The sequence below is a fragment of the Micromys minutus genome (genome assembly GCF_963924665.1).
Source record: "Micromys minutus genome assembly, chromosome: 4".
Lineage (NCBI taxonomy): Eukaryota > Metazoa > Chordata > Mammalia > Rodentia > Muridae > Micromys > Micromys minutus.
This window is the reverse complement of record NC_137973.1, coordinates 45428714-45500802: the sequence shown is the minus strand read 5'-3', so window position 1 is coordinate 45500802 and position 72089 is coordinate 45428714.

Below are 72089 nucleotides of genomic sequence, written 5' to 3'. Positions count from 1 at the left end.
ATTTAAAAAAAAAAAAGAAAGAAAATGCCACTGGAGTAGCATGTCCTTATGATCTTAGCAACAGTTACAATGGTTAGGCAATGGCATGGGGCTTGCTGAACACCTTATTTAGACAGTTACAGGACAGTTAGAGAACATATCTCTAAACAAAGGGGAGAGAGACAGAGAGAGAGGGAGAGAGAATAAAAGAAAAAAAAATCAAGGATCATACCATGAAAGTTATTTTAAAAAGCACAAATTCATTAGTCAGGTGTAATATTATAAAGAACAAAAAGAATACAGTAAAAATTTAGTCAGTAGAAAAGTCAAATTTATAAGACAAAATCCTATTATGTTTTATACAAGATACCCATTTTAAAGTTAAAGCAAAAGATTTAAATGGAGGTATTCTACAAGCACCATCCTTAAAAGAACTGTATACTATTTTTTGGGAAATGACTTTTAAGGGAAAATTAATAGTACCCCCAAAAAATTCCATCATAAAATGAGTACATCACCATTAATATATTTAAATTGCTAGTACAATAATCCATGGTATACTATAATAAATATAAGTATAATTTTAAGATATGTGAAGAAAAGTCCACCAAATTAAATGATTCAAGGAAGATTAAAAATTAATAGTTACATCATTCAATACACACACACACATATACACACATATAGATATATAAATATATATAAGTGTGTATGTCCATCAAAATTATTCCAAACCAGAATTTTACAGACAATATAAAAAATGCACTCATTAAAACAGTGTTTAAAATCATGGAGATTAGAAAACTACAAATTAAACATGTGAATACTACAAATTGCAGAATATTTAAAGTAGACATGGTCTGCACCCTTCCACATTAATCCCTAACTGAGAAAATGCTTTACAGCTGAATCTCATGGAGTTCTTTTCTAAGCTTATTCTCCTTCTTCTCTAATAACTCGAACTTGTTGCAAGTTGACACAAAAATTTATCCAGCATACTAAAGAACCAAAAATCCAACATACACAAAAGATACCATCAGCCACATGTAAAGCCATCCTAATTACAAACACCTAAACATACAGTATAAAACTACAGGCACCCATATCAGACTCCTGTCAGCAAGCCCTTCTTGGCATCATCAATAGTGACTGGGTTTGGTGGCTGCATATGTGACTGATCCTCTAGTGAAACAGTCCCTGGATGGCCTTTCCTTCAGTCTCTGCCCCATTCTTTGTTCATGTATTTAATACCATGAGCAGTGAGTATTTCATCCTTCTTTCTAAGTGGGAATGAAGTTCATATTTTGTTCTTCCTTCTTTTTGAGCTTCATAAGGTCTGTGAATTATATTGTGAATATTTGGGCTAATATTCACTTATCAGTGAGTGCATACCATGTGCATTCTTTTGTGTCTGGGTTTCCTCACTTGAATGATAGCTTCTTGTTTCATCCATTTGTGTAAAAATTTAATGTAGTCATTGTTTTAAAGCTGAGTAACACTCCATTGTGTAAATATATCATATTTTCTGTATCCATTCCTTTGTTGAAGGACATCTGGGTTATTTCCACCTTCTGACTACTATAAATAAGGCTGCTATATGAACGTAATGTAACACCATTGCCTTACTGATACAGATTAAGATGCTCACAGCTAACAATCAGACTGAACACAGCAACCCCAATGGAGGAGTTAAAGAAAGGACTGCAGAGGCTGAAGGGGTTTGCAACCTCAATGTAAGAACAAAAATATCAACCAACCAGACAACCCCTAGAGACTCCAGGGTCTAAACCACCAGCCAGAGGGTACACATGGGACTCATGGCTCAAGCTGCATATGTAGCAGAAGATGGCATTATCTGGCATCAATAAGAGAAGAAGCCCTTGGTCCTTTGAAGGCTCCTGTCTCCAGTGTAGGGGAATGCATGGGGTGTTGAGGTGGGAGTGGATGGCAAGAAGAGGGAGCATTCTTATGGAAGCAGAGAAACACGGGAACAGACACATGTATGAAGGGAGAAGGTATGCCAATAGAACAGCATCCTGGGTCTCAGTATCTCAGGAACCACTCAGCTCTGAGATGTGAAAGTATGTCAGTGGAAGGGCATCTTGAGACCCAAGAGACCAGGAACCACATAACTATGAGAGGAAGGTTTTTCAGCAGAGGTGCTTCTGCTCCCAGGGAAAGTACCACAAACTGAGCTCAGGAGCTTAGGAGCCCCAACCCTGTTCCTTCTCTTTGCATTTTCCTTTCTTCTCTTTATTGTTTCTTCCCTGATTTGAAGAGAAATTCAGAAAAATCAGCTAATCTCATAAAGAAGATATATTGGAAGGATTCAGGGTGTGGAGGGATAAATCCAGGAGTGGCTGCTTATGTTCCCAGGAGGGGACCGACAATAGAGATTAGAAAAGGGGAAACATTTATATAGGGATTCATGGAGGGTGTCAGTGTCTAGAATAGAGATTTTTCAGGATGTGGATTTATGGGATTTAAAGTCCTGAGCATGGGGAAACTCAGAGATTGGTGAACTTCTTTGCAAAGTTTAGGATTCACCAACTGGTGGCTTTTGACTTTTTATCTAAAATTAGCATAATCTGTTATGTAGGGTCCTGTTAATAGGTTGGAGCTGACCTTCCTGATAGTAACAGAGACTGGAAATGCCATAAAAACAGTTAGGGAGGTCTGGAAGAGAGACCTGACTATGTGAGCTCTTCTGGCAAGGCTTGGCCTCTTCCTTGCCCTAGGGTTTAAAAAAGTTTACAAAGTATATGAAGTTTACAAAAGAACTCCACAGTAGAGAAAGTTTTTTTACTGGGTATTTAAAAGTTTCACTAAGTAACACAATTTTTTTGATAGTCATCAACAAATGTCTAAGAACCAGGTGACCAAAACCAGAGATTATATAGCTCAGAGACTTAGGTTAAAATCAAATACTATTGATCTTGATTAAATAAAATTCAAAAATACCATGACTATATATGACATTCTGCTATATTCATAGATCAGCACCTTATTCAGACATCATGAAAGGCTTCTTTCTGCACCAGGTTGGAAAAAATAGTGAGACTCACAGCTAGACAGTACATACATACATACACACACACACACACACACACACACACACACCAAAGGGTAAAGAGAGGAGAGAGGGGGATGGAAGGAGGGGGAACACAAGAGAGAGAGAGAGAGAGAGAGAGAGAGAGAGAGAGAGAGAGAGAGAGAGAGAGAGAGAGAGAGAGAGAGCAGGAGGAGAGATAAAATCTTGGAACACTTAGATCTAAAGGAGATTGCCTATACCAAATCCCTTGCCTCAGGAGCTCTAGGAAACCTGTGGAAGAAAAGACAGACTGAAAAGGGTGAAGGCAAAGGAGACAGAAGACACCATGAAACTGGTTAAAGCTCATGAGAACTCAAAGGGCCTAACCTGGTCTTCCGCATATATACTATGGTTTGTGGCATTTATAAGAATCCCGGAGGTTTGAATGGGTGGGTCTCTGATTCTTGTGCACTCTACAGGAGCTCTTTTAGTTTTCTGGTGCCTTGTCTTGTCCAACACAGATATTAATTTTTGTTTTATATTATTATATTTTACTTTGCTTTGTTTTGTTGATATATCCTAGAAGTCTGCTCTTTCTACTGACTGAGTTGATTTTGATGGGAAAGGAGGTTAAGAGAAACTGGGGAAGTAGATGGAAGAGAAATTCTGTGCAGATTAGAGTGTTAGAGAAAATAATCTGTAGCTAGTAAAAAGAGAAAAAGAGTTCTATTAATAATAAATTAATAAACATGTTTATGTACTGTAGATGTACAATATATATTCATATTAAATATATGTCTAAAAATTACAATCAATATTTTCATTTACAAAAAAGGTATGCTAATGTTGCTTTTGGAATAGGTATGTATATTGTTTAATTTTAAACTTAAATTTTATTTACAATCTAACATAACATTAAGGTATAATTAATATAGCATTACAATCATCATGCTCTCTTCAGTTTAGAGTGAATGATAAAAAACTCATTAATTTTTTTATTCTTTTTTTATTTAATTTTTAATATTATACATAATTAAATATGTACCTTAGTTGTTATTTCTTACAGATTTGCCTATTTTTTTGGTCTTAAAAATAAATTAATGAATTTTCATTTATTTTTTCTACTCTTTGCTTATTATTAACTGCCAGATTAGATAGTTGTTTAATATTTTCTGTTTAAGAAATTCAAATGAATAAATAGGACGTAAATATTATATTCACTGATTATTAAGTTATATAAGATGTCATCTTTACTAGAGGAAGTATGGATATATGCTTATATATACAGGAGTTTTATTTCACTTGCAAATTCATTGGTTTATTTCTCAAAGTGTTATTTCATACTCTGGGTATGTAAATGAAGTCACTGTTGTAGATTTTGGTAAACCTCTTTAAATTCTTTATCTGTGTGAATGATATAATCACTGTTCCTGAAACACATGAACTAAAGGCCACTTACAGCTCTACTTGAGTCATTGAATATCTAAAATAATTTAAAGTGTAAAGAGAGTCAAAATACCAGAGGCTTTCCTCCTACTCCTTCTCTTCCTAGTCTACCTCATTCAGACTCAAGAGTAGAAAAGTTATTTTTACTGTAAAGAAAAGTCCATGCTGTACATTTGGTTTGTAGTGTATTCTAATCTTCAATACCAATTAGCACAGTTTATGACTCTATTTGGATGCTATCCAAGTTTGTATGTATGCTACTACCCTTCATAATTACTTTATTTAAAGAGGCTGCCTCAGCCCTTGCTACTTGAAGGTGGTCTATTATCAACTGCTGGAATTGCTACATATATTAAGCAGATGTCTCTGCTACAGAGTTTTAATTAGGTCCAGAGTATTTGTAATTTTCCTCATATTTCCAAGGATCATAGTCATCCATTTCCTGATCTTCGGGTCACCACTCAAATCACACAAAAAACACCCCAGGGAAGGTGCTATCCAAGGCCAAACATATGTCCTAGTACTCTCTCAGTTTAACAACTTAGTAATAGAAGTGAAAATAAACAAACAACAAATGAGAGGAAGAGGGATCTGAACAAGTAAGAAAGATATAATAAAAAAGAACGGAAGAAAGAAAAAGTGAATCACTATATTTTCACTTTGATAAATTTAACAATCTATCCATTTGTTGAGAATCAATCCTTTGGAGGTTCTCACCATTAGCCTAAAAGTTTGAGGGGAGCAGCATCAGAAAGCAAGGTTCAGAAGGCTGTGAGTACAACAGACTGACTTCCGGTAACACCTTCAGTGAGATAGCTAAACTTTAGGGCGGAACAAGGTCTGTAAAGACCTTGGGAAGTGAGTAGGTTTTTTTTTTTTTTTTGGGATGGGTACATTATTGCCCAGGATTGAGATAGTTTGTTTGCACAAAGAATAAGTTCAAGAATATACCTGACAGTCTTTTTCTTTGTTCAGAAGAAAGGAAGTTGAACCATTAGACATGACTGTCCTCAGATTTCCTGTGCCAGTGGATACCTATTACAGCACTGGGAGACAAGGGTGATAAGTCCTGCTGGTCTCAGAGTGATGATGTGGAGTTTGGGGCTCATCTCAATCTGTATTTCTTCCAATCAGCTTCTCTGGTTGCACAGACCCATAAAAATATTGACAATATATTTGAGAACCTCATTGATAGAATTAACAGTTTTAACTGTAAAATAGCCCAGAAGAAATTAAATAGATATTTATGATCTACATGAAAGATCAGAAAGAGTTCAGGATGCTTATCATAAATAAAATTGAAAGTTACAGAATGGTTTTGTAAGTCTATATTCTCCTGAAGATGTGTGAAAAGGGGCTTTGTAAGAGGAGTTCTGGCTTATATTTCTGCCCTTTTTCTTGATAAACATGGGTGTGTAGAGTAAATCAACACTTTCAAGCAAAAATTTAGCACATAGAAAGCACATATAAGTGCTTATTGCTTAGAATAAAAGGTCATAAATCCACATACAATTTTAGCTTATCAGACATTGAATTCTCCTCTGAGGAGAGGTGCTCACATCTATTTATAAGCCAGTCTGTTAAACAGTTGGTAATAGTTTTGGTAAGGATTAACCAAAAGATGTTAAACAATGTTAACATGGAGAAATATAAGCAAATGCTTTGAACAGAGTTGGTAAATTGGTTTTTATCTGTAGTCTGAAAAATCTCAAATTGGTACCATCAAGATGTGCCATATACTTAGAAAATGATATAAAAGGTATAGAATAGGCTATGACAAAATCAAGAGATGATATGTCACCATTTCCTGGGCCTACATGTTGATATTAAAGTTTAATATTATCTCCACAGTGAAAATTCTTAGTAATCTCTTGTGATACTGATCTGTTATTCATTTGATTAGATATTACTAGCTTGGAATTTCTTAATATTTTTCATTTTATTTAGTGCATTTAATGGTTTGCTTATTATGTGTTATGTGAATTTTTCTGGTCTATTTGATGTTTCATATTACTCTATTAATTCGTAAGACAGGAATTCGTAATTCTTTCAGTATATTGAAATTTTCTTCTATAACTTTGCTGGACATATATTCTATATCTTTGACCTAGGTTTGCATTCTATGATTGCTATTATAAATACAGTTGATCTTTTTATAGTATCCAAGATCCCTGTATGTTATGTGTTTGGATTTTTCCACATTTACCATTTTCTTTGACTGTTAGCCATCTTTTTTTCCATTTTATATTCATTGCACAAAATTATCTCTTCTACTTATTTTTTATTGGTAAATCTTTTCTCTCTGGTTCATGTTTAAATTTATAACTGTTTTTAATTTTCAGTTTTAACACAGTTTGTGTTTAGTATAGTCATTAAATTTCTACTTTCATGACTTAAAAACTGTTTCTTCATTTTATTCCATAGTTTGTGTTTTTACAATTTTCACCAATTTGTTTCTTATCCCACTAAAGGTACTAATAGATATTCAGAATAGCTATTTGAAGCCCTTGTTCTGTGTTTGTGCTTTATTGTATTTCTCAGGGCCAACTGTAGTAGGAATAGCTGTTTTCTAGTAGACTCATACTGCCCTGGTTATTATTAATTGCCTGCCCCCCACTGGAATTTAAGCTTCTGCATTTTGTATGAATGTAATTCTCTTTTGAAATTTGGTCTTGAGTTTCTTCAGTTTGTGCTCTTTCCCATGTTTTTTATTGCTCTGATTGAAGCTTAGGAGGTTGCTGTGTTATTGGTTGCCTGATAGAGAAAGCTTATGGGATCCTGTGAGTTGTGCCACCTTGGGATCCAGGATTGTATATGCTTCTAGGTATTGCAAGCAAACATAAATATGTAAGGCTTGGCTAGAAGAAGGGTAGGGGCTAAGAAATTTCCCAGAATAAAGGAAAGATGAATCTGAAAAAAGGATCAATGTAGTATCCAAGGACTAGAAAAGTATAGCTGAAAGACTGAGCCCCTGTAGGGGGTCTATTACAGTGGTGGTGATAGAGCTTGGGAATTGGAAATTGAGTTCCCGAAAAGAACAGAATATTGACCATCTAATTCTTAGCCCACTAGCCTGCTTTATACAAGGCAGAAAATGCCTGCAGTTATTGGCAGATAAAACAAAAGGACGGGTGATGGAAGAGGTAAACTGCTTCTTTGTTGCTTCACTACATTCTTGAGTATCCATCACGCATTGCTTTCTTAGTTGTTGATATTAGTCTAGAGATCTACATAGTGTTCAGGGTGTAATCTTGACATCAGCAACATAAACCGCACCACACAACTCATTTCTAGGTAACATAAAACCATGTATAGCTGTAAGAAGGTGTTGTTGCAATTTTTGATCTGTCAATGTTCTGATTCATTATTCTACATTCAAAATGCCCAGATGTGTAAGCATTATTAAAAAGTATATTTCAAAAATGTAGCTGATGGTGTCAATTACAACAGGCAAATTATAGTTCTAATTATGTGATTAATTAAGTTTTAGTTTTGGTGAATTTTTAAGGATGGCTCTGTGTGTGCTTATAATTTATACCATGTACATGGTAAACCTAGTTTGTAAGTATATACCTAAGGAATCTTAAATTGTTAATTTAGTACAAATTACTTATAATAAGACTTTTCTGACAGATTCTAGCCCCAGCAGCCAAAATAAGCTAAGCTCAGACACCCCCTTCCCAGTGTAACAATTAAAGACCAATGTACAATAAAAGACAAAAAGAATAGATTTGATTGATATTGATACAGTGTGTATAACAAATAGATTTCCAATGATCTCAAGTGCACATTACAACTGTTGCTGTCAGCCCCAATCACTTCATCTTTAGGGATGGGAAATTGTGATTGAATAACCTATCAGGAAGGTCATCATTATTACAGAAGTCTAAAATCTCTATCTCTCAGATGTTTTTAATTGCTCCTATTTCTTCATCTGGATGTGGGTCCTTGTAATATCGCTAAATTTCTTTTGCACAGTTGGTTGTAAAATGATGTTTCTCTTGAGGTGGTTGGCTCTGGCAAAGTTTACAGTAACAGAAATGAATTCCCTCCTATTCAGTGGACTTTAAATACAAGTAAAGAAGTGTTTGTTATTCCTAAGTTAAAGTGTTACTAATGTACAATTAAGAATGTGTTTCTGGAGAAAGACGGATTGTAGAGGCTGAGCAACTGGTGAGTGGGAGACCTAGGCTGCAGGGGAGCAGAGGGATCTCTGCGGAGTGCACACAGAAAGGGCACCCCCTGCCCTGACCTGCCCTGTCCTCCCCGATCCAGTGACCGGGAACAGATCTTAGGAACTTCTGTTCCCATCCGGAGACGACTTCAGGACACAGAGCAGAGCCTGGCCCAACCAACAGCCAGAAAGGCGGCTCGTACAGGCTGAGCTACTGTGAACTGGAACAGATCTTAGGAACTTCTGTTCCCACCCGGAGACGACTTTAGGACGCAGAGCAGAGCCTGGCCCAACCACCAGCCGGAAAGGCGGCTCATACAGGCTGAGCAACTGTGACTGGGAACAGATCTTAGGAACTTCTGTTCCCACCCAGAGAGGACTTCAGGACGCAGAGCAGAGCCTGGCCCAACCACCAGCCGGAAAGGCGGCTCGTACAGGCTGAGCAACTGGTGAGTGGGAGACCTAGGCTGCAGGGGAGCAGAGGGATCTCTGCGGAGTGCACACGGAAAGGGCACCCCCTGCCCTGACCTGCCCTGTCCTCCCCGATCCAGTGACCGGGAACAGATCTTAGGAACTTCTGTTCCCACCCTGAGACGACTTCAGGACATAGAGCAGGGCCTGGCCCAACAGCCAGCCGGAAAGGTGGCTCGGAGAGGCTGAGCATCTGTGACCAGGAACAGATCTTAGGAACTTCTGTTCTCACCCGGGGGCAACTTCAGGACGCAGAGCAGAGCCTGTCCCAGCTGCCACCTGGAACCTGGGCTGCTGGGGAGTAGAGAGATCTCTGAGGAGTGCACACGGAAAGTGTACCAGGGACACAGACCAGATACAAGGGAAAGGCAAGAACATATCACTGACAACAAAATGGCAAGAGGAAAGAGAAAGAGTATATCCCAAGGAAACCAAGACAATCTAGCAACACCAGAACCCAGCTCTCCGATAGTAGCAAACATAGGAATTCCAAACACTCCAGAGAAAGAAGACACAGACCTGAAAACATGCCTCAAGACGCTGATAGAGTTACTTAAACAAGAAAGGGAGGAAAAGCAAAAAGATTCAGAAGCGTTTAAAGAAGAAACAAGAAAAACACTCAAAGAACTCAAAGAACGAGACAAAAACAGAACCAAAGAAATAAAGGAATGGAAGAGTGAAATTAAAACAGAAATTGACACAATAAAGAAAGCGCTAAAAGAGATAACCCTAGAGTCAGAACACCAAAAAAAGAAATCAGGAGTCACAGAAGCAAGCATTTCCAACAGATTACAAGAGATTGAGGAGAGAATCTCGGGGGCAGAAGACAACATTGCAAACATAGACAAAACAGCCAGAGAAGATGCAAAAAACAAAAAGCTCCTAACCCAAAATGTCCAGGAAATACAAGACACAATGAGAAGACCGAACCTAAGGATAATAGGAATAGAAGAGGGAGAAGAGTATCAACTAAGAGGCACAGTAAATATCTTCAACAAAATCATAAAGAAAACTTTCCTACCCTCAAGAATGAGATGACCACGAGCATAAAAGAAGCCTTCAGAACTCCAAATAGGTTGGACCAGAAAAGAAATACCTCCCGACACATAATAGTAAAAACATCAAGTGCCCAAAGTAAAGAAAGAATACTAAAAGCAGTAAGGGAAAAAGGTCAGGTAACATATAAAGGCAGACCAATCAGACTCACACCCGATTTCTCAACAGAGACTATGAAAGCTAGAAGAGCCTGGACAGACATCATGCACTCCTTAAGAGAGCACAAGTGCCAGCCCAAGCTGCTATACCCAGCAAAACTATCAATCACCATCGATGGAGAGACAAAGATATTTCAAGACAAATCAAAATTCACACAATATCTGACCACAAACCCAGCACTACAACGAATTATAGGTGGAAAACCCAATACAAGGAGGGAAAATACAGCCTAGTAAAAACAAGAAAACTCCTAAACAAGAAAACTAAAGAAAAAAACACAGACACAACTCAACCCAAAAAAGCAAAAATGGCAGGAAACAGACACAATTATTCCTTGATATCTATTAACATAAATGGTCTCAACACCCCAATAAAGAGACATAGACTATCAGACTGGATACATAAACAAAATCCAGCCTTTTGCTGCATACAGGAAACTCATCTCAGAGACAGAGACAGACACTTTCTCAGAGTAAAAGGGTGGGAAAAAAACTTCCAAGCAAACAGCTCCAAGAAGCAAGCTGGAGTGGCTATTCTAATATCGAATAAAGTAAATTTCCAACCAAAAGTTATCAAAAAAGATAAAGAAGGACACTTTTTACTCATTACCGGGGAAATCTGTCAGGAGGAACTCTCAATCATTAACATATATGCTCCAAATAAAAAATCACCCACATTCATAAAGGAAACTCTATTAAAGCTCAAAAAATACATTTCACCCCACACAATAATAGTGGAAGACTTTAACACCCCACTCTCACCAATGGACAGAGCAGGGAAACAGAAACTGAACAAGGACACTGCAAAACTAGCAGAGACTTTGAACCAACTAGAATTAATAGATATATACAGAACATACTATCTTAAAGTAAAAGAATACACCTTCTTCTCACCATCCCATGGCACCTTCTCGAAAATTGACCACATAATTGGACACAGAACGAGCCTTCATCGATATAAGAAGATTGAAATACTCCCATGCATCCTCTCAGATCACCATGGTCTACGGCTGGTCTTTAACAACAACAAAGACAACAAAATGCCCACATACACATGGAAACTAAACAACACTCTGTTAAAGGATAGCAGGGTCAAAGAAGAAATAAAGAAAGAAATTAAGGATTTTCTGGAATTCAACGAAAACGAAAACACAACATACCCAAACCTATGGGATGCAATGAAAGCAGTATTGAGAGGAAAACTCATTGCCCTAAGTGCTTCCAAGAAGAAACTGGAGAGAGCTCACATCAGCAACCTGACAGCACAGCTAAAAGCACTAGAACAAAAGGAAGCAGATATACCCAAAAAGAGTAGACGGCAAAAAATAATCAAAATTAGGGCAAAAATAGAACAAATAGAAACAAAAAAAAACCATTGAAAAAATCAACAAAACAAAGAGTTGGTTCTTTGAGAAAATCAAGAAGATTGATAAACCCCTAGCCAGACTAACTAAAGGGCAAAGAGAGAGTATCCAAATTAACAAAATCAGAAAGGAAAGTGGTGACATAACAACTGAAACTAAGGAAATTCAAGAAATCATCAGATCCTACTACAAAAACTTATACTCCACAAAATTGGAAAATCTGGAGGAAATGGACGAATTCCTAGACAGATACAAGGTCCCAAAGTTGAACCAGGACCAAGTAAACCATCTAAATAACCCTATAACACCTAAAGAAATAGAAGAAGTCATCAAAAGCCTCCCAACCAAAAAAAGCCCAGGTCCAGACGGGTTCAGTGCAGAATTTTTCAGACATTTATTTGGGATATAACACCAATATTCGCCAAGCTATTCCAAAAGATAGAATCAGATGGAATATTACCCAACTCATTTTTTGAGGCTACAATAACCCTCGTACCTAAGCCACACAAAGACCCTACAAGGAAAGAGAACTTCAGACCAATCTCACTTATGAACATTGATGCAAAAATTCTCAACAAAATCCTTGCCAACGGAATCCAAGAACACATCAAAACCATCATTCATCCTGACCAAGTAGGCTTCATCCCTGGGATGCAGGGATGATTTAACATAAGGAAATCCATCAATGTAATCCACCATATAAACAAGCTTAAAGACCAAAATCACATGGTCATCTCACTAGAGGCTGAGAAACCTTTCGACAAAACCCAACACCCCTTCATGTTAAAAGTCCTGGAAAGAACAGGAATCCAAGGCCCATATTTAAACATAATAAAAGCAATATACAGCAAACCAACAGCCAACATCAAACATAATGGCGAGAAACTTGAAGCAATCCCACTAAAATCAGGGACTCGACAAGGCTGCCCACTTTCTCCCTACCTATTCAACATAGTACTGGAAGTCCTGGCTAGAGCAATTAGACAGCAAAAGGAGATCAAGGGGATACAAATCGGAAAGGAAGAGATAAAAACATCACTCTTTGCCGATGACATGATAGTGTACTTGAGTGACCCCAAAAATTCCACCAGAGAACTCCTACAGCTGATAAACAAGTTCAGCAAAGTGGCCGGATACAAAATGAACTCAAACAAATCAGTAGCCTTCCTATACTCAAAGGACAAACATGTGGAGAAAGAAATTAGGGAAAAGGTACCCTTCACAATAGTTACAAAAACTATGAAATACCTTGGTGTGACTCTAACTAAGGAAGTAAAGGACCTGTATGACAAGAACTTCAAACCTCTAAAGAAAGAAATTGAGGAGGATCTCAGAAAATGGAAAGATCTCCCATGCTCATGGATTGGAAAGATCAACATCTTAAAAATGGCCATCCTACCAAAAGCAATCTACAGATTCAATGCAATCCCCATCAAAATTCCAACCCAGTTCTTCACGGAATTGGCAAGATCAATGTGCAATTTCATATGGAATAACAAAAGACCTAGAATAGCGAAATCAATACTCAACAACAAAAAAACATCTTCGGGAATCACTATCCCTGATCTCAAGCTATATTACAAGGCAATTGTGCTGAAAACTGCATGGTACTGGTACAGAAATAGGCAAGTGGATCAATGAAATAGAATAGAAGATCCAGAAATGAGCCCTCATGTATATGGTCACCTGATTTTTGACAAAGGAGCAGTAAACATTCAATGGAAAGAGGACAGCCTATTCAACAAATGGTGCTGGTCCAACTGGCACTCAACATGCAAAAGAATGAAAATAGACCCGTTCTTATCTCCTTCTACAAACCTCAAGTGTAAGTGGATTAAAGATCTCCACATTAAACCAGATACACTGGAACTATTAGATGAGAAAGTAGGGAAAACCTTAGAACACATAGGCACAGGAGAAAATTTCCTGAACAAAACACCAATGGCTCAAGCTCTAAGGTCAAAGATTAACAAATGGGACTTAATGAGATTGCAAAGTTTCTGTAAGGCTAAGGACATTGTCAAGAAAACAAAACGGCAACCAACAGAATGGGAAAAGATCTTTACCAACACCACATCAGATAGAGGCCTAATATCCAAGGTGTACAAGGAACTCAAAAAGCTAGACACCAGAGAATCAAATAACCCTATTAAAAAATGGGGTACAGAGCTAAACAAATCATTTTCAGTTGAGGAACACCGAATGACCGAGAAACATCTGAGGAAGTGCTCCACATCCTTAGCCATTAGGGAAATGCAAATCAAAACAACCCTAAGATTCCACCTCACACCAGTCAGATTGGCCAGGATCCAAAACTCAGATGACAGCAGATGCTGGCGAGGCTGCGGAGAAATAGAAACACTTTTTCACTGTTGGTGGGGTTGCAAGCTAATACAACCACTCTGGAAATCTGTCTGGCGATACCTCAGAAAATTGGATATAGTACTACCTGAAGACCCAGCTATTCCACTTCTGGGCATATACCCTAGAGACACTTTAATACACAACAAAGATATATGCACCACAATGTGCATAGCGGCTCTATTTATAATAGCCAGAAGCTGGAAGGAACCCAGATGTTCTTCAGAAGACGAATGGATACAAAAATTGTGGTACATATACACAATGGAATACTACTCAGCCACCAGAAACAATGACTTAACCAAATTCTTAAGAAAATGGCTGCATCTAGAGAAGATCATCCTGAGTGAGATAACCCAGTCACAAAAGAACAGACATAATATGCAGTCACTGATAGTGGGATGCTAACCCCAGAGGCTTGCACTCCCCCAGAAACAACTCACAGACTGTATGAAGTTCAAGAAATAAAGAAAACAAAAACTATACATATATTCACAAAACAAGAAGACTTTGACTATTTCCATGTTGCGTTTTGTTTTGCATGTACTTTACGCTTATTGCAACTAGTACGTTTTCAATGCATACTGTCAAGCCCTTGAAAAAAATCAAGCACTGACTAAAAAACATATTCACATGGTTTCATGTAAAATTTATTTTAATGTCTGAAAAAACCGTACTGACAAAAATGTATAATTTTAAGCAAAAAATGTTTAAAATCTTTAAAAAAAATACTAAGCTGTTAGTCTTTTGTGTAGATGGAAATATCTCAAGAAACACTTCTTGTTATGATTAATAATTTGAGTTTTATTTGTAACAGATAAGAGACCAATGTATTTTCCATGTATTTTCATGTTAAAAAAAATAAATCTTGTTTTGAAGACAAAAAAAAAAAAAAAAAAAGAATATGTTTCTAGCCACAGACAGACTTGCAAACTGACATCAGGACGGGCAAGCCACAGAGAACTGAACACCCAGGGAAGGGGCAGGAGGGGTGAGTCGACAGACATTCATTTCCCAAAGACTATCCAGGGAGAGTCCTCTCAGAACTCACAGGGAACAGGTGGAGGTGCTGCCTGGGAGTGCACACGTCCAACCTAAGACCAGACCCAACTCAGTTTCATTAGGATTGGCATCCTGTCTGCAGTTTGCTGGGCACCTAGAAGAAACTCAGGTGGGTTCTCACTCCTGAGCACAGGGGCTAGTCCACAATCTCTCTCCACTGTCTATGCAGGGAGAGGTGGTCCAGAACTCTCAGGGCGAAGGTGGCAGTGCTCCATGGTAACAGATACTTCCACACAAGGGCTGAACCTGCCCAGTTGCATCAGGACTGGGCACAGTCTTTGTAACTCACAGCATTACCAGAAAGCCGAACACCCAGGAACAATCTCATTCTGGTGACCCACAGGAGATACAAGTAAGGGACAACATGATCACCTAGCATCACAAATAAAAGATGGCCAAAAGCAAGAACAAGAATGTAAGAAACTGCAACCAGGCAACCTGGCAACATCAGAACCCAGTTCTCCCAACACAGCAAATAGTGGATATCCCAACTCACCAGAAAAACAAGATTCAGATTTAAAATCAGATCCCTGAAAACATAAATAAGACAATAAAGAAGTATAGGAAAACCAGGAGAATACATGTAAACAATTTGAAACTTAAAGAGGAAACACAAAAGTAACTTAAAGAGCTAAAGGAAAGCACAAACAAACAGATAAAGGAACTAAAAACAAAAATAGAAACAATGAAGAAATCACAAAAGAAGACAACCCTGGAGTTGGAAATCCTAGGAAAGAAATCAGGAGACACAGATGGAAGCATCACAAACAGAATACAAGAGATGGAAGAGAGATTCTCAGGAGCAAAAGATACCACTGAAATCATTGACACAACAGTCATAGAAAATGCAAAAATCAAAAAGATTCTAACCAAAAACATCCAGGAAATTTAGGACACAACGAGAAGACCAAACCTAAGAATAATACATATAAAAAAGACAATATCTCCCAATAAAATGCCCAGTAAATGTCTTCAACAAAATTATACAAGAAAATGTCTCTAACCTAAAAGAGACAACCACAAACATACAAGAAGTCTACAGAACCCCCAAAAGACTGGACCAGAAAAGAAATTCATCCCCACACATAATAGTCAAAAAAATAAATGTTCCCTTACTAAAAGCAGTAAGGGACAAAGGAGAGGTAACATATAAAGGCAGACAAATCCTAATTACACAAGACGTTTCAACAGAGACTATGAAAGCTAAAAGATCCTGGACTGATGTCATACAGACACTAAGAGAACACAAATGTCATCCTAGGTTACTATACCCATCAAACTTCTAAATTACCATAGATAGAACAACCAATATATTCCAGGACAAAAAAAAATATATATACAATATCTGTCCACAAATTCAGCACTGCAAAGAATAACCGATGGAAAACTTCATCAAAAAGAGGGAAACTTCACCCTAAGAAGACCAAGAAACTAATTTTCTTGCAACAAACACAAAAGAGCAAATTATACAAACATAATTCTACCTCTATCAACAAAAATAGCAGGAAACAACAATCACTATTCATTAATATCTGTTAACATCAATTGACTCAATTACCCAATAATAAAATATAGACTATCAGACTGAATACATAAAGAAGATCCAGCATACTTTTTTATACAGAAAAATCATCTCAGCAACATAGACAGGCACTACTTCAGAGTAAAAGGTTTGGAAAAAAAAAAACTTTTCAAGCAAATGGTCAGAAGGCACAACCTGTCAGAGGTATCCTAATATCAAATAAACAGATTTTCAACCAAAAGTCATCAAAAAGTCATTTTAGACATGAAAGAAAAAGTCTATCAAAATGAAATTTCAATCCTGCACATCTATGCTCCAAATACAAGGGTACCCATATTCATAAAAGAAACTCTACTAAAGCTCAAAGCATATATTGCACAACACACAATAATAATGGGAAACTTCAACACCCAAATCTTATCAATGGGCATAACTTCTAATTATGAACCAAATGGAATTAAAAGACATCTATTTAATATTTAATCCTAAAAAAAATAAGAATATACCTGCTTCTCAGCACCTCTTGGCACCTGCTCAAAAATTGACAATATTGCCAGTAACAATACAGACCTCAAAAGATACAAGAACATCAAAATAATCCCAAGCATCCTATGAGATCTCAATGGACTAAGGTTAGTCTTCAATAACAACATCAACAACAACAACAAAAACAACAACAACAACAAAATCCTACATACACAGGGTAGCTTAACAATGCTCTACTCAGTGATACTTTGGTCAAGGAAGAAATAAAGAAATATATCAAAAACTTTTTAGAGTTAAAAAAAATGAACACGCAACATATACAAACTTATGTGATGCCATGAAAGCAATACTAAGAGGAAAACTCATAGCTCTGAGTGCTGACAAGAAGAAACACGAGAGACCAATCATTAAGACCTTGACAACACACCTGAGAAGCAGATACACTAAAGAAGAGTAGACAGCAGGAAATAATGAAACTCACATCTGAAATCAACCAAACAGAAACAAAATGAACTATACAAATAGTCAACAAAACTAAGAGCTGGTTCTTTGAGAAAATCAACAAGATAGGCAACTCAGAGCATTCCAGACAAGTAAAAAATGTGCAATGGATTGTTTGTTGTCTTAGATTCCTTCCACTTATGCGGATAAGTATTCTAATGCTTGTAGTTCAGGGTATAATCCATTGTAGTTAGGAACTTAAATCAGTAGGAAGTCAAGGCAGCTGGTTTGAACACATCCACAATTAGAAATCAAAGGGATAAAAACTCATTTGTTAATGTTTATGTCTATCTTTCCTAGGATCCCAACCAAGAGAATGAGCAGCACCCACAAAGTGCTGTTTAAGTAACTTAATTAACATGATCAAGACAACTCTTTATATGCATGCTTAGAGGTTCATTGTGCAGTGTCTGCCAATGTGAGAGGAAACACTCTTCTCTTCTCCTGAACAAGTCAATGAAAAAAAACTTATTGAAGGCTGAGTGATTCTTGATGCATCAAAGAAAAAGATTACCATTGAGCCATTTGTGCCTTTGGAGGAAAAAATATATAAAATATCTTATCCAGAGCGGCAAATGGTCTATCTTCCTTGTGTCTGTAACTACACAAGAGGGAGGATGACAACCCCCACATTCCACTGGCTGTACATGACACACATTCTGAGAAAAAAAAATCCCCATTAGATTTTAATAAATTGCTTTTCATTCAATGGTGAAACCTCTTTTGGTGTTTGCTTAGACCTTTTCTGAGGGTATTAGAGACCTAATTCACTAAGAATAAACAAATTCACAATGTTTATCTCAAGTATAAATCTTACAAACTCTTCTGTTGCATATAACATTAAGAGCAATTTGAAGATGTTACAGCTCACATCTGAAATATTAACACAATTTTTCTTCAAAAGAGGACAAGATTTTGCACCTTATATTCAAAGAAAGTGTCATTTATTCACATTTCAGTAGTCATAACTGTGCATTTGTTTTTTTATCAACTGTAATATTTTTATTTTTGGATTTTGAGCACTATTGGAAGGTTGTATATAATCTATTACAACATAAAACTGATTTTTCTTTAATATATTTCAATACTTTTTTCTCATTAAAATTGTTCCTTTTGCGGTTTGTACCTGCTCAATAGTTTGCTGGGTGCTGAAATCTCTCTCATTCTCTCTCTCTCTCTCTCTCTCTCTCTCTCTCTCTCTCTCTCTCTCTCTCTCTCTCTCTCTCTCTGTGTGTGTGTGTGTGTCTGTGTACAGGTAAACATGTATCTGTGTAAAATTTATAAGAAGTCCAGAATTAAAGTTGATTGCCAATCCTTTTCATGAACTGTCTTGATTAAAAAAAAAAATCACTCACTGGGACTTAGGACTCAACAATTAAAATAGGAAATCTGGCCAGCATGTACCAAGCATCATTCTGCCTATCCAGAGTTGGGATTAAAAGTGTCATCTCTCTTGCCTATTATTTTCTTAGTTGTGAGGCATTGAATTTAGGTGGTCATGCTTGTGTGGTAAGGCCTTTCCACCTGAATTACCTCCACTAAGCCCCTGATTGTAACTCAGTATTTATCAGTATGATCATTCTTTAAAATCTCAAGAGTTCACTCTCATACGCAAAACAAAAATGATAACCAATATTTTGTGAAACCTGATGCACTATTTTTAGAGTGTTATGTATACACATCTGACAACGAGGGCAATTTTATCCCACCCTTCTAAATAAATAGATACTGCTTTGCATTCTAATGATAGGTTATCATCATCATATATTTCAGACACCTCAGAAAACTAGTGCTAAAATTAAGCAAAAATATGCTGCTTTGTTCTTATTTGATTGTTTGCTTTATTTGTTGTTGGTGTTCACAAGATTTGACATTCAATTTTCCAATTACTAAAGAATGAAGATGCTCAAATCTCCTGCAGGAGGCATGCTTTAGTTTTTCTGTCTCTTTCTCTCTTGAAGTTAGCTGGCAGGGGTGGGGGTGAGGGCAGGAAGCCTAGGCAGGGTCAATAATTCATCTTCTTAAATATTTAGGGCTCCTTTTTTAATATTAAAATATTTACCCTTGTTTTTAATAGCTGAGTAATATTCAATTGTGTAAATGTACCATATTTTCTGTATCCATTCCTCTGTTGAAGAATAATTGGGTTCTTCCCAGTTACTGGTTATTAGAAATAAGACTTCTATGAACATGATGAAACATATTTCCTTGTTGTATGTTAAAGCATCTTTTGGACATATGCCCAGGAGTGATATGGCTGGGTCCTCAGGTAGAACTATGCCCAATTTTCTAAGGAACCACCAGATTGATTTCCACAGTGGTGGTACCAGCATGCAATCTCACCAAGAATAGAGGAATGTTCCTCTTTCTCCACATTCTTGCCAGCATCTTCTGTCACCTGAGTTTTGATCTTCACCATTATGACTGGTGTGAGGCTGAATCTTATGCTTGTTCTGAATTTCATTTCTCTGATGACTAGGGATGTTGAATACTATTTTAGGTGCATCTCAGCCATTCAGTATTTCTCATTTGAGAATTCTTTGTTTAGCTCTGAACTCCATTTTTAATAGGGTTGTTTGATTCTCTGGAGTCTAAGTTCTTTGTATATATTAGATATTAGTCCTCTATCAGATGTAGAACTGGAAGACACCTTTTCTCATTCTGTTGGTTGCCATTTTGTCTTAATAATAGTGTTTTAGGCCTTACAGGAGCTTTATATTCAGTTATTAAAAGCAATGAGTTCATAAATGTCTTAGGCCAATGGATGAATCTAGAGAATATTATCCTGAATGAGGTAAACCAATCAGAAAACAAGAAAAAAAAAAAAAAAAAAAAAACACCACTCATGGTATGCACTCACTAATAAGTGGGTATTATCCCAAAAGCTCAGATTTCCCAAGATAAAATTCACAGACAACATGAAGGTTAAGAAGGATAACCACAGTATGGATGCTTCTTCAGTCCTTTTTAAAAGGCGGAACAAAAATCTTCTTAGGAGAAAATATGGAGACAAAGTTTAGAGCAGAGACTGAAGGAAAGGCCATCCAGACACTGCCCCACTGGTGATCCAGCCCATATATAGTCACCAAACCCAGACAACTTTGCTAATGCCAAGAAGTGCATGCTGTCAGGAGACAGTTATAGCTTTCTCCTGAGAGGCTCTGCCAAAGATTTACAAATACAGAAGAAGATGCTCACAGCCAATCATAGAACTGAGAACAAGTTTCTTAGTGGAGGAGTTAGAGAAAGAATTGAAGTAGCTGAAGGGGTTTGCAAACCCATAAGAACAATTCTAACCAATCAGAGATCCCAGGGCTTAATCCACTATCCAAGGAGCATAGACAGACTCATGGCTACAGCTACACATGTAGCAGAGGATGGCCACTTTGGACATAAATGGGAGCAAAAGCCAAGACTAAGTGCCCTAGTGTATGGGAAAGTTAGAGCAGTTAAGAGGGAGGGGGCAGTGGGTGGGTGAACAATCTCATAGAAGCAGGGGGAGATTGAATAGGATAGGGGTTATAGAGGAAAAATCGGGAAACGGGTAACATTTGAAATGCAAATATAATACATCTAATAAAAAAAGAGCATAGTAATTACTGTATTTGTTTGGTAAAAAGTGTACTAAATTATTTTTTTAAAAATTACCTGTCTTAAGTCCAAGTTACTTTGCAGTGGTACACTATTTGTTTCTCTGAGCTCCTCTGAGGAGATAAACTTCATTCTCTGGCATTTATCAAGTCATAGTAAAACAGCAGGAGATTAAACAAAAGGTTTAATTGGTAGGGTTCCCCCCTCTGATCTCCAACCCCACCCCACTGTATTGCCCAGAACCGTCACATTTGCTTTCCATGCTGGAAAGTATTTTGGAGCACTATGCTTTTATTGAACCAGAGAAGATTGTCACAATCATAGACATAAAAACCTTTACATAAAAAATGTGAATAAACTCAAATGAATTCATATACAAATCACACATACATATCCATCCAACTCTATGCAAAACAGTTCGTTCAATCACATACTTATCTCATAGTTACATACTACACACACATCCATACTTCCATATGTATATCGAGCAAAGAACCAAGTACAAAAAGGTCTTATTCATTTTGTATGAAAAACAAGCTCCAATCATTACTGCAACGAGAAAGAAATGGCCTTTTATTGCTAAATAAATTATAGACAAGTCTGTAAAAAAATTGTTCTATGTAGTAAGATGCAGACTGTTTTGCTGTAAAGAAGTTAGACTCCAGAAAAATCAAATAATCATATTAAATATGGAGTACAGAGCTAAAAAAAAAAAAACTTTCTCGACTGAAGGATACTGAATAGCTGAAAAGCATCTAAAGAAATGTTCAACATCCTTATTCATCAGAAAAATGCAAATCACAACAGGAGGGAGATTGAACCTCACAACAGTGACAATCGCTAAGATCAAAAACTCAGGTGACAGCAAATGCTGGCAAAGGTGTGGAACATTCTTTCATTCTTGGTGAGATTGCAAACTGGTAACTCAGCTCTGGAAATCAAAAAATTGAACATAGTACTACCTGAGGACCCAGCTATATCACTTCTGGGTATATATCCAAATGATGCTCCAACATATAACAAGGATACATGCTCCACTATGTTCATAGCAGCCTTAATTGTAATAGCCAGAAGATGGAAAGAACCAGATATCCCTCAACAAAGGAATGGATACAGAAATTGTGGTACATTTACACAATGGAGTACTACTCAGCAATTAAAAACAGAGACTTCATGAAATTCATAGGCAAATAGATGGAACTAGAAGCTATCATCCTGAGTGAGGTAAGCCAGTCACAAAAAAACACACATGGTATGCACTCACTGATAAGTGAATACTAGCCCAAAAGCTCAGAATACAGAAGAAACAATTTGCAGACCACATGAAGTCCAAAAAGAAGAAAGACCAAAATGTGGATGCTTCAGTCATTCTTAGAAATGAGAGCAAAATATAGGAGTAAATACAGAGACAAAGTGTGGAGCAGGTCAGTAGAAAAGACTGCCTTGCCTGTGGATCCATCCTGTATGTAGCCACCAAACCCAGTCCCTGTTGCTGATGCCAAGTAGTACTTAATGTCAGGAGCCTCATATGGATGGATCCTCAGAGGCTATGCCAGAGCCATACTAATGCTGATGAGGATGAGCATAGGGACCCCAATGGAGGAGGTAGGAAAAGGACTAAAAAAGATGAAAGGGATTACAACCCTATGGGAAGAATAACAATATCAATCAACCCCCACCCTTCAGATCTCTCAGACACTAAAGTACTAACCAATGAGCACACATGCTCCAGTTGCATATGTAGCAGAGGATAGTATTGTCTGGCATTAGTGGGAGGAAAGGTCTTAGGTCTAGTGAAAACTCATGTTCCCAGTGTAGGAGAATGCCAAAGCAATGAGGTGAAAGTGAATTTTTAGGAGTGGGAGCCTTTTCATAGAAGCAAGAGGAGGGTATGAGAGAGGAGTGGAAAGGAGATAACATTTCAAATGTAAATACAGATAATATCTAAAAAATTTGCAAAAAAGAGAATAAGTACATAGAATTATAGAAATTTATGAAATTATTAGCATTTATAGTGATTATAGAAACATAAAGAATTATAATAGAAAACAAATGGGTATTTAAGAAATCTCTTAAATGAGAAATTTCTTAAATATCAACGAAATATTAAATAACTAATAGCTTCTAAAATTTTTACATAAATGTTTTCTGTTAATTTGAAAAAGAATTAATTTCATTTTCATGATAATATTGTTATGATATAATTAAATAATAATTATTATACTATGAGATTATAAACAGAAAATTTTTTTAAAAATTTCTTTTTGTTTAGCTTACAAATTATTTGGCTAAATGTATATGCTATGTCAATATGTCATGTAATTCATATATTAGAACATGACCAATTTTCTTATATTGATCTACACATTCAATATGATCCTTGATGCATTACTATAACTTCATGTTTTATCAGCCAATATTAAAGTTTAAAAAATTAAAATAAACATTAACAAAGATTATGTTGAGGATAAAAACAAATATTAATTATAATGATATACAAATTATAAATCTGTACATTAAGAAAATATGACATTGTTACTTGAATGGAAAGAAAATTAGCATGATGTGAACTATATATATCAGTGGACATAATCTGTATAAAAACATTTTAGTTGAAAATAGCATTTTGTATCAAATACTATACAATTTTTTGATTAACAATTTTTCTACTCTCTAATATACTTGTAAGTAACTGTATTTTCTGAAGGTTTTTAGATATTTGCATGTGCATCAAATATGTGATAAATTCATATCTTCAATTCAAATAAATTAGAAATTATAATTATATCCTCATACCAAGTTCAGTGAAAAGTAAGGAAACTATGGAAAGAGAATAGTGTGCTTCCAGCAGAAGACACACACACACACACACACACACACACACACACCAATCCTTCACACATACATAATCACTCATACAGAGAGAAACAAAAAGAGAGGTTGACAGAGACAGACTAAGGACATGTAGAGACAGAGTTTCTGAAGGTGAGCTGACAGTAGCATTATGTACACTGTTAGGTACATAGAGCTTTGATGATCTATGGCTCCCAGTAGCCAAGAACTCACTGAACAATATTCAACTGCACTAAGGATGCTCAGATACTACTTTATGGTGCAGAATATGACAGAGAGTTCAGAAAAATATCTGAACACGTTCAGACAGTGACAGTTAACTTATCATCCTGGCGTCAGCAGAATTTTAGAATGGTGTTAGTTTTTTTAGATGCTTATATTGCAAAAGTCTATAAATATCTCTATTGCACATGACCCAGTAGAGTTAATTACATGTAATTGAACCTATATTTGCAATATAATAAGAAAAATAATCTTTGAAAATAAAGTAATTGCATTTTCTTAGATAAGGATAAGAGAATTTTTTAAGAAAAATATATAAATGATTATAAATATTACATTTATATTAAATATTTTCTTTCTTAAAAGAAACTAATATGAGTGGGGTAAAGGTACCTACAGAGTTCCAGAATGTGTTCTCATTGTGTATAAATAACAGATGTAACTTAAAAAAATGTAACTTAAAATGTCTACAAGTAAGTTACATGATTTTTAACACCAGAGTAAACAAGCACATAGAAAGTTGAAAATATATTTCAAATATGATGACATTCCAAGACTAGTAAATAAATAAAACAATACTGATCCTAACAATTGATTTTTATTATAAGAACATGGAAAGCTTTGAGCCCTGGGGAGGACCATATTACACCAGTTACCTTTCTCAAAGGACTCTCAAAGACTCTAAGAAACTTGGAATTCCTAAAATGGTTTCAGGCTTCTGTATCTTATTGCTTTTTTCAAATAACCAGTTTCTGGTTTCATTAATTCTTTATATTGTTCTCTTTGTTTCTAATTTATTGACTGCAGGTTAGAGTTTGAGTATTTCCTGTTATCTAGTTTTCTTGGGTATGGTTGTTTTTATTTTGTTCTAGAGCTTTTGGGTATGTGTTGGTTGTGCCATCATTTTAATTGAATCCCATACTCTTTTTTATTTTCCATTTCTTTCCTTACCCAGTGATAATTGAGTAGAGAGTTCTTCTGTTTCTATGAGTATATAGGCTTCCTGTTGTTTCTGTTTTTGTTGAACTCCAGGTTTAATCCATGGTGGTCTGATGAAATACAAAGAATCATTTCAATTTTTTCTATCTGTTGAGATAAGATATCAAGTTGGATAAGTCACAGGTTGGCAACTTCCATAATTTATATGCCACCATTACCTCTACGTGTATTGCTCCTTAAGGTGGTATACTTGTGGAAGGGCTCTTTTTTTATTAAAGAGCTGGCCACTGGGAGTTTGACAATGTTTTATTGAGTATATCAGCAACAAAAATTGATCTTGTTTATTTTGTTGTGGTTGTTGCTGTTTGTGATTATATTCTCTTCTCTTTTTTTTCACCTTTAATTTTCCTTGAGGGGAAGTCCACAGTGTATGGACTTAGGGCTACTTGGAAGTGAGTGTGTTTGGAGGGTATAATGTGAAATTTCTCAATAATCAATAATGTGTTATGCTGAAAAAAATTGGGTAGAGATCCAAACAGAAAACTCAATAGGTACATAATTTAGTACATAATCAAATTTAATAAATTTGTTTGAATTCCTATTAAAATATCAGTAGAAGCTCATAAATATCTACAATAAAATTTACCAATAATTTATGACAGCATTATATAATCATCAATCTACTATGAATCCAAAATCCCCAGCAACAGAATTGAAGAATAAGTTTCATTCATAACTCGTTATATATGTATATGTCAGTGGAAAAACTGAAGGAATTGCTGCTCTCCTTCTAGCATGTGGAACACTAACAAAGTTGATTCTTTTTGTAAAAACTTCTTTTAATTTCTTTGCAAAGTTTAGGTAACTCATTATTGAAGGAATCATATTATTCTTTAGTTTTGGCACATTCATCTAATGTAGTTTGCAACTATATAGTCTCTCCAAAATTTAGTTCTAGATTATTAAATTTTTCTCAACTAGTAACTACTCAGTTCTACAGATAATCTTCTTGGACAAGGTTTACACCTAGCTGGGATTTTCTCCTTGATATGTAGTAATAGGACTTCAAATAAAATGAGACATCTTTCAAACTCTAGGAAGCCTGCCTGACACCAAAGAGAGGTGACTTCTATCTTGGTAGCTACACATAAATTATTTAGACAATTTTGCAGCTTTGATCTTATATGAAATGGTAAATTCACCAACAGAACATAATTAAAACATTACCATGTGGTTGAAGCAAAATAACAAAGTATTTAAAGCCCAAATTTACAGAGTAATGTGTCTCAGAGGCAGCTGAAAAATAATTATTTTATCATCTAACTCCTAACTCTATTACAATTTCAAATTAATATGTACTCCTGTATAAATCAGGACAAGAATTACTATAGGTATAATAGTGGATTTCATTGTTTTTCTGCCAGGTGCTTTATATGCAATAAGAATTCTAATTCACAATCGATAGTATAGGTGTAAGCCTTTAAAAGCATCTCATGCTTTAAAAGCAACCAGGCAAGTTGCATAAGATAACTTAACACATTCTGTGCAAAATCATTTCTCTCACCTCAGGAGAACTAGATACTAAACATTTACAAATAAGCAATTCCATCTCAGCCTACTTGATAGTGCCCATCCTTATTTATAAGTGTAGTTTCAGTATTACTCTAATTTCTTACAGGTCTAAGAAATAATTTCACCAACCAACCAAAGCATAATTGTCACCATACTTTTATGACCATATTTTAATTTAATGCTATTACTTTCGATATAAATTTTTCTTTTATGAACATATTTTAATCTTACTGTATAATCTGTTTCTAAAAATAAAATACACCTAAGAAAGATAAACATTACCATAATGTAGCAAATTAAAATAATCTTCTTTTTCTCTGAAAATAATTTCAAAGTAGGGATATCTAACATAATTCTGGATGAATTATCCCAGGGCAATAATGTGCTATTCCTATTTAGATAGATTTAGGCACACTCATTAAAGCAGGGAGAGAAAATTTCATTTGCATCTATGTAAAAGATTCATCATCTTTGTAACATCTAAAACTAAAGACATTTATCAAAAAAATCTTATCAGAGTTTTATTTCTTCAAACTGATTTATTCTAATTTGCATGAGAAATAGTTGTAACTATTACTTTTGATAAGATGGAATTGCCACTTTATTTTAATGATTCTGAATAATTTTATGTATATACTATGCTCACTTCACATATGCACAATTATTAAAAAAAAGTAATGAAATTAAATAGAAGTTATATTTACCTTGTTGTGTTTGGGTCATAGAACAGTGCTATGTAAATAGTTGATTTATGAGTATAATGTTTATTGTTAAAACCTATATGGAATCCAAAATTTTGTTTATCTTTTTGAAAGAATGTTATGGAGGCTCTAAGTTTCATAGGTATAGATACACATTATGGTATTGTAAGTTGTGATTTTTAATTTCTGTTTGTACATTTTAATGTGTTAAACACACGGCATGAAGTAATTGAAGTAATCAAATGATTATTTCCAGATTGTAAATATTTGAAAAGATATCTCAGTCCAATCCCTTTTATGCTCTGTGATTGGTTGCTCAGTCTCTGAGAGCTCCCAATTGTCCAGGTTAATTGACTATGCTGGTCTTTCTGTGGAGTTTGTATCACCTTCAAGAACCTCAATCCTTCCCTCAACTCTTTAGAAAGAGATCTCTACCAATCTCCAATATTTGACTGTGTGTATCTGTATGTAGTTCAATCAGGTATGCCTCTCAGATGACATTTAATTTTGAAAATTAAGAACAAAGTATATATTCATGTTATCAAATAGGAAATTTATTTATCCAGTTATATTAGGATACATCAGTGGGAAAAAAGGCAAAGAAACAGATGACTTGTCATGGGAAGAAACTAGGAATTTCAGGATTGTGCCCCAATCTCTGGAGATCACAATGACCTGAACATAAAGTAATTATTATTCATTTCTTTGTTTTAAAGTTTTCTTTCTTTTAGTTGCTGTTGTTTGTTATTTTGTGTATTGCACTTTGTTGTTTATTATATTATGTTATGAATCATTAGGAATACACACACACATTTATGTATATACTAAATTATAATTGATATACCCCTTGAATTATTTTTTAAAAGAGAAATTCTTCTATAAATATAGCTAATCTACTGAGTGACAGAAGTTAAAACACTCAACCCTCTAGGTGACAATAAATATTCTTTCTGACACATAAATTAGGCAATGACACAATTTCATAAGAATATTTGTTTCTTTAAAAGTGAGTTTGATTCCAAGGCCCATACCTAAACATAGTAAAAGCATATGTACAGCAAACTGGTTGCCAACATCAAACTAAATGTAGAGAAACTCTCTCCATACAGACTCAAGATAGCATTCAAATTCCTAGCCAGAATAATTTGACAATAAAACTCTGGCCTTAAAGGATCAATATGGAAATATTCTTTGCTGTCAACTTCTTATTCAATGTATGATTTAAATTTGTGTTTGAACTTCTAGTGAAGTTTTGTTAAGAAGAACAACAACGATAACAACTACAGCACCAAAGGACATTTGAACAAAGCCATGTGATCTATTCCTAGAAAATTTAAAAAGACTAGAAATAATTACATTGCATTACAAAAAAGAACATCATCATATCAGACTAGGAACTGGAAAGCAATATAAAAAGATGGAGAAATTCGAGGAATCATAGAAGTTAAGTGAGAAATAAGCAGAACACAAAGAGAAAGAGAGACAAAGAAGAAGCTGCAGAAAACCAGAGAGGACAGGAGGGTAATGCTTATCACAGGATGTAATAAGTCTTTTAATTTTTTCTTAAATCTTTTTTATCCTATAATTTATGTAGTGATACTTTACATGTCATCTTCTTTCAAACTCTCATACTCTCCTCCCTCTCCCCTTGTTTTCATGAAGATGATCCCACTTCCAACCACTCATTCGCACCTCAATGGCCTTGAAAATCCCTTACACTGGGGAAACAAGCCTTCACAGGACCCAAGGCTTTGCCTCCTATTGGTGCAAGACAATGCATACTCTGCTGTATATGCTTCTGGAGTATGTGATTATTTAATTCTCTAGAGTTTTTTTGTATATATTTGATATTATTCCTCTATCAGATGGAGGACTTGCAAAGATCTATTCCAAGTCTGTCGGTTGCTGTATTGTCCTATTGACAGTGTCCTTTGCCTTACAGAAGCTTTGCAATTTTATAAGGTTCCATATGTTGACTCTTGATCTTAGAGAATAAGCCATTGGAGTTCTGTTCAGGAAATCTTCTCCTGTGCCTATGTGTTCTAAACTCTTCCACGCTTTTTTTTTTTTTTTTAACAACTATCAGTGTACCTGGTTTTGTGTAGAGATCTTTGAGCCACTTGAAGTTGAGCTTTTTACAAGGTAAAAAGAATGGATTGATTTGCATTCTTCTACATGCTGACTGCCAGTTGAAGAAGCATTATTTTTTGAACATGTTGTCTTTGCCATTGAAAGTTTTTTTAGCTCTGTTATCAAAATTGAGTGATCATAGATGTGTGGGTTCACTTTTAGGTTTTCAATTCTATTCCATTGATCTACCTAACTGTCTCTGTACCAATACCATGCAGTTTTTAAAATGTTTAATCTATAATACAGCTTGAGACCAGAGATGGCAATTCCCCCAGAAGTTCTTTTATTGTGGAGGATATTTTGTTCTATCCTTCTTTTATTATTACTCTAAATTAATTTGAAAATTGTTTTTTTTTCTAACTCTACGAAGAATGGAGTTGGAATTTTGATGGGGATTACATTGAATCTGAAAATTGTTTTTGGCAAGATAGCCAGTTTAATTATATTAATTCTATCATTCCAAGAGCACGGGAGATTTTTCCAACTTCTGAGGTCTTCTTCAATTTCTTTCTTCAGAGACTTGAAGTTCTTGTCATACAGATCTTTTACTTGTTTGGTTAGGGTCACACCAAGGTATATTACCTTAGTTATGACTATTGTGAAGGGTGTCATTTCTCTAATTCGTTTCTCAGCCTGTTTGTCTTTTGAATAGAGGAAGACCACTGATTTGTTTGAGTTTATTTTATATCCAACCATGTTGCTGAAGTTGTTTATCTGCTGTAGAAGTTCTCTAGTGGAATTTTTGGGGTCACATTAGTATAGTATGACATCATTTGCAAATAGTGATATTTTGATTTACTCTTATTCAATTTGTATTTCTTTGATGTCCTTTTGCTGTCTAATTGCTCTGTCCAAGACTTCCAGTGCTACAATCAATAGGTAAGGAGAAAGTGGGCAGCCTTGTCTAGTCCCTGATTTTAATGGGATTGTTTAAGTTTTTTACAATGTAGTTTGATACAGGATACTGGTTTTCTGTATATGGTTTTTACTATGCTATGTTTGTGCCTTTAGTTCTTGATCTTTCTAAGACTTTTGCCATGAAGGGGTGTTGAATTTTGTCATATTCTTTCTCAGCATCTTAATAAGATAATCATTTTTTGAGTTTGTTTTTATAGTAGGAATATATTATTGAATTTCTGTATTCTGAATCATCCCTTTATCCCTGGGATTAAGCCTATTTGATTATGTTGAATGATTGTTTGGCTGTGTTCTTTGTTTCAGATTGAATGAATTTTGTTTATTATTTTTGCATTGATGTCCATGCGGGAAATTTGTCTGAAGTTCTCTTTCTATGTAGGGTATTTGTATGGTTTGAGTATAATGATAATTGTGGCTTCGAAGAATGAATTAGGCAGCATTATTTCTGTTTCTATTTGTTGAACTATTTTGGAGAGTATTGTTATTAATTTTTCTATGAATATCTGATAGAATTCTACACTAAACCCATGGCTTTTTTTTTTTTTTTTTTTTTTTTTTTTGTTTTTTTTGGTTGGGAATTTTTTGATCACTGATTATATTTCTTGAGGGGTTATGGGGATATTTACTTACATGCTTTATCTGATTCTTATGTAACTTTGTATACTTAGTACCTGTCTTGAAAATCTTCCAATTCATCCAAATTTTTTGATTTTGTTGAATTTAGGCTTTTGTAGTAGGATCTGATAATTTTTAAGAATTTCCTCTGTATCAGTTGTTCCGTCTTCCTTTCAATTTCTAATTTTGTTAATTTAAATACTGTCTGTATGCCCACTCATTAATCAGGCTAAGGGTTAATCTATCTAGCTGATTTTTTTTCAAAGAAGCAACTCTTTGTTTTGTTGTTTCTTTTCATTTATTTTTACTTGGTTGGCTTCAGCTCTAAGTTTAGTTATTTTGTGTAGTCTAGACCTTTTGTTTGTATTTATGCTTTTGTTCTAGAATATTCAGTTGTGCTATCAAGCATTTTTTTTTTTCCTTTGGGAGGTGCTCAGAGATGTGAGCTTTCCTCTTAGCACTGCTTTCAGTGTATCCCATCCCATAAGTTTTGGTATGTTGTAACTTCATTTTCATTAATTTAAAAAAGTCTTTAGTTTCTCTCTTTATTACTTCCTTGACCAACTTATCATTGTTGTTGAAGTCCAGCCTTAGTAAATGATGATCTAATAGGGTGCATTGGATTATTCTGATCTTCTTTTATCTTTAAAGCTTTTTTTTTGTAACTTATTATATAGTCAGTTTTGGAGAAGCTAGCATGAGGTGCCATAAAAATAGGTATATTCTTTTGTTTTAAGATGAAATATTCCATAGATATCTGTTAGATTTATTTGGTACATATCTTCTGTTAGTTTCACTGTTTCCCTGGTCAGTTTCCGCTTCCATGATCTGTCCATTGATGAGAATGGGTTGTTGAAGTTTCTTAATATTATTGTGTGTAATATGATATATGCTTTGACTATTAGTAAAGTATTTTTATGAAAGTGGGTGTCCTTGTATTGGAGCAGAGATATTCAGTGTTGATAGTTTATCTTGATAGATTGCGTTTGATAAATATGAAGTGTCTTTTCTTATGTTTTTTTTTTTTATAACTTTTGGTTGAATCTGTTTTACTTCATATTAGAATGGCTACCACAACTTGTTTTTTGAGAAAAGTTGCTTGGAAAATAGTTTTCCTATCTTTTTACTCTGAATTAATTTCTGTCTATGTCACTGAGATGAATTTCCTGTATGCAGCAAAATGCTGGATCTTGTTTATGTATCCAGTCTTTTAGTCTAAGTATTTATATTGAGGAATTGAGTCCATTGATTTTAAGGATGTTAAGAGGTATTAAGAAATGCTGATTGTTTCCTGTTTGTTGTTGTTATTGTTTTTGTTGTTAGAGATAGAATATTATTTGTGTATCTCCCTTCTTTTGGATTTGTTGCAAGATTACATTCTTGCTTTTCCTAGGATGTAGTTTATCTCCTTGTGTTCTAGTTTTCCATCTATTATTCTTTGTGGGGCTAAATTTGTGGGATGATATTGTTTAAATTTGGTTCTGTCATGGAATCTCTTGGTTTCTCCATCTATGATAATTGAAAGTTTTACAGGATATAGTAACCTGAGCTAGCATTTGTGATCTCTTAGGGTCTGTATGACACATGTCCAGGATCTTCTAGCTTTCATAATCTCTGTTGAGAACTCTAGTGTAATTTTTATAGATCTTATTTTGTATAAGTTTTGCAAATATAAAAAACATATTCAACAAATTTTCATCACATAAAGATAAATAAAGAAGGAATGAGGTAAAGGGAAGAGAGAAACAGAAGAGAAGAAAATGAGAGAAGCCCAATGACAAAGACTTAGAATAATTCTGTGATCAGGACATAAGACTGTAAGGAAAAGATGACGGGGCACCAATGAAAGGAAAAGTCACAGGGCACCAATGTTGTGAAAGGATAATGATCCGAGTAACAGCACCAATGTTAGGAGAAGGATGAAGAGAGTGGGGGGCATATGGCCCATGGAGGTGCGGCGGGGCCTGAGGGCAAGGGAGATGCCTCTGAGGGGTCCATGTTGGGAATCCCTTTCCTGAGGGACCAGCCACACAACAGTATAGTACGGAATAGAGTTTATTCAGGTCATGGGAGAGTTAAGAGGGTGGTAGAGGCAGAGAGAGAGAAGAGGCCGGCCATGAGCACGTGGGAGAGAGGGGGGAAGGGAAATGGGAGAGCAAGGCTGCAAGAGCACAAGGGCAGGAGAGGCCAAGAGAGAGAGGAGGGGTCAAGCAGCTCCTTTTATAGTGTCAGGTCACTGGGGCGGAGCATACCTGGCCACTGCTGGGTAATTGAGGGGTGGGGTATACCTGGCTGTTGCTAGGTAGCTGAGGGGTGGGGTTTACAGAATCCCAACAAAGACTAAACCCCATCTACATGGAATGCTTCATCTCCATGTTATCTGTCACTGAAATAATTTCAAAAAATCTGGTTTCAGAAAACTACAAGCCATAGTATTTTTGTAGCATTACACAGTAATTATGCTTTCTAAAGCAGATGCTAATTAAGATAAATCAGCTAGTACAACATTTACATTATTAAAACTAAAATAGGACAAAAAGCAAGAGGGCTTGGTCCATCTACCACCTGGACCAGCACTTCCTAAAGTTTTAAAGATTGGTGAGTAGATCTGGGCAGCCAGGGAGCAGAGAAATCTCTGCGGAGTGCACACAGAAAGCACATCTCCTCCCACCTCCCGCCTGATCCAGGGACCAGGAACTCAACATTGGAGCCTCTGTTTCCACCCGGAGACTTTGGGGCACAGAACAGGGCTTGGTCCATCTGCTACCCGAACCGGAATTCTTAAAGTTTTAAAGACTGGTGAGTAGGAGATCTGGGCAGCCAGGGAGCAGAGAGAGCTCTGCAAAGTGCTCACAGAAAGCTTGCCCCCGCCTTGTCTGAACCAGGGACCAGTGACACAGCATTAGAACCTCTATTTCCACCCGACGACGATGGGGCTCAGAACAGAGCTCGGCCCATCAGCCACCAGGACCAGAAGTTCCTAAAGATTTAAAGACTGGTGAGTAGGAGATCTGGGCAGCCAGGGACCTGAGAGATCTCTGTGGATTGCGCACAGAAAGCACACCCTGTCTTGTTCCCACCCGGTGGCTTTGGGGCACAGAACAGGGCTAAGACCATCCGCCACCTGGACCAGAGGATATACAGGGTCATAGACCAGATGCAAGGGAAATGTAAGAACATATCACTGAAAACAAGATGGCAAGAAGAAAGTGAAAGAGTATATCCCAAGGAAAACAAGACAACCGGGCAACACCAGAACCCAGCTCTCCCATAACAGCAAATATTGGAATGCCAAACACTCCAGAAAAAGAAGACACAGACCAGAAATCATACCTCAAGACTCTGACAAAGATACTTAAACAAGAACAAGAAGAAAAGCAAAAAGAATCAGAAACCTTTAAAGAGGAAACAAGAAAAACACTCAAAGAACACAAAGAACTAGAGGAAAACAGAACCAAAAAGATGAAGGAATGGAAGAGGGAATATAAAACGGAAATTGACACAATAAAGAAAACACTAAAATAGATAATCCTAAAGGTAGAACACCTACAAAAGAAATCAGGAGTCACAGAAGCAAGCATTTCTAATAGACTACAAGAGATCGAAGAGAGAATCTCGGAGGCAGAGGACAACATTGTAAACATAGACAAAACAGCCAGAGAAGATCCAAAAAACAAAAAGCTCCTAACCCAAAATGTCCAGGAAATCCAGGACATAATGAGAAGACCGAACCTAAAGATAATAGGAATAGAAGAGGGAGAAGAGTATCAACTAAGAGGCACAGTAAAAATCTTCAACAAAATAGTACAAGAAACTTCCCTACCCTTAAGAATGAGATGCCCACGAGCATAAAAGAAGCATTCAGAACTCCAAATAGGTTGGAACAGAAAAGAAATACCTCCAGACACATAATAGTTAAAACACCAAGTACCCAAAGCAAACAAAGAATACTAAAAGCAGTAAGGGATAAAGGTCAGGTAACATATAAAGGCAGACCAATCAGAATCACACCAGATTTCTCAACAGAGAATATGAAATGTAGAAGAGCCTGGACAGACATCATGCACACACTAAGAGAAACCAAGTGCCAGCCCAAGCTGCTATACCCAGCAAAACTATCAATCACCATCGATGGAGAGATGAAGATATTTCAAGTCAAATCAAAATTCACACAATATCTGACAACAAACCCAGCACTACAACAAATTATAGGTGGAAAATCCAATACAATGAGGAGAAATACATCCTAGGAAAAACAAGAAAACTCCTAAGCAAGAAAACCAAAATAAGAAAAAAACACAGATACTACTCAACCCACTAAAGAAATAAGAACAGGAAACAGAAACCACTATTCCTTGATATCTATTAACATAAATGAACTCAACTCCCCAATAAGAAGACATGGGCTATCGGACTGGATACATAAACAAAATCCAGCATTTTGCTGCATACAGGAAACTCATCTCAGAGACAAAGACTAACACTATCATGGAGTAAAAGGGTGGGAAAAAACTCCCAAGCAAACATCCTCAAGAAGCAAGCTGGAGTGGCTACTCTAATATCGAATAAAGTAAATTTCCAACCAAAAGTTTTCAAACAAGATATGGAAGGACACTTTTCACTCATTACTGGGGAAATCTGTCAGGAGGAACTCTCAATCCTTAACATATATTCTCCAAATAAAAAAGCACCCACATTCATAAAAGAAACCCTACTAAAGCTCAAAAAATACATTTCATTCCACACAATAATAGTGGGAGACTTTAATACCCCACTCTCTCCAATGGACAGATAATGGAAACAGAAACTGAACAAGGACACTGCAAAACTAGCAGAGACTTTGAACCAACTGGAATTAATAGATACATGCAGAACATATCATCCTAAAGTAAAAGAATACACCTTCTATTCATCACCCCATGGCACCTTCTTGAAAACTGACCACATAATGGGACACAGAATGAGCCTTAATCAATATAAGAAAATTGAAATACTCCCATGCATCCTCTCAGATGACCATGGTCTACGGCTGATCTTTAACAACAGCAAAGACAACAAAAAGCCCACATACACATGGAAACTAAACAACTCTCTGTTGAACAATAACAGGATCAAAGAAGAAATAAAGAAAGAAATTAAGGATTTTCTAGAATTCAAGGAAAACAAAAACACAACAGACCCAAACCTATGGGATGCAATGGAAGCAGTATTGAGAGGAAAACTCTTAGCCCTAAGTACTTCCAAAAAGAACCTGGAGAGAGCTTACATCAGCAACGTGACAGCACAGCTGAAAGCTCTAGAACAAAATGAAGCAGATATACCCAAGAAGAGTAGACAGCAAGAAATAATCAAAATTAGGGCAGAAATAGACCAAATAGAAACAAAAAGAACCATTGAAAAAATCAACAAAACCAAGAGCTGGTTCTTTGAGAAAATCAACAAAATTGATAAATGTTGCGTGCCTACGCTTCCCGCCGGTAGGAACAGGTGTGCAACAAACAAACAGATTCTTCTGCGGACAACCTTTATTGTACAGCACTCTGAGCAGGGGACTTCTTGATCAGGAAATTTTTCTCTGAGCCAGGGACTCCCTACCGGGGTCTACTGTATAGGCGACCTCTCATCTGCAGTCTCCCATGTGCGATCTCTCTGCCCAGTCTCTCTGCACGTGGGATCTCTCCACAATCTCTCTTATCGGGTCCCTCTCCAAGTGGGATCTCTCTGCCATCTCTCCATGTGGGGTCTCCTGCAATCTCTCCAGTATCTCCCTCTCCACGTGGGGGAAAAATGCACTGCTCTATATGCCCAGGAGACTCGTGTTGCTACCTCATTGGTGCGCCCTCCAGTAACTCATTAGTATGCCCCAAGATCGGGCTATGACGTATGTGGCGCATGCGCATTAAGTCTCTTGGCTGGGCAACAGCTCTGTTTGCTGAGTTCTCGGCGAGAAGCCGGCGCCATGTTTGGGTGCAGCACAAACGGCTCCCTACATCTCCCCCTACTTTCTTAAGTAAAAACATAGCCAATCAACCATCAGGCTCTTGTTGGACCTTTAGGGTTCAAGACCATGATCAGCAATAAATTTTGGGCAAGGTACCTTCCTGCGTGCAATGGGAACAAGCCCTGCAGGGTGCAAAGTCTGCCTACATGTAGGACACCCATTCCTGGTGCAATGCCTCAAAGGCTCAGGGTGCAGGGGCTATCCATATGCAGACCCAACATTTTTCCTAAAGCATACTAAGCCAAACAGAGAAAGAGGTGTCCACTTCGAGTACAGCAAGAGCTTGTGCTATAACCACTTTGTCACGTTACTGTTGAGTACGGAGTTTGCACACCATCTAGAGCAGAAACACAGTCTCTCTGCACAAAAGCATGCCAAAATTACTTGATAAAGCAAGAGTTCTATAATCCACATAACCCTGCTATCTCTGTGTCTAAGGGCAAGTACAGTACATCAAAGGTTACAATGGTGAGAAACAAACAAGAAAATAGTTATGCATTAAGGCACATGGGCATCGGTTTTGGGAACACCGACAGAATCTTCCAACTCAGTTCCGCTTGAATCGTCATGCAGGACAGGCTCATCTGAAGCAGGTGGAACAGCTTCTTGTTCTGGTAGCACTCGACGTGTTAGATGTTCTGGGATCCAAATTGGACTTTCTTCTCTCTGTGGAAAAAAACAAATAGCTCCCCTGGATCGTATTAAAATAGAATCCGGGCCTTTCCAATTACCCGTGAGGACATCTTTCCATTTCACTAGCTCTTTAGGTGGCACAGGCCATTGTCCATGGCGCTCGGCAGCTGAATGGCCATGAGCGTCCAAATTTAAAAAATTTAAAGTAAGAAGTATAGTAGAAATGGCCATTTTAGGCATAGGGGTTACTTCCTCAATTCCCCTTTTTTTGTTTGTTTAAATAAAACTTTAGGGTTCAATGGGCACGTTCAATGATGCCTTGACCCTGAGGATTATAAGGCAATCCTGTCAGGAGTGAAACTCCCATGTGATGGCAAAATTGCTTGAATTTTGCTGAGGTATATGCAGGAGCATTGTCCGTTTTTAACACTTTAGGAATCCCCATGCACTCCACGCTTCAAGACAATGAGTAATAACATGAGAAGCCTTTTCTCCTGATAAAGGAGAAGCAAAAATAACTCTTGAACAAGTATCAATGGACACATGTAAAATGGTTTAGAATAATTTGCAGACTTAGTAAAATTTTTATACTGAATATTGGTCACACATAATCCTGAGAACTTTCATTGGCAGCCCAGCTGGGCAACGTGCCACAATATATCCATCCGTTTTTGAACCAGATCAATTCTCTAAGGTATTATTATAAACAGTTTTTATATTAGAAGAAAAGGTAAAGAGGCCCTTAACTGCCCAATGTACTCTCCGAGATTGACAGCCAGTCTAAGGATGCAGGGCTGAATCTCTTTTTCTTATACAAAAATGTGACCACTTAGGTTGGGCTGGAATAAACAAATTACTCTTTGGCTGGAAAATAGGCCAGTGACTTGCAATCCAGGTGGCATTAGCCTATTCAGGTTTTTTGAATAATTAGCAGTAAGACCAGGCTTCCTGCATTGAAAGCAATTGACACCTTTTTTAAAAAGACCTAGCTGCCTTTGTCCCTGTAGTATGGTGGCAGCCAAACCTGCATTAGTTAATGGTCCTCCTATCTCTCTGCAGGCTTTAATCCAGGCTTGTAATCCTTTAGCCTTGCAGGGGGTGATGGCATTATGACATTCCTTAGTACATTGTTCAAAAATTAGTTGCTCTATCAAGGGCATAGCCTGTTTTTGGTCTCCAAATATTTTTCCAGCTGTCTCTATCATTCTGGCCACAAAATCTGAAAAAGGTTCACTTGGACTCTGAATAATTTTTGTTAGATTTCCTGATACTTCTCCCTTATTAGTGAGCGCTTTCCATGCCTTTACGGCACAAAGTGCTATTTGGCCATAGACTTCTACAGGATAGGCGGTTTGATTTACTGCCCACTGCCCCTGTCCAGATAACATATCAAAATCCCAAGCTGGCTGTCCTGCGGCTGCATTGGCACGAGCCTGGACCTGACAAGCATCCTGCCACAAGTCTTTTCACTCAATGTATTGTCCCGTACTTGGGAGACAAGCTTTAGTAACAAACTGCCAATCAGCAGGTGTCATGGCTATAGAGCTTAATCTTTCAATTAACGACATAGTAAAATTAGCAGTGACTCCATAAATTCTGACTGACTCTGCCAACTCTTTGACTTGTTTATGTTCTAGAGGGTGATAACTGCGGATGTTATTCTTCTCAAACACTGGAAACATTTGCCTGAGGGCATGGAATGTCTCTGGCGGACAAAAGGAGAATTCACACTTCCTCCCTGCATGAGGTGAAAAGGCAGAGGCCGCCTTTTGTTTTGCTAAAGTCTGTTGTTTCCCCTGAAACTGCTCTGCCCCAAATTCTTTTGTCTCTTGTTTTTCTAAAATTTCCTCAAATTGAAATTCAGTTTGTGATCCTTTTTCTGCCAGCTCTGGGGCCTTTTGCCCCTTTAACGGAAACTTGTACTCTGTTTCCCTGGACTCAATCCTATCTTTTTCCAGCGGTTTTTCCGCCATTTGCTCCTTTAGCAGATACAAAGAATTGGACTCTGGCACAGTCCTCTCTTTTCCCGGCGGTTCTTCCGCCGCCACCTCTCCGATTCTGACTTGTTTTGAACATGTCTCTCGGAGACTACCTTTTTTAAATTTTTTTGCCATTTCTCCATTTCTGACATGTTTTGAACATGTCTCTCAGAGACTACCTCCCTTGTCTCTTTATTTATCACGTTCTGTTTCTGACTCACTCTCTAGGTGCTGGCTGCTAACTTTCAGTCTAGATAACTTCCACAACAGTATTGTTATAACAGTTACCACAAACGCAAGCAATAACCCTTCTACTGCCAGAGAAAATCCAAGAAGAGACATGCCTAAATTTTTGGCATGTTCTTTTGGCACCCCGTAAAAACTAAAGAGTGACATGTCTCTCATAACTTACCTTTTAATTCTTCCGCAGTTCTGAATCTAGTTCAGCGCCCTGAAGGATCCCCTGGGCGCTCCTGGGATTTTTGGCACCACTTGTCACGCACCCACGCTTCCCGCCTGTATGAACAGGCGTGCAACAAACAAAGAGAATCTTCTGCGGACAACCTTTATTGTACAGCACTCTGAGCAGGGGACTTCTTTAGCAGGAAACTTCTCTCTGAGCCGGGGACTCCCTACCGGGTCCCCTGTATAGGCGACCTCGCAACAAACGGCTCCCTACATATAAACCCCAAGCCAGACTAATTAGATGGCAAAGAGAGAGTATCCAAATTACCAAAATCAGAAAAGAAAGTTGAGACACAACAACAGAAACTGAGAAAATTCAAGAAATCATCAGATCCTACTACAAAAACTTATACTCCACAAAGTTGGAAAATCTGGATGAAATGGACAAATTCCTAGACAGATACAAGATCCTAAAGTTAAACCAGGACCAAGTAAACTATCTAAATAATCCCATAACACCTAAAGAAATAGAAGAAATCATCAAAAGCCTCTGAACCAAAAAAAGGCCATGTCCAGACGGGTTCAGTGCAGAATTTTATCAAACATTTATTGCAAATATAGCAACAATACTCTCCAAACTTTTCCACAAGATAGAATCACATGGAATACTACCGAACTCATTTTTTGAGGCTACAATAACCCTCGTACCTAAACCACACAAAGACCCTACATGAAAAGAGGACTTCAGACCAATCTCACTTATGAACATTGATGCAAAAATACTCAACAAATTCCTTACAAACCAAATCCAAGAACACATTAAAACGATCATTTAACATGACCAGGTAGGCTTCATCCCTGGGATGCAGGGATGGTTTAATATAAGGAAATCCATCAATGTAGTCCACCATATAAAAAAACTCAAAAAACAAAATATATGGTCATCTCACGAGATGCTGAAAAAGCATTTGACAAAATTCAACATCTCTACATGTTAAAAGTCTTGGAAAGAACAGGATTCCAAGGTCCATACTGAAACATAATAAAAGCAATATACAGCAATCCAAGAGCCAACATTAAATTTAACAGTGGGAAACTTGAAGCAATCTCACTAAAATCAGAGCCTCGACATGGCTGCCCACTCTCCCCCTACCTATTCAACATAGTACTGGAAGTCCTGGCTAGAGCAATTAGACAGCCAAAGGAGATCAAGGGATAACAAATTGGAAAGGAAGAGGGAAAAAAATCACTCTTTGCAGATGACATAAGTGTACTTAAGTCACCCCAAAAATTCAACCAGAGAACTCCTCCAGCTGATAAACAAGTTCAGCCAAGTGGCTGGATAGAAAATTAACACAAACAAATCAGTAGCCTTCCTATACTCAAAAGACAAACATGGGGAGATAGAAATTAGGGAAAAGGTACCCTTCGCAATAGTCACAAAAACTATGAAATTCCTTGGTGTGACTCTAACTAAGCAAGTGAATGACCGGTATGAAAAGAACTTCAAAACTCTAAAGAAGGAAATCATTGAAGATATCAGAAAATGGAAAGATCTCCCATGCTCAAGGATTGGAAGGATCAACATTTTAAAAATGGCAATCCTACCAAAAGCAATCTACAGATTCAATGCAATCCCCATCAAAATTCTAACCCAGTTCTTCACTGAGTTGGAAAGATCAATGTGCAAATTCATATGGAACAACAAAAGACCTAGAATAGTGAAATCCATCCTCAACAACAGGAAAACATCTGCGGGAATTACTATCCCTGACCTCAAGCTATATTACAAGGCAATTGTACAGAAAACTGCATGGTACTGGTACAGAAATAGGCATGTGGATCAATGGAATAGAATAGAAGATCCAGAAATGAACCCTCTTGTATATGGTCACCTTATTTTTGACAAAGGAGCCGTAAACATTCAATGGAAAAAGGACAGCCTATTCAACAAATGGTGCTGGTTCAACTGGCACTCAGCATGCAAAAGAATAAAAATAGACCCTTTCATATCTCATTGTACAAAGTTCAAGTGTAAGTGGATCAAAAATCTACACATTAAACCAGATTCACTGAAACTATTAGAGAAGAAAGTAGGGAAAACCTTAGAACACATAGGCATTTGAGAAAATTTTCTGAAGAAAACACCAATGGCTCAAGCTCTAAGATCAAAGATTAACAAATGGGACTTAATGAGATTGCAATGTTTCTGTAAGGCTAAGGACATTGTCAAGAAAACATAACTGCAGCCAACAGAATGGGAAAAGATCTTTACCAACTCCACATCAGATAGAGGCCTAATATCCAAGGTATACAAAGATCTCAAAAAGCTAGACACCAGAGTATCAAACAACCCTATTAAAAATGAGGTACAGAGCTAAACAAAACTTTATCAATTGAGCAATATCGAATGGGTGAGAAACATCTGAGGAAGTTCTTGACATCCTTAGCCATCAGAGAAATGCAAATCAAAACAACACTTAGATTCCCCTTCATACCAGTCAGATTGGCCAAGATCCAAAATACAGATGACAACAGATATCGGGTAGGTTTCAGAGAAAGAGGAATACTTCTCCACTTTTTGTGGGGTTTTAAACTGATACAGCCACTCTGGAAATCAGTCTGGCAATACCTCAGAAAATTGGATATGGTACTACCTGAAGACTCAGCTATTCTACTTCTGGGCATATACCCCAGAGACACTTTAATACACAACAAAGATACATGCACCACAGTGTTCATGTCAGCTCAATTTACAATAGTGAGAAGCTGAAAAGAACCCAGATGTCCTTCAGTCGATGAATGGATACAAAAATTGTGGTATATTTACACAATGAAATACTACTCAGCCACCAGAAACAATGACTTAACCAAATTCTTAAGATAATGGCTGCATCTAGAGAATATCATCCTGAGTGAGATAACCCAGTCACAAAAGAACAGACATAATATGCAGTCACTGATAGTGGGATGCTAGCCCCAGAGGCTCGCACTGCCCCAGAAACAACTCACTGACTGTGTGAAGTCCAAGAAAAAAAGAAAAAAAAAAAAGAAAAACAATACCAAATAAAAAGTCATGCTCAATCCTTACCCACCAAGAACACATTGACAAATTCCGGGTTACACCCTGTATTACATGTACTTTTTGCTCATTAAAAAAAAAAAAAAAAATCTTTACATACCAAGACAACTTTGACTATTTCCAGGTTATATCTTGTTTTACATGTACTTTATGCTCATTGTAACTAGTAAGATTGCAATCACACTATCAAACCTTAAAAAAAAAGAAAAAAGCAAAAAAAACAAATACTGACAAAAAGGAACAAAAAGCAAATTTTTATTTTATTTTATTATCATTCAAATGTTTAATCTCCATTTACATATTGTTAACATTCTTATTACTAGGCATTCAATTCACAAATATTACAGTTTGATAAAAACTTTAAACACACACACCCAGAATTCTATATCAAACTCTATCACTTTACCAAATCATTAAAATAAAGTCATGAAAACATTATCATCATTCTCTAAGCAATAAGGTCTGAGGTATTCTGGGAAAGATGTCTTGAAGTATGTGTCAGTGGTATCAAATTATACTTCAATAAGTTCATGAGACATCCAGAAGTCAAGGATACTCTCATTACAACTTTATCATTTGGTGTGTCTCCACTGCCCTACACTTGTATTTGAACAACCACAAAGGAGTCTGGATTCTCTTAACATAGTTGTTTTTTTATGAGACCCTCAATTATACAGAGGTGAGGTGCATTTTCAAAACAAGATAGCAGCATGCATACTGAGAGTTTACAGTACTGTAACATGTTCCTTTCATGTTCTGTTTATTTTCAAAATGATAAAATGAACAGCCACCCTTAACTATCCTCAGAATGGTGACATTTTGAATCGCCCAACCCCTGTCATCTGCCACAGGACAACTGCCATTCTTCTCTGAGTGCTCTGGACCTGTACCTTGTACAGTCAAAAGTTCTGAAGAAAGGGGTCTTTTTCCCTCACATGTCTGACCAAACAGAGGTCTGAAGTAGCAGTGCACTGAAAAACTACCCTACAATTGCCAGCCAATGCCTGCAGCACTGCTATTTTAACCATACCCCAGACCTTAAGTAGTCTGATAATCTCTCAGGTGATCTAACCACTCTCACTGACAAACAGCCCACACTGCAGGGGGTCTTCCCTACAGACAGACAAGATAAATAATCAGCATGGGGGTGAGAGGAGATCAGGTCCTAACTAGTAATTATTAATGCATTATGGATCCAATTATAAGAGCAGATATTCTGTCAAAGCAGAATAATCCCAGACTTTTGGTCATATAGTTTTGAGTAATCACATATATGGAATTTAAAATCTATTCATATATATTTTCATATATATCAATATATAATAAAAATACCTGGAGCAACATGTTGCTAAATTTTCAAGATTTCTCATCTTCAATCAAAATGCAAATTTTAACATTACAGAGTACACTATTATAATATTACCCCATATCATCCAGGGTGTTAGCCACAGATCAATCCAGAATTTAGGAGTCTCTGGGAGAGAGCAATAACTATCCACTAATGCTGCTAGAAGATTATTTCACTGTACACAGTCCCTATACCATCACTTGTATGAATTTTCAGAAGGGATTGTATATAAATAGTTATTTTGTCAAACTATGTTTTTAAAATTACTTCAATGAATTCCACAGAACAACAGCAGCATATTAATAATATTTCTTGGTTTTAATATATCTTCATATAAAATTTTCTTAAGTGTTAAGTCTATATATTTGTTCCCCCTTATTTAGGAAGTGCATGTGTGCCTGCATATGTAGCAGAGTAGCAGAGCTCTTCTCTAGTATACCAAAGCCCAGGGATTCAATGTTCAGTACCCTACACAAAAAAACAAGTACAAGGATAACTATGAGGGAATTATCGAAAGAATTAGAGAAGCTCAAACCGGTAAAGCTTGGAAATTTGGTTATTGATGGATGATTATTCCAGAATGAATTCCTAAGTAGGTCATAGGCAAATAATAATTTGCAAAGGCTTAAGAATAACTCTTAATTGCTTCTTGGCTGTTAGGCTAAGATTAAATGAAGAATAACTCCTAAATTAATTTTTTTTTAATCACAACCTTTTAAAGAAGCATTTCTGAAGATGATTGAGAAAAGGTCACAAGCTTCTGATAGGTTGATATGGTACAATCAGTGTGGCCTTCTAATATCTTGGACTTAATATTCTATTGCTTCACTTTCTGAAGTGATGGAATTCTTGACACTCTGGAGCTAAAGGGTAGTTATTTATATTTTAGACTTTTAAATATGACATGTCTTTAAGTACAGTAAAAATACTACTAAATTGATCGTAATTTTATAGCATCAAAAGCTTTAATTAATTTTTTAAAAATTTAATTTAAAAGGAGTGTATTAAATACACTACGTACTTGTAGTTAGATATAAATGTGAAAAATAGGCTATTGTGATAAAAAAAAAGAGTAGCAAAAGAAGAAAAATGCATCAGAGAAATCAATGACTAAAATGCTGGACTAAAACATATATATTGTAGGCTGATTTGTGATAAGGAAAATTATTCCCATAATACTAATACAGAAATGCTCTTGATTTTAGAGATATAACCGAATGTGGGTGAAGTTGTGCATATTGTTGAGCTTCATAAAAGCCACAATATATCATTATGTTGTTCAAGATAGTAGTGGAGGGAAGATATTACTCAGTAAAATGGGATATATTTTAGAGAAATTTAGATGGGATGCTACTTTAGCACAGTTGTAAAACAAATAATGTCTAGTCAAAAGACTGAACATATTAAGGTTGCATAATGTGACGTGCATCTACATTCATGAATTTATCACACATACAAATACACACACACATATACATCTTTAAAAGTATCAATTATTATTGCAGTAATGGCTACAAACAGCATGAGCAGGTAGTTATAATGAAGGGTAATGTCAATAGTGTTTGAATATTATGTAATTATCTTCACAGTCTTGCTATTTGTTTATGATTGTCCTGTTTACAAGAGACATGACCCTTTTCATAGTAAATGAAAACGCTATTGTTATTATGTTGGTAATTTCCGTTTCATTAACTTAACCCTTGATCAGTTATGGGTGGAGGACGTGAAAAAGTCACTACAAAATATTTTAGCCTAACTTGTAATAAATAATCAAAGTACAATCTAATTTTAACAAAATCAACAACAAGAAAGTTCAGCAGAACATATCAAAATGAGGTAAACTAATAAATTTGAAGATTTTTTCTTTGAAATAAAATATCACAGTTGAAGAAAAAAATGATGGCTCAGCAGGTAAAAATACCTCTACAAACTTGATGAGTTGAGTGCAATATGAAAATCCTTTTTTTTTCAATTTTAATGTCTTTTTTTAAACGACTTTATTTAACAAAGCAAAGATAAATGTACAGATTTTAAATATTTTTTGCTTAAAATAATACATTTTTGTCAGTAATGTTTTTTCAGACATTGAAATAATTTTTACATAAAACCATGTGAATATATTTTTTTCGTCAGAACTTGATTTTTTTCAAGGGCTTGACAGTATGCATTGAAAACCTAATAGTTACAATAAGCGTAAAGTACATGCGAAACAAAACAGAACATGAAAATAGTCAAAGTCTTCTTGTTTTGTAAATATATGTATATATATTTTTTTTTGTTTTCTTTATTTCTTGGATTTAATACAGTCTGTGAGTTGTTTCTGGGGGAATGCAAGCCTCTGGGGTTAGCATCCCACTATCAGTGACTGCATATTATGTCTGTTCTTTTCTGACTGGGTTATCTCACTCAGGATGATATTCTCTAGATGCAGCCATTTTCTTAAGAATTTGGTTAAGTCATTGTTTCTGGTGGCTGAGTAGTATTCCATTGTGTATATGTACCACAATTTTTGTACCCATTCATCTTCTGAAGGACATCTGGGTTCCTTCCAGCTTCTGGCTATTATAAATAGAGCCTCTATGAACATTGTGGTGCATATATCTTTGTTGTGTATTGAAGTGTCTCTGGGGTATATGCCCAGAAGTGGAATAGCTGGGTCTTCAGGTAGTACTATATCCAGTTTTCTGATGTATCGCCAGACAGATTTCCAGAGTGGTTGTATTAGCTTGCAACCCCACCAACAGTGGAGAAGTGTTCCTCTTTATTCGCAGCCTCGCCAGCATCTGCTGTCATCTGAGTTTTGGATCTTGGCCAATCTGACTGGCTTGAGGCCGTATCTCAGTGTTGTTTTGATTTGCATTTCCCTGATGACTAAGGATGTCGAGCACTTCCTCAGGTGTTTCTTGGCCATTCGGTGTTCCTCAACTGAAAACGTTTTGTTTAGCTCTGTACCCTATTTTTTAATAGGGTTATTTGATGCTCTGGTGTCTAGCTTTTTGAGTTCCTTGTACACCTTGGATATTAGGCCTCTATCTGATGTGGTGTTGGTAAAGAACTTTTCCCATTCTGTTGGTTGCCATTTTGTTTTCTTGAGGATGTCTTTAGCCTTACAGAAACTTTGCAATCTCATTAAGTCCCATTTGTTAATCTTTGATCTTAGAGCTTGAGCCATTGGTGTTTTGTTCAAGAAATATTCTCCTGTACCTATGTGTTCTAAGGTTTTCCCTACTTTCTCATCTAATAGTTTTAGTGTATCAGGTTTAATGTGGAGATCTTTGATCCACTTACACTTGAGCTTTGTACAAGGAGATAGGAACGGGTCTATTTTCATTCTTTTGCACGCTGAGTGCCAGTTGGACAAGCACCATTTGTTGAATAGGCTGTCTTTTTTCCATTGAATGTTTACTGCTCCTTTGTCAAAGATCAGGTGACCATATACATGAGGGCTCATTTCTGGATCTTCTATTCTATTCCATTGATCCACCTGCCTATTTCTGTACCAGTACCATGCAGTTTTCAGCACAATTGCCTTGTAATATAGCTTGAGGTCAGGGATAGTGATTCGCGCAGATGATTTTTGTTGTTGAGGATGGATTTTGCTATTCTAGGTCTTTTTTATTCCATATAAAATTGCACATTGATCTTTCCAATTCCATAAAGAACTGGGTTGAAATTTTGATGGGGATTGCATTGAATCTGTAGATTGCTTTTGGTAGGATGGCCATTTTTAAGATGTTGATTTTTCCAATCCATGAGCATGGGAGATCTTTCCATTTTCTGAGATCCTCCTCAATTTCTTTCTTTAGAGGTTTGAAGTTCTTGTCATACAGGTCCTTCACTTGCTTAGTTAGAGTCACACCAAGGTATTTCATAGTTTTTGTAACGATTGTGAAGGGTATGTTTTCCCTTATTTCTTTCTCCACATGTTTGTTCTTTGAGTACAGGAAGGCTACTGATTTGTTTGAGTTAATTTTGTATCCAGCCACTTTGCTGAACTTGTTTATCAGCTGTAGGAGTTCTCTGGTGGAATTTTTGGGGTCACTCAAGTACACTATCATGTCATCGGCAAAGAGTGATGTTTTTATCTCTTTCTTTCCAATTTGTATCCCCTTGATCTCCTTTTGCTGTCTAATTGCTCCAGCCAGGACTTCCAGTACTATGTTGAATAGGTAGGGGGAGAGTGGGCAGCCTTGTCGAGTTCATGATTTTAGTGGGATTGCTTCAAATTTCTAGTTATTAAGTTTGATGTTGGCTGTTAGTATGCTGTATATAGCTTTTATTATTTTTAAATATGGGCCATGTATTCCTGTTCTTTCCAGGACTTTTAACATGAAGGGGTGTTGGATTTTGACTAATGTTTTCTCAGCATCTAGTGAGATGACCATGTGATTTTGGTCTTTGAGTTTGTTTATATGGTGGATTATATTGATGGATTTCCTTATGTTAAACCATCCCTGCATCCCAGGGATGAAGCCTACTTGGTCATGATGAATGATCGTTTTGATGTGTTCTTGGATTCGGTTTGCAAGGATTTTGTTGAGTATTTTTGCATCAATGTTCATAAGGGTGATTGGTCTGAAGTTCTCTTTCCTTGTAGGATCTTTGTGTTGTTTAGGTACGAGGGTTATTGTAGCCTCCAAAAATGAGTTGGGTAATATTTTATCTGATTCTATCTTTTGGAATAGTTTGGCGAGTATTGGTGTTATATCCCCAATAAAAGTCTGATAAAATTCTGCGCTGAACCTGTCTGGACCTGGGCTTTTTTTGGTTGGGAGAATTTGATGACTTCTTCTATTTCTTTAGGTGTTATAGGGTTATTTAGATGGTTTACTTGGTCTTGGTTTAACTTTGGGACCTTGTATCTGTCTAGGAATTAATCCATTTCCTCCAGATTTTCCAATTTTGTAGAGTATAAGTTTTTGTAGTAGGATCTGATGATTTCTTGAATTTCCTGTTTCAGTTGTTATGTCCCCACTTTCCTTTCTGATTTTGTTAATTTGGATACTCTCTCTTTGCCCTCTAGTTAGTCTGGCTAGAGGTTTATCAATCTTTTTGATTTTCTCAAAGAACCAACTCTTGGTTTTGTTGATTTTTTCAATGGTTATTTTTGTTTCTTTTGGTCTATTTCTGCCCTAATTTTGATTACTTCTTGCTGTCTACTTTTTTTGGGTATATCTGCTTCCTTTTGTTCTAGGGCTTTTAGCTGTGCTGTGAGGTTGCTGATGTGAGCTCTTTCCAGTTTCTTTTTGGAAGTACTTAGGTCTATGAGTTTTCCTCTCAATACTGCTTTCATTGCATCCCATAGGTTTGGGTATGTTGTATTTTTGTTTTCGTTGAATTCTAGAAAATCCTTAATTAATTTCTTTATTTCTTCTTTGACCCTGCTATCCTTTAACAGAGCATTGTTTAGTTTTCATGTGTATGTGGGCTTTTTGTTGCCTTTGTTGTTGTTAAAGACCAGCCGTAGACCATGGTGATCTGAGAGGATGCATGGGAGTATTTCAATCTTCTTATATCGATGGAGGCTCGTTCTGTGTCCAATTATGTGGTCAATTTTCGAGAAGGTGCTGTGGGGTGGTGAGAAGAAGGTGTATTCTTTTACTTTGGGATAGTATGTTCTGTATATATCTATTAATTGTGGTTGGTTCAAAGTCTCTGCTACTTTTGCAGTGTCCTTGTTCAGTTTCTGTTTCCCTGATCTGTCCATTGGTGAGAGTGGGGTATTAAAGTCTCCCACTATTATTGTGTGGGGTGAAATGTATTTTTTGAGCTTTAGTAGAGTTTCTTTTATGAATGTGGGTGATTTTTTATTTGGAGCATATAAGTTAAGTATTGAGAGTTCCTCCTGACAGATTTCCCCGGTAATGAGTAAAAAGTGTCCTTCCTTATCTTTTTTGATAACTTTTGGTTGGAAATTTACTTTATTCGATATTAGAATAGCCACTCCAGCTTGCTTCTTGGAGCTTTTTGCTTGGAAGTTTTTTTTTCCCACCCCTTTACTCTGTGATAGTGTCTGTCTTTGTCTCTGAGATGAGTTTCCTGTATGCAGAAAAAGGCTGGATTTTGTTTATGTATCCAGTCTGATAGTCTATGTCTCTTTATTGGGGAGTTGAGACCATTTATGTTAATAGATATTAAGGAATAGTTGTTTCTGTTTCCTGCCATTATTGCTTTTTTGGGTTGAGTTGTGTCTGTGTTTTTTTCTTCTTTTAGTTTTCTTGTTTAGAACTTCTGTTCCCACCCGGAGTCGACTTCCAGACGCAGAATGGAGCCTGGCCTACCTGCCAGGCTGAACTGCGGCTCATAGAGGCTGAGCAACTGCAATTGGGAACAGAAAATTAGAACTTCTGTTTTCACCTGAAGGCGACTTCGGGATGCAGAGCAGAACCTGGCCTACCTGCCAGGCGGAATGGAGGCTCCTAGAGTCTGAGCAACTGCGATTGGGAACAGAAAATTAGAACTTCTGTTTCCACCCGGAGGCGACTTCCGGACGCAGAGGGGAGCCTGGCCTACCTGCCACCCATATAGGCGGCTCATAGAGGCTGAGCAACTGGTGAGTGGGAGACCTAGACCACTGGGGAGCAGAAAGATCCCTGTGGAGTACACAAGGAAAGTGCACCCCCTGACTTGCCCTGCCCTGCCGTGCCTGATCCAGCAAACAGAAACAGAACATTGGAACTTCTGCTCACACCCGACGACTCTGAGGCATAAAACAGGGCTCGACCCATCTGACACCTCAACCAGTGGAGAACCAGGGTCACAGACCAGATACAAGAGAAAGGTAAGAACATATCACTGACAATAAAATGGCAAGAGGAAAGAGAAAGAGTATATTTCAAGGGAACCAACACAATCTAGCAGCACCAGAGCCCAGCTCTCCTATAACAGCAAACATGGGAACTCCAAACACTCCAGAAAAAGAAGACACAGACCTGAAATCATGCATCAAGACGCTGATAGAGTTACTTAAACAAGAAAGGGAGGAAAAGCAAAAAGATTCAGAAGCTTTTAAAGAAGAAACAAGAAAAACACTCAAAGAACTCAAAGAACGAGAGGAAAACAGAACCAAAGAAATAAAGGAATGGAAGAGGGAAATTAAAAGAGATTGACACAATAAAGAAAACACTAAAAGAGATAACCCTAGAGTCAGAACACCAAAAAAAGAAATCAGGAGTCACAGAAGCAAGCATTTCCAATAGATTACAAGAGATCGAAGAGAGAATCTCGGGGGCAGAAGACAACATTGCAAACATAGACAAAACAGCCAGAGAAGATGCAAAAAACAAAAAGCTCCTCACCCAAAATGTCCAGGATATCCAAGACACAATGAGAAGACCGAACCTAAGGATAATAGGAATAGAAGAGGGAGAAGAGTATCAACTAAGGGGCACAGTAAATATCTTCAACAAAATCATAGAAGAAATCTTTCCTACCCTCAAGAATGAGATGACCACGAGCATAAAAGAAGCCTTCAGAACTTCAAATAGCTTGGACCAGAAAAGAAATACCTCCCGACACATAATAGTGAAAATCCTAAATTGACAAAAGACTAAAAATTCTTCAAATTTGTCCAATGTCCTAACAATGCCTGCTGTTATAAGCACCTATAACCACAATCTCTCACTCTCTCTCTCTCTCTCTCTCTCTCTCTCTCTCTCTCTCTCTCTCTATCTATCTATCTATCTATCTTTCTCTCTCACACACACTGTAATTGATAATAATGAAAATAATAATGATAATAATAATTTAGAAAGTATAGTTATACATACATACATACATACATACATACATACATATATATGCATATTTGTTTCAAATACATAAATACCCTGCTCACATGAACATGCATATTTTATGAATTTTACAGCATACTATATGAAATGGATTAACACATTTTTATGATGACATCACAGAAAACTTGTCACTGTATAAAAAGTGTTAACAGCATTTTGGGAATTTATTATTATCTTTCAATTGTTTCAACTTGATTGGCCCAAGAACAGATGTTGGCATAAATATAGTGTTTCTCAGGCTCACAAAGCTAAGGTTTAAAGAAATCAGCCAATGCTTATTAATTCTCTATGTGTAAAGCATTTGGTTAGAAGATGTACTTGATGTAAAATTTTAGAGACATACACTTCTGATGCAGAGTATAAGAGAATTTGGACTTTCCTTGGTATTTTTGAGTGTGGCCTTGGTCACCAAAGGTCATCATGCAACAGAGATTATGAGTAAACTCTTGTAAGAGTGTGAAAGGATGCCAACCTTTATTAAGAGATTGATGGTCGAATGAGAAATGGAGAAAAATGATAGTAATTTCCAAGTTATTAAAAATCCAGTATGGGTGAAATTAAAGCTCTCTCCTAAGGAGAAATTCTGTGGGTGTTTTAGTAAGGGTTTGCATTTAAGCACAAAACATCATGACCAAGAAGCAAGTTAGGGGCCAGGGGAGTTTATTCAGCTTATACTTTTACATTGCTGTTTTTCAGCAAAGCAAGTAAGGACAGGAAGTCACACAAAGCAGGAACTAGGAGACAGGAACTGATGCAGAGGTCAAGGAGGGAGGGTACTTACTGGATTCTGTCTCTTGACTTGCTCAGTTTGCTTTCTTATAGAACCAAGGACTTCCAGCCCAGGGATGGCAACACCCTAAATGGACTCCCCCACCCTTGATCACTAAGTGGTGGATGTCATGAACTCATTACCTCAAAGGAGGCTCCTTTCTCTGTGATAACTCAAACTTCCGTCAAGTTGACACACAAGTACAGTCTGCAAGCTACTTCCAGGGCAATTGATAGGGTAAAGGAAGAAAACGGATAAAATGTTAATATTTGGTTAATGAGGACTTCACATTCACTCATACTGTGAGTGTATAATCAGAGAAAGGATTACACTCTGTTTCTGGGCTGGTGACACTATCACAGGTGGTTGGAAGCTCCTTTTGTTCATCTGTGGGTCAGCTATCAGTATTGTTTGTTATGCATTGGAGGACTCGGAATGGGGAGGAGGTTCTCTAAAAGTTGTGAGAATTAAGAGCATAAATGACCCAGTTGGCTGTGGGAGGAGAGCTCATTTATTGAAATAGGACTAGATTATATAGCATGAGTTTGGGGCAGAGAGGGAAGTAAAGTGCCACAGCATGGGCAAGGGTATTGTAAGAGTGGGCAGGCAGATTAGCACACTTATGGTCACATGGTTTTGAGAACCCGTTCTCTGTCTGGGAACTAGAAGTTTAACTGTCTTCATCATGTCTTGTTCTCTGTCTTTAAGACATTGATTAGGCCCAAGTCTGACTTGGGTAAGGAGCAACCTTACTCCTGCCCGACTGTCTGAGAGCTGTCCTGGTTAGCGGTATGGGCAATGCTTGACTCTCTCAGGTCTAGCTTGGGAATCCACCATCTCTTACTCTAACATACATACTCAGTTTGAATATGAAGTGTCAACCAGCCTCCACCTAGCAGCCTGTATTGCTGTCACCAGTTCGCATATGTTCCACTGAGTTAATTAAATTGATCTATTAAGAAGCAGTTAGGATATTTTGTCCTCGGAACATCTTGTGTCTTGTTCCTGATATGAAAGCAAGTTTCTTAGAGGCTATTCTAACTTCAAACTTTGTTTAATTAACTGCACTAAAGAGAGTGTTTTCACAGCAGGAATACAATGAAGCATGGTGGGAGCAATAGTTAACCTGAAGGAGGGAAAAGGTCTAGTGGAAGCTAGTACCCCAGTACCTGTCACTGCTCATGTGTCTGTCCATGCTTCCGGGTATCTGTTTATCTCTTACCCAATCGCTTAGCTGTCTCTAGCCTAGCTGCAAGGATCCTTCCTTTGAATGCTAATATTTTGTTTGTCCTTAACAGCCCACAGTATCATATATGGGCAAGTTGGAGTTTTCACCTCTTATCCCATTATCTCCTCATTGCCCATTGTGAGCACTGCTGCCTGAGAGCTAATTTGTTTGTTACAGCAATAAAGGACAAAAACAAATAATAGCTAATGAAAGAGAGGAAGAAGGCATTAAGGAAAACTGATAAAATGCAATCTAAGAAACTACACCAATTATTTGTTCAATAATCGCCAGAGTGTAGATTGATAGTGGTGGGTGCTGAAAAAGCACGGAAGAGTGACAATTGCCCCAACAAAGTGAATGAAGCCTGTTGGGTTGTTTCAATAATGAGCACTTTAAATGGTTAAGGTTTAGCATATATTTGCCTGTTGAGCAATTATTCTATAAGCCAGTAGGTCTGACTAATGATCCAAGAATGCAAACCATCACAGGTTGTGTTCAAGAGTATGATGCTATCTTAGATGTGATAGATAATAGCCTCTGGGCTTCTGCTCAATATGTGGGCATGGACAGTTACTCTGTCAATTTGATGAGCTTACTCTAGACCCAACTCACTTGGACCAAACTTTAGAAAAGAAACAAATATTAACAAAATGGGAATCCTCTGTAAAGTGTCAGCCTTGAGTTTCCGTCCACAAATTTGCCATTCTTAGAAGGATGCTAGCTTGTGTGGAGAAAAGATGTTTACTTTCACACCAACTGTCACACATTTTACCCAAGAACACTTATGAACCTTTTAATGAGATGTCTGTTATCTTTGAAGTTACCCCTTAGTAATATGTCTTCACTGACTTCCTTCCTCTCCAGTTGTATTTGACATTTCTCAAAGAGTCTTTTTCATGCAATATCCACACTGAAATTATTTAGAATGAAAGCTTCCTGACTGGCTTCACAAATTGAACTAAGAAGCAGCTGAAATTTTTTGTCTATAGAGTAGCCTGTGTCTTGTCCTTGATATGGAAGCAAGTGAAAGAGTCTGTTCTTTAACTTGCACATTATATTACCAGTGGCATATGGAAAAAGAGTAACAAATATGGTTTAAAGAAATAACAGAAATATAAAATGTGAGGGAAGTCACATGCTTTTCTAAAACTTATTGTTCAATGCTTAGAACAAAACAGTCAGGGAAAAGTAATACCATAAAATATTGTTTGGGCCATATATACATAACCTGATATAATTACTGTGTTTAAAGATAACTAATTGAATTAAATAAATATAAACATAAAATATCACGGTAATGAACTAAATGTATCCTTTACAAAATCAGAGAGACTGAATCAGTAATCAGAATACCTACACAGTTTGACACCAAAGCCTCTGTAAATATTCTTGAACATTCAGTATAAAAATACTTTTTATCGAAGTTCTCTACATGTAGACAAGTGGGTGGCTGATTCTTTGGCCTTCTCTCATGGCTATTTTATTTTTCTGTTGACTTTATTTGTCCAAATTTGATATGATAGTTCTAGTATTTATTATCTTATATTTTATTTTGTTATAAACCTGTTGTTATCACCTAAAAACCTGCTCTTTCTAGTGAGAAAAAAATAGAGTAGATTTGAATGGCAGAGGAGAAGAGGAGTTGAGCACCATCAGGAAAGAGTATAGAAAAGGAAAACTATTAAGAACAGAAGAAAAGACAAATATATATATATACACACAAACATGTTGCAAAAAAATTAAAAGAGCACAGAATATGTAAAGAAACTCTTTAGTATGAATTATAAAGGATACATTTAATCTAAAGATGACAGATATGCCAGTGTCTTATAGTTATATATAACCTTCAGGTATATTTTTGATTAATGAAAACCTGAAATACATTTTTCTTGATTTATTTATCTTTTTATTAATGTTATAGGTTATTCTGATAAATAAATCAGTTTCACAAGACAGTGTTTTCTCTTACAGTTTTTATTAATAAATATATTTTATTTTATTGATATTATTGTCCATTTATTTTTAAGATTATAATTCACTTATCCTATTTCTCCTTTTCTTTTTTTCCCCATTTTTTCTTTCCCTCTTGACTCTCCTTCAAAATTATGACCTCTTTATTTTTTTACTTATTACTGTCTCCAAAGATCATTTTAAATTGCTAATATTTCTATTAGAATGCATAACATTAGCAAACTTACCATTACAGATTTGTGTTTTCTTTCATAATTTTTTATAAGCTACTCTGTATTTACTTATAATAGGTTATTACTCCTCCCCTCCCCCTGTCCCCCTCCCATTCCCCACCCCCCTTCATTTGCCTTCACAAATGTGCACTCCCTCTTAATCACCCTTTCCGCCCCATTGCGTTGGCATTCCCATACATTGGGAAAACATGCCCTTCCTGGGCCTAAAGCCTCTTCTCACATTGATGCCAGACACTGCTATCTTCAGCCACATACGCAAATAGATCAATAGATTTCTCAATGTGTGCATAAAAGATTAGTGCTTTAATCCATGGGAGTTTTAGAGGGTTTGGTTGATTGATAATGTTGTTCTTTCCATGAGGTTGCAACTTCTTTCAGCTCCTTAGGTCCTTTCTTTACCAATCTCTTTGGGGTCCTCGAGTTCAGACCAATGATGAACTGCAAGCATGCTCAGGTGTATCTATCTAACTCTAACATAGTACCTGAGAATGCATCTCTATCTGGTTTCTGCCAGTAAGTACTTCTTGGGATCAGCTATATTGCATGGATTTGGTGGCTGCCTATGTGGTAGATCCCCAGTTGAGGCGGCTTCTTGTGTTTTTTCTTTCAATTCTTGTTCCTCTATTTTACCTTGCATTTCCTCCTATGAATGTTTTGTTCTCCCTTCTAAGAAGGTTTGAGGCATCCCAGTTATCTTTTTGAGTTTCATAATGTCTGTGAATTGTTTCTTGTGTATTCAAAGGTTTCCGGGGCTAGTATCCACTTATCAGTGAGTGTGTTTTTTGATACTGGGTTACCTCACTTAGGATGACATTCTCTAGTTCAATTTATTTGCCTAGGAATTTCATGAAGGCTTTGTTTCTTATAGCTGAGTAGCAATCCATTGTGTAAATGTACCACACTTTCTGTATCCATTCATCTGTTGAAGGACATTTGGGTTCTTTCCAGCTTCTGGCTATTATAAATAAGTCTGCTATAAACATGTTTGTGTATGTGTCCTTGTTATAAGTTGGAGCATCTTTGGGGTATATGCTCAGTAGTGGGATAGCTGGATTTTCAATACTATGTACAATTTTCTGAGAAACTGAGAGACTGATGTTCAGAGTGTTTGTACCAGCTTACAACCCTACCAAAAGTGAAGGCGTTTTCCTTTTTCTCCAAATCCTTGCCAGCATTTACTGTCACCTGAGTTTTTTATCTTAGCCATTTTGACTGGTGTGAGGTAGAATCACAGGGTTGGTTTGATTTGCATTTCCCTGATGACTAGGAATGATAAGCATTTCTTTAGGACCTTCTCAGCCATTCATTATTCCTCAGCTGAGAATTTCAGAAAATGAAAAGATCTTCCATACTCATGTATTGGAAGGATCAACATTGTAAAAATGGCGTCTTGCAAATAGCAATATACTGTTTCAGTGCAATCCTCATCAAATTTTTAACTCATTTCTTTATAGAATTGGAAAGAGCAATTCATCTGGACTAACAAAAACTTATAAAAGTAAAATCTATTATCAATTATAAAAACACTTCTGGGGAATCACCGTTCCTCATCTCTAGCTGTATTAAAAAGCAATTGTGATAAAAACCCCATGGTATATGCAGGTAGGTCAATGAAACAGAATTGAAGACCCATTCCTATCTCTTTGTACAAAGCTCAATTCCACGTGGATCAAAGACCTCCACATAAAACAAGGTACACTAAAACCATTAGAAGAGACAGTGGGGAAGAGCTTACAACACATCGGTACAGGTGAAAACTTATTGACAAGAACACCAATGGCTTATGCTCTTAAGTCAAATCGACAAATGGGACGTCATGAAACTGCAAAGCTTCTGTAAGGCTAAGGACACTGTTAAGATGATAAAATGGCAACCAACAGATTGGGAAAGCATCTTTACTAATCCTACATCTGATAGAGGGCTAATGTCCAATATATACAAAGAACTCAGGAAGCTTGACTCTAGTGAACCAAATAATCCTATTGTAAATGGGATACAGACCATTACAGAGTTGTAACGAGTATTATCTTTTTGTTTGGCATTCCCACAATATGTATTAATGGGTCACAGTGTTATGAAGGTTGGGAACCACTGTTCTCAACAATCCTTATTTTCAACATGACTGAGCAGGAAATGAGTGGATAAGATCTTGTTTTTAGTTGGCTGTGACTTTTCTCCCCAATTTATATGTGCTTTGAAAATAAAGCCTTAGGAGGACAAAACAAAATATACACAGCATCTTTCATTTTTTTGTGCATTTTCTATTTGATTCAGTGATTGTTACAAATAGATGTTGGAATCTTAACACTTTTAATTTCATTATTTCTTTTAATTAAATCTCTCTAAATCCTCAATCAAGGATTGTTAAAATATTCTTGTTACTGTATTTATGCAGAAACATGTGTTTAATATATGCACCTATTTTATTTGTGTAAATATAAACACCTTATTCTGTGTAAGCATATATATTTTAATATATAACTCATATAGAGATGATTTGAAAAAACATATTACGTATCATATGTATGGATATCATATTATATATGTATAGGTATTATAAAATTCATTGTATTATATATAAGCATATGCTTATATGAATGCAGATGTTTATAGCCACACAGATAAAATATGTACATATATTAACCAAATCAATTTACATAAGTACATGCATATATATATATATATATATATATATATATATATATATATATATGCACTAAAATATCTCAGAATTCTGATGAAGTGAAAACAGTCATTATCTAGTTTAAAATTGCTTGAGCTATTAAAAATCTTAAGCAATTAACCTTATATATTTATCTCATATTTAGTTAACAAAGTTCATAATAATTTAATGATTATGATTGACTATTTAAATATAATTTGGTTTTACTTTTGATGTATTAATCCATATTTGCATATACCTTATTAGAAATCTATAAACATTTTTATCATGAGTTAATATAATTATAAACCTGTATGTTAATGTTAAAATTCTCAAGGAATAACGTTTCTGAAGGAATTTAAGCAGAACTAATTAGCTTTCCTATTTGTGAAAGCTGTAATATCTGGACACTTGCTAGAATAGTGTTCTGCTTTATCAGACTGAAGGATGAAAAACTGCTGATATAAATTCACACTATTTGTGTCATTCAATAAAAGGCCATTGTTTTAATTTAAGTATCCCATACATTCTGACATACTATTAAAATATTCTATCTGAAATGTAAAAGCAGACTTTTAAGTAAAGCACCTAAAAGAAAATTGAAAAAAAAAAAAACAGAAATAATTACAGAATATATGAATTGCATTGGCCAAAACACTCTTACCTGGCATTTCATATGCAGAGCATACACAATTCTGCCCTATTCATTGAGTGTTTTATGGTTACTAGGAATGACCAATTTTTTTTTCAAAATTTTACTTAGTCAGAAATTAGTTACAGATAGGGACTCACTATATAGTCCTGGCTGGCCTTGAATTCAGAGAAATTCTTCAGCATTAGCCTATAAAGTCTAGAGATTAAAGTTGTTCATTACATGCTGAGCTTCTCATATGGTTATTTGTAAAGGAAGAGTAGATAAAATAATAATGGTCAACCTTCAGCACTATTCAGTATAATAAAAAGAATTTTAGAAAACAAAATTTTGTATATATTACCAGAAGTGGTATAGATGGGTCCTCAGGTACTATACCCAATTTTCTGACAATCCACAGAATGATTTTTCAAAGTGGTTGTATGAGATTGCAATCTCACTAAGAAAAGTGGAGTGTTCCTCTTTCTCCAAATTCTCCCCAGCATCTGCTGTCACCTGGGTTTTGTGATCTTAACCATTCTGACTGATGTGAGGGGAATCTCAGAGTTGTTTTGATTTTCATTTCCCTTATGAATAAGGATATTGAACCTTTCTTAGGTGCTTCTCAGCCATTCCATATTCCTCAGTTGAAAATTCTTTGTTTAGTTCTGCCCCCCCACCAATTTAATGTTTGCTCTTTCATCTAATATCTGCTTTTTTCTTTTCAATCTTTTTATTGGGTATTTTATGTATTTACATTTCAAATATCCCTTTCCCGCATCTCCTCTTATTCCCCTTCTTCTTGATTCCTTGAAAATGCTCCCACTAGCAACCACTCACTCCCAATTCATTTCCCTGGCAATCCAGTACACTGGGGAAAGAAGTCTTCACAGGATCAAAGGTTTCTCCTCCTATTGATGCCAGAGACTGCTATCCTCTGCTATATATGCAGCTGTAGCCATAGTCTCTCTCTGTCTCCATGTGTACTCATTTGTTGGTGTTTTAGTTTCTGGGAGCTCTAGGGGTTTTGGTTGGTTGATATTGTTCTACTTATGAGGTTGCAGACCCTTTCAGCACCTTCAGTCCTTTCTCTAGCTCCTCCATTGGTATCCCTGTCCTGAGTCCAATGCTGAGCTGCAAGCATCCTCATGACTGTCATGCATTTGAAATGTAAATACAGAGAACATTAAATAGAAAAAAAAATCAGGAGACCACAGAAGCTTATGTGGATTTGGAGAAAAAGGAATAGTCCTCCATTGTTGGGATTACAAGCTGGTACAACCACTCTGGAAATCAGGCTGTGGTTCCTCAGAAAAATTGGACATAATACTAATTGAGAACTCAGCAATACGACACCTGGACATATACCCAAAAGATGCTCCAACGTATAACAAGGCCACATATTCCACCACGTTTATAGCAGCCTTATTTATAATAGCCTGAAGGTGGAAAGAACTCAGATGTCCTTCAACAGAGGAATGGATATAGAAACTGTGGTACATATACACAATGGAGTATTATTCAGCTTTAAAAAACAATGACTATCCAATAAAATGATGTAAAAAGTACAGAATATCCACAGTACAATTCATAGATTTCATGAAGTTTTTAGAAAAAGAAAGCCCCATGTGTGGATGTTTCAATACCATTTAGAAAAGATAACAAAATAATCACAGGATGCAGATGGAAGAAGAGATCTTGGTGGGAAATTGAATGTGGAGAGGGCAGGATAAGGTACAGACTGAGACAGGAGGATAAAAATTTTTTTCAAGTATTTTTAAAATTTACATGTATATATGCGTGTGACTGTTTGTGGGTATCTGAACATGAGTTAAATATCTAGAGAATTCAGCAGGGAGTTTTAGTTTTCCTGGAGATGGAGTTAGATGCATTTATGTGCCAACTGACATTGGTTCTGTTTACTTTATTTATGTCCTCTATATCAAACCTTAACTAGCAATGCATCTCACTAGCTCTAAGAATCAACTTTATGAAAAGTAACAACTTATATTTGACATTTGTATGGTTATATGTTAGTAAGATTCTAAGTTCACTTCAATTTTCAAATCTCTGTCATTTATTGTTTTTTTAAAATTTGACCTTTACTTTCTAGTAAGTATGGTGAATGAAATTCTGAAAGGTGTTGGAAAAGGCTGAAGCTGTGGGACCTCCTGTCTAACACACGTAAACTGAATATTCTCTGAAATGATTGTATGAGATGATGTTGTGGGCTGATTCTTTGATTATAACATTTTTAAATTAAAAACAATTAACAGCCTGAATTCAGTCAGGAAACAAAAAGAAAACAATATTATTTGTCAACAGCCTTCTTCAACAGTGTTTTCAAATACCCAAAAGAAAAAGTCATATTTTATTTCTATAATTTCAACATTCTTTAGAAGAAGTAAAGCTATATCTTAATATCCACCCTACATAAAAAATCAAGCCAGGTATTATTTAATAGTTATAAAATATAAAAGGAAAACTTTTTATAAGCAAAATACTATGGATAAAAACATTTTAATATTTTTATACTGCCTACAAATGTGCATGTCTGTAGCTTGAACAGACTCTTTTTCTCTATTTGCTGCTTTATAACATCACTAGACTTACACACCATTTACATGATACTACATGAACTTTTGCTGTGATTTTTATCTCCTATAACTTACAAAGTTACACACCCAAAAGTTATTATGTTTTAAAAACATATCCATTTTAAATGACTTATTTTTATTAGCTTTGTGTTTTGCTTGCCTGTATTTCTGTGTAAGGGTCTCAGAGCCAATGGAACTGGAATTAAAAACCATGGTGTGCTACCATTTGGGTGCTAAGAACTGAACCTAGGTTAGTTCAGAAAGCATCCATTAAGACTTATTCCCATCCCTATTTACAAGATCTTACTCAAACTCATGCAACAGTATTCTACAATCATATTTTGTATTCTTCAATGATCTCTAATTCGATCAAAAATCATTGCCTCAAGTTTGACTTTAAATACTACTACACACGTTAATTTACCATTTACAGTTGATAATTCCTTGCATCATCAAGTATATCTGCACATGTGATTGATGTATATGAAAATAAGTATATATAAAAAATGCACATATATTTCTTATATTATTATACATCTTTTCTAATATCTGTTTCTGTTGACACATGCTCATAGATGCTCTCTCTCTCTCTCTCTCTCTCTCTCTCTCTCTCTCTCTCTCTCTCTCTCTCTCACATCTTCCATATATACAAAAAATTCATATATATTTTTCAGATGTTATCTTCCTTGGATATCACACATTATTTTTCTTATCATTTAGATTTAATTCTTATACATGAGAAATGCAGAATGATTTAAGCAGAAAATGTACAAAGGCACCATATTTCCATAAATGTCTTGTCTAATAAACATTTTCAAGATGTGATAAGGAAGAGCTGTCTTCCTTCTCATAAAATAAAACTAAAACATAAGCACACAGGGCATATCCATAGGGAAACTTCAGGACACCCTGCTCTCATTCTAGGATTTCTCTGCTTGTCTGTTGATGTGACATAACCTGACAGCACTTTTATAGATTATTATCACATTATCACACTTTTTAATATCTAACACCCGCATAAAATGCTAGGAGTGGTGACACATTATAGTGCCACTATGGGCAGCCCAATATAAGTGGTTTCTTGTGCTTTCTTGGTAATAAGTCTAGTCAAATTATTAAGTTCCAAGCTCAGTTAGAAAGCCAGCATTTTGTCACTATTCACAACATTTTAAATAATTAAATGAAGTAAAATTTACATTATTCTGAAACTATAGAATGAAAAATGAGAAAAAGTGAACAGAGTAGGTTTTATAACTGTATGTGTTCATATACATAGATATATATTACAAAAGGTGTGTATATATAATGTATGAAAAATAACATTGTCTTTAACAGTCTTTTCTTTCAAAGAATGGGGATATATAGAAGCTTTAATAAGCAATGCTTGGTAGAAGACAATTTTTGAGGGTGAACTCTTGACAAGGACTTTGAGAAATCAGACCCTCTTCTTTCTTCGTTTACACTTCCTGGTTGCTCTAAGGTAAACAACTTTATTCTACTGATTGTTCCCTGTCATGATGTCCTGCTTGACAAGCCACAAACTAATGGTCATGCTAACCATGGCCTGAAACTTCAGACACCATAGGACTAGGTCCTGGTTTTAATAATCATTCCTAGACACCATATGAAAAAGTTAAAGCAAATGATTTAAATATCACCTATCAGGTTTCTTTTTTCTATTTAGAGATGCTCCCTTGCCTAGAGATGGACTATTTTAAAAACAATAACCATGCAATGTGGACAATAAAGATAAGAAGATTATGTTTCATTTACTGGAATAACAATATTCTTTCTGGAGAATTTCTGCAAGGAAAAATACTCTCAGACTTACACACTCATTTATGTTTTTATTATGACATCAGTATGAATTAAGAAATATATGCTGCTTTTTGAGTTGCATTCCAATATTATTTAACTGTGTTAAAAAATTGGTTGGGCCACAGCTATGAACACATTTTTAGTTTACAAATAATTCCACTAAACATGTTAGCTTCATTGCATCTTGAATGCTTCTCTATAGTCTGTGAAACAGCATGTTTACCTCATGTATTTGCTGACAGTCTTTGAATAAGTCATACCTTTAGAAAGTATTACTTAATTCTAGATTGGCTGCTGAAAATAAAGCAGAGACTGTCAACATGCTTATTGATATTGATGTGTCATAGCTCATAGGCTATAGTACCTAACAGAGCAAGTAAATATGTAAAATCACCAATGTGAAAATAAAAAAAAAATGTACAGATATATTTGTACGTTGCTTGCTCAATGACTATTACAGTATTAATCTAAATATGAGTTAATTCTGACATTTCTAATCTATATAATCTAAGAGGTAATTCTTACTTCTAACATTTTATAAGTTTGGAGGGATGCTAAATCAATAGAACAGAGGATATCATTTAATTAATTAACACATACATTTTCTCTCTACATGGATATCCTAAACCATAAATCTGTTAGACAATATAAATTATAGAAAAACTTATATTTTTCTATTTAATTTGCTCAGGATTTCCATTAAATTCATTTGACTATATATGCCTGCACTCTTTCTGTTTCCAGTTTGGTTCCATTAAAATTGTGTATATAATTTTATCAGTAACAGATTATCTTGACAATTGCAGCTTCATATAATACACATTGAAATGGTATAATGTAAATCATTAAACTTTGCTATGTTTTTGGTAGAGAGGGGAATGAGTTGGCTGACTTAAGTATTTGATTATTTTACATGTGCTTTGGAAAAATATGTCAATATTTTCAAAAAAGTATCTAGCAATTTGCTCACATGTTGGATCATAAACAAAATTATGTAACACTAACACCTTAGTCATATTTTGAAACCGTAAACAGATATTGTCTTAGTGTTTATATTTTTAAAATTATATTTATTGAATATATTTGTGTGTGTTCTGCATTGTGGAGAGTGACATGGAACACATGTGGAAGTCAGAAATAAGGAAGAGAATCAACAACAATTGGTTTTGTTTGAAAATGACACGATGACTCTTAATATCTTGTATGCTAATTTGAGTTAATTAATTGAAAAATGACTGAAATTTTCAATATAATTTTTATTCTGAGAAATAGAGAATTAAATATATAACCATTTACATCGCCATTAGTAAGCCCAGGTTTTTATAGAGTAACGATTTGGGAATAAATTTAAAACTCTTATTATACTTTTCTACTGAAAGTATTGTGAGGCTGTGCCAGAGTGGAAAATGTAAAAATATTCTTACCTTATATCAAAAATTTTTATTACACAATCAATTTTAAAACAAACACTATTAGTATGTATATGTGCATATATGTAACAGAAATTAGTCAAAAAGAAAGCCATGATTTGAATAAAAGTAAAAGTTAAAAATAATGAAAATTCACTATTTTTCTGGTTTTCCTGCTATGCTATAATGCATGCCATTGCTCTTCAACAACAACAAAAATTATAATTAGGTATCTGTTTCCATTTAGATGACAGAATGAGGATAATAAATCCTGGTACAGTACAGAAAATAAATGAAAACCTGTGGGATGCTAATTCTTCTCTGTGATAATGTTTCACAAATATCATTTATAATGAGTCCAATAAGACATGGTGTAATCTTCTTGGTGCTTTGACTCTACACAGATTTCTAAATGCTCTAAAGCCAGCCAGTGTTAGGAAAACATGCTGTTGTAAAGTGTCAGACTTCACTCTAAACTTGTAAAGGAAGAAAGACTGAAAGAAAATCCATCCAGAGACTGCCCCACCTAGAGATGCCTAAGAGGCTCTGACAGAGCCTGAACAATACGGATGCAGATGCATGCAGCCAACATCATGAACTGAGACCCTAAAGGAGTAGTTAGGGCAAGGACTGAAGAAGCTGAAGAAGTTTGCATCCCCATAGGAATAACAACTATATCAACCATCCAGACCACCCAAACATCCCAAGGACTGAAACCACCAACCAAAGGGTTGGCCTTGTCTGGCATCAATGAGAGGGAAGTCCCTTGGTCCTGAAGAGGTTTGATGACCCAGGTTAGGGTAATGATAAGGTGCTGAGGCAGGAGTAGGTAGTAGATGGGCTAGGGGTTTTCTAGAGCAGAAACTGGAAAGGGCATAACGTTTGAAATAAAAATAAATAAACTAACCCATAAAATATGAAAAAGTACTTTTCAGAAATCACAGTCCATTATATTAACATTTTAACTAATCTGGCTCTATTTGTTGTGTTTTATTATATTTTGGTTAGAAATATTAATAATTACTTAAATACTAGTTTGAGTGTATAAATGCTACTTGTCCTGAGCTTATTTAGTAAGGAAACATCTAAGATAAAAAGGATCTATCAGAAGAAAAAGCTTTAAAATTTTCTTTTCAACACATTGCACATAATAATTTCAGGAATTCCATAAAAAGGAAGAATGCACTACCTAAAGACCCAGTTATTCCACTTCTGGGCATATACCCCAGAGAAGCTCCAACATTCAACAAAGACACATGCACCACAATGTTCACTGCAGCCCTATTTATAGTAGCCAGAAGCTGGAAAGAACCCAGATGTCCTCCAGTAGATGAATGGATACAAAAATTGTGGTATATTTACACAATGGAGCACTACTCAGCTCTCAGAAACAATGACTTTATGAAATTCTTAGGAAAATGCATGCATCTAGAGAATATCACTCTGAGTGAGGTAAACCAGTCACAAAAGAACAGACAAAATATGCAGTCACTGATAATTGGATACTAATCCCAGAAAGCTCTGACCACCCAAGAAACAACTCACAGGCTATATGAAGTTCAGAAAACACAAAGGCAAAAAAATAAATAAATAAAAAAAATAAAAAGAAGAAGAAGAAGAAAATAAAAGAAAATGAAAAATCATTAGGCTTAATCTTTACACACCAAGAAAACTTTGACTATTTCCAGGTTACATCTTGTTTTACATGTACTTATTGCTCATTGTAACTAGTAAGATTCTAATGAGTACTATAAAATCTTTAAAAAACATCAAGTAGTGATAAAAATGTATTCGTATAGTTTTATGCAAAAATGCTTAAAATCTGTACTTTTATCTTTGTTTTTTAAAATAAAGTTGTTCAATTTGAACAAAAAGAAGAAAAAGGAAGAATGCAAAATGTTTTAAAGCTGTATCAGATAAACAGTTCGAATGCAAACCTAAAGGAAAGAAATCACTGGCATGTCACTAGAAATTTATTCTAAACACAAATTTATCAACATAAGCCATTTGACGAATAAGATATTTAGCTTTAAGACAAAAAAAAGATATTTAGCTTTCTATTTCTATTGTTTACTTTGTTTAATTGTTCTATTATTATTAAAATGTATATGTTGTTAATTAACTACTTTTTTATTAATGATTATTAATATTAATTTATGATCCTAAATGTTAACATAAACATCATAATATAAATTGTATGATTCATAATATTGATCTTTGGTTAAAATGTGTATATTTTGGACCTCATAAAAACTAGTAATTGAGTATGTATGATATATTTTATGAAATTATTTGTTTTATTTTTAGAAATTATAATTATATTATTCCATCTTGCCTTTCCTTCCTTTATCCCATGGCCCACTTCTTGCCCTCTATTCTTTGGGCTTTCTTTTAAATATTTGTAACATACATACATGTATATATCAAAACCTTACTTATAAAGTCTCACCAGAATGCTTACATAAAAATTTATAAATATGACTAGAAGATGGAAAACAATAGACAATGAAACATAGACATGAGAAATCTAACACCTCTACATTAAGAAAACCTAATGTAAACCCTACACAAAGAACTACAGGCAACTTAGTAATGCTAAAATTAAGATAACTGTTCTTACCTAGACCAGAACAGAAAAATTGATCATCTAATATCAAAGGTCAACCTTGAAAACACATACAGTAAAATAATAAACACTAATATAGTTGCATATTTTTTGTATTTATAACAATTTTTAAAAGTAATTAAACATCTACTAACTCAGTCTAAATTTTGACCCTCATACCAATTGGTGTTGTATATTGTGAAAACATTCTAACACTTGATATTTACTTCAAGTGTTTCTGGTGACTCAAAGCAGATTTTACTTTTGTTTTATTTTAGCTGTACTGCTCTTACTCCAACCGATTGTTCAGTTTCTTTTGAGATAATATTTATCATTTCATAATTTTTTAAATAAGTTAGTTATTTTTCCCTTTGTTTCCTCCCTCAAAAAACTTTGAAATATTGTTTCTTGCTCTCTTACAAATTCATAATCTTTCTTCCACTAAGTGGTGACTACGTACAGAAGGTATACCTATACTGCTATAGAACCCAAAATATAGACTCTTTAGAGCTTGTACTGTTACTCTTATGTATATTTTCACGGGTGCCCATTTGTATTACATACTCAGTCCCTAAAATTTCTGCAGGGAAGACATATATTTCCACTTTCAACATTCCTTGGTTGTGTAAGACAGAGTCCTTGTGGTCTTTTCTTCTAGCCACTTAGGATACACATTGTTCTTTATCTTGTTTAGCTGGCCCCAAATTTTTGTTTCATTATTTTTAATTAATCAACCACCCAATTCTGTATTCATTTAAGGAAATATGGCAAAGTTATAGCTGAAATAATATACACAGTGTAGGATGTAATTCAAATAAGTGTAGATAGATCATTTTCTTTTAAAAAGAAAATGGACTGAGGATACTTTCTTTTTAACCAAATAACTTAAAAACCAACTCTCCTAAACTTACTTCATACAAATTTAATAAGTTAGGATTATATAGACTTTGGAATTTCATAATTACTATATAATTGTTTCCTCTGCTTATTCCATCTCCATCTAGTAATTTCTAATGACCTTTTTATCATGGGATAAAAGTTAATGTTGGTTATGTTAAACCAGTGAAAATTTGAGGTAGTTTGGTATTGAAATACAACTTACTAATTAACAATTCTGCATATATTTATTTGCTTTAAATATAATTTTCAGGCACAAGCAATGTTAAAAATCATTGATTAGATCTCAAATTTTATTATGTACTTATTTTTATGGTTCTACAGGTTTTTCTCTGTTATTTTCTGAATGTGGGATTCGATATTGTTATGCTACTTCATTGGAACAGTATGGAGAATATTATTCCCTTGTATTCAATGTATAATTAAATTATTTCTATTATATTTCTTCTGATGTATGTCTATGGCAAACATATAATAGATTATTTCTATTTGGGATATGCCTAAAATCAGAACCTAGGTACAATATGCTCTTGCAAGAATAGAGTATAGAAGCAAGCCCAGAAAACATAGAATTACTTACAAACTTAATAGAAATTACATGTGCTTAGGGTTTGCAGATATTAGAAATTTGTAATAGTGAATACTGAGACCAGCCACACTGAGCCTAGCCTATGTTGCCACTGAGTAATCTATAACTGACACAATTCATAACAAATCACCTACAACCAAATTTAAACTGAAGGAAGGGTCATTAGGAGTAAAAACATCATACTTATACTTATTTTTGTTTCTCAGCCATTGTACCTTTTGCTATGCATTTTCCATCAGTCAAAAGATCTATCTTCTGCTGAATGAGACTATCCACTGAGTCTTCTGAAAACAAATCAGGAGAAATAGGAAGCATTGAGTTATAGACTGAGCTCCACAGATATAAGAAAGAGAATGGGTGATGTTTTATGATAATAAAATAATTCCTTAATATTCTATTATTGATAGTGAGTCTGTAGAATTAAGGAGCACAGAAAAAATGAGAAAGAATTAAAAAGAAATTAGAAATAGTGCTAATTTCTAAAAATAGTGCTAGTGTGTGAAATAGCTCCAACTCAATACTGTCAAGTTGGGTTAAGAAACTCATGGTAGAAAAAGGCATTTGAGAAATATACATTCTTATATTTGTACCCCAAGAAGAGCAATGATTTGTTGTATAGAGGTGCTTAATATTGATGCCAGAAAAGCAAATAAAAGTATGGATTTGGAACAATAAATAGCAATCCTTTGACTCTGTACTCGGATTTATTTCTTTTTATTCCTGTGGTAAAGGTTATGACCAAAAGCAAATTTGGAATCAAAGGTCTTTTATGGGTTACAAGTTAAAATCTATTACCTGGGGAATCGAAGACAAGAAATGAAAGCAGGGATCTGTATGTAAGAAATGAAGCAGGGACAAACTGCTTTCTATTATAATGTAGGGCCTCTTGCCTAGGCTGATACTGATCATAGTGAATAGAGCCCACCAGTATAAATCATTAATTAAGAAAACACTTGGCACAATTGTCTATTAGCTGATATATTGTGGGAATTTTCTCAGCTGAAGTTCCCTATACTCAGATAATTAACTTATGTAAAGTGGATAAACAACAACAACAAAAAAGGAAAGAACTATGCTGAACATAAACAAACTAGAAAATGCAATACCACTCATGTTGATTATTTTATAAATAAAAAAATTAAAATGAATTTTTATAAAGTAAATGGGCATAATTTTCTTATTATTAGAAAAAATTCTAAGTTGGTATCTGTATATTGACAATGAGCAACATAAATGATAGTGAAGATAAGCTAAGGAGAATATTAGGTAGGACAGAATTTTCTAAATCAAAAAGTGGAGATATTTCAAAAAGGAGATTATGTGACATCAAAAATTAAAGGAGCAAGATACTGCAGAGCAGACTCTCTATGTATCATTCAGTGATTATGCTCAGAGTGTGCTAGGTGCAAAAAAGGGGCATGATTTCCACAGGACAGTAGCTTTCTCCCTATGGAGACCAGTGAGAAATAACCTCATCAATGAGAGGTCATTTGACCATGACACTGATGCAGAAAATAGTGAAACAGAAAATGTCTTTAATGCAAAGGTGCTGCCTTTTTAATAGTAGGTTTCATTAGAATATTCTGTTCAAATTTTGAGGGCAGATTTCAGTTGAGGAAGGTTAATTAGAGCCCTGATAAATTTAGATGTTTCCCCTAAAGCTGAATGAAATAGCTCAAGTATAAAGTATTCATATACTGAATATCTATACACTTCCATAGTCTTTAATGTAAATGAGATTGACTAGCAGAGGTGAAAATGAAATTTTCTTTTATCCTAATGTGTTCGATTGTATTTATTATTAATTTTGTTGTGTTTGAAATAATTAAAATTAAACATGCCCACAGTTTGCAACACAGATATGAATGTTAATATTATGCAAATGTTGTGAAAAAGTGTAAGTATTAATATAATATATACTCATCATACATTTTGAATTATTGACATTTTTATTAGAGAAAGTTTTAAAATACATAAATCTGTATTGGTGATATATATTGATATCTATATATAGGATGGAGTACTTCTCAATTATTAGAAACAGTGACATTATGAAATTGCTAGGCACATAAATGGAACTAGAAACTATCCTGAGTGAAGTAACTCAGTCACAAAAGAACACTCATGGTATGCAGTCACTGATAAGTAAATACTAGTACCCAAAAGCTCTGAATACCCAAGAAACAATTCACAGATCTTATGAAGCTCAAAAAGAAGGAAGACCAGAATGTAGATGCCTCAGTCCTTTTGAGAAGGTAGAACAAAACACTCACTGGATGAAATACGA